General features: G+C 54.7%; 3 protein-coding genes across 9 annotated transcripts; 2 read left to right on the forward strand and 1 right to left on the reverse strand.

The window, feature by feature from the left end:
• Positions 1–3,261: 3,261 nt before the first annotated feature.
• Positions 3,262–15,242, reverse strand: TACC3 (transforming acidic coiled-coil containing protein 3). 3 transcript variants are annotated; one of them, XM_036921414.2, is made up of 16 exons: positions 14,963–15,242; positions 13,344–13,506; positions 13,046–13,188; positions 10,784–11,722; positions 10,094–10,169; positions 9,797–9,953; positions 8,202–8,254; positions 7,757–7,860; positions 7,189–7,273; positions 6,950–7,048; positions 6,257–6,333; positions 6,140–6,183; positions 5,473–5,633; positions 3,831–3,937; positions 3,612–3,732; positions 3,262–3,479 (listed from the first exon to the last, which is right to left on the reverse strand). In XM_036921414.2, the coding sequence occupies exons 2-16, from the start codon at positions 13,503–13,505 to the stop codon at positions 3,414–3,416; spliced, it is 2,394 nt and encodes a 797-aa protein (XP_036777309.2). In that variant the 5' UTR covers position 13,506; positions 14,963–15,242; the 3' UTR covers positions 3,262–3,413. The 3 variants fall into 3 exon arrangements, with proteins under 3 accessions (XP_036777309.2, XP_036777307.2, XP_036777308.2); XM_036921412.2 differs by having other exon boundaries at positions 13,320–13,506; XM_036921413.2 differs by lacking the exon at positions 14,963–15,242 and adding an exon at positions 14,177–14,229 and having other exon boundaries at positions 13,320–13,506.
• An 82-nt stretch (positions 15,243–15,324) lies between these two features.
• On the forward strand, positions 15,325–20,527 carry TMEM129 (transmembrane protein 129, E3 ubiquitin ligase). 4 transcript variants are annotated; one of them, XM_057502066.1, is made up of 5 exons: positions 15,665–15,766; positions 17,618–17,669; positions 17,872–18,346; positions 18,719–18,926; positions 19,030–20,527. In XM_057502066.1, exons 3-5 carry the CDS (start codon positions 17,886–17,888, stop codon positions 19,276–19,278), a joined length of 918 nt encoding a protein of 305 aa, XP_057358049.1. In that variant the 5' UTR covers positions 15,665–15,766; positions 17,618–17,669; positions 17,872–17,885; the 3' UTR covers positions 19,279–20,527. The 4 variants fall into 4 exon arrangements, with proteins under 4 accessions (XP_036777361.2, XP_036777362.2, XP_057358049.1 ...); XM_036921466.2 differs by lacking the exon at positions 17,618–17,669 and having other exon boundaries at positions 15,325–15,766; XM_036921467.2 differs by lacking the exon at positions 17,618–17,669 and having other exon boundaries at positions 15,325–15,766; positions 18,767–18,926.
• A 603-nt stretch (positions 20,528–21,130) lies between these two features.
• SLBP (stem-loop binding protein) lies at positions 21,131–37,725 on the forward strand. 2 transcript variants are annotated; one of them, XM_057502065.1, is made up of 7 exons: positions 21,131–21,660; positions 21,755–21,868; positions 23,974–24,078; positions 26,273–26,332; positions 26,605–26,892; positions 28,097–28,178; positions 36,862–37,725. In XM_057502065.1, exons 1-7 carry the CDS (start codon positions 21,290–21,292, stop codon positions 36,940–36,942), a joined length of 1,101 nt encoding a protein of 366 aa, XP_057358048.1. In that variant the 5' UTR covers positions 21,131–21,289; the 3' UTR covers positions 36,943–37,725. The 2 variants fall into 2 exon arrangements, with proteins under 2 accessions (XP_057358048.1, XP_036777367.2); XM_036921472.2 differs by lacking the exon at positions 36,862–37,725 and adding an exon at positions 31,158–32,071 and having other exon boundaries at positions 21,136–21,660.
• The last annotated feature ends 30,384 nt before the right edge of the window (positions 37,726–68,109 follow it).

Consider the following 68,109-nt stretch of genomic DNA (forward strand, 5'->3'; position numbering starts at 1 on the left):
TGTGGGAGGGCAGAGCCAGCGGGAGGTGGCCCTTCTGTGCCCCGGGGAGCGGGTCTGGGAGACCCAGGTGAGGGAGGCTGGATCGCTCCCCACGTGGTCTCTGCCCGCTGGAGGCTCAGGCTGGTCCCGCGGTGCTCGCTGCAGGCCATGCAGCCCACCGGCTCCCTCTCAACCACAGCAGCCCGCTGGGGAGTGTAGGGGTCCCTGCCCTGCGTGTCAGGAGAGCTGGGGCCAGGGGGGCCCAGAGGTCCTGGGGTCTGGGGTCTGGGGAGCAGAGGCTGATTCCCCACGCCAGGCGGACAGGCACACACTCCTGCTCATGGACACGCCACAGCGCAGCCCCCCACTTCTCCAGCCTCATCCAGCCTTAGCAGTGAGGCAACAAGCTAGTTGTCCCCCTGCACACTGTTTCCTGAGTGGCCTGGTGGCCTGCTGGGCCCTCCACTCTGAGACCCTGACAGAATACAGGAGACGTGAGCCCAGAGCACCCGGGGCAGACGAGGGGCAGGAAGGAGCTCAGAGCCTGGGTGCTCATGCCCAGGTTGCACGGGCATGTGGGCACAGCTGTCACCAGTGGGTCCTTCCCTGGGTGGGGTGGCCAACCCAAGGAGGACCCTCCGGGGCACCGTCTCCGCCACGCAGCAACCCTCCTTCCCTTGTACTCTGAGGGGCCGAAGGACTTCGGGCTTCTTGCCCAGGCTGGGGACAGCTGTGAGTAGAGGCTGTACCAGTCAGGGGTGGCAGTGGCCGAAGAGAGTGGGGGTGATCTGCACGTGGGCTAGTGGGGCTAGGCAGGTGGTGTGGGCAGCCCCGTGGGGTCAGTGAGGGCCGTGTGAGGAAAAACATACCTGTGGGGCCCCAGCCGAACCCTCTCAGAGGCGGGGGTTGGGGGTGGGGAGCACCTGGCCAGGTGGCCTGCAGGGGGTGCCATTGGGCCAGCCTGAGCTTCCAGCAGGAGCCTCCAGCGAATCCAGCCAGGCTGTGGACGGCCGCAACTGCAGGGACAGGTGGGCAGTGGGTAGCAAGCAGCCCAGCCTTGGGCTGCAGTGACGGAGGGCCACGCACTGGAGCCTTAAACAGACGCTTATTCCTCAGTCCTGGCGGCTGGGCATCTGAGTCCAGGCTGCATCCAGTGTGCTTCGGGGTGGGGGCCCACTTCCTGGCCTGCAGACGGCCACCTGATTACCATGTCCTCATGCAGCGGAGAGAGGACACTGACTCCACGGGACCCCCACCCCTGCCCTCACCTAAGCCTGGTCACCTGGTGCCCTCTGCCAGGGATGCGCACACTCAGTCCGTGACAGTGCGTTGCCCCTACAGGCTGGGGGGTCCAGGCCCAGGGCCGCACACCAGGGGGAGGGGCTGGTGACCCTCACTTCCTATGCCCTGGCAGGAGGGGCAGCCTTCTACCTGGGGACAGTCCCGTGGGTGCTCGGGCCACACGGCCTCCACGGCCACTGCTGCCACCTGGCTGGTATTTCCTCCCTCCTGCTCAGCAATGGGGACTCAGAGGTGGCCCCAGGTCTTTCCTCAAGTCCCCATCCTGACAGGATGCCCTGTGGCACTGATGGTATTGATGTGCAGAGACTATAGAGGTGCGGAAGTCCAGACCTGTGGCCGCATGCCTGGCTCTGGCCATGTTTACCCATGGAAGACAGTGCCAGGGCCCGCCTGGCCTCACAGCCTGAGGCCCTGGGCTCCAGGATAAACATGCATTCAACCGTACAAGGCCTCTTTGTCCTGGAGAGAGGCTCCCAGCCCAGGATGCTGCCCAGCGGCCTGTGTCCTCAGTGTGGCCAGCTGCCCTGCGTGGCCTCCTCTGGGTCACCTCCTGGCTTGGCTTCAGCAGCCCCAGCAGGGGACAGGGCCCTGGGCAGCTTTGGAGTTGGCTAGGCAGGCTGAGCTGGGCGAGGAGGAGGCCCTGCAGCCTCGGCAGGGCAGCTCCAACGTCACAAGGGAAAGGGGGAGCCCTGTGGCCACGTGGCTGCTGCTGACTCTGGGCAGAAGGGGGGCTGCCCACATGCTGCTCCCACACCCCGCCGCCAGCCCATGACCTCTGGTCCTCGTCTGTGCAGTGGGCCATGGTGGGGTCCTGAAGCCCCTCAGCTTCTAAGTCCTCCTGGGGGGTAGTGAGCCCCATTTTGGGCAGGGTGAGATGTGGGGTCTGTGTGTGTGAGGGAGTGGGTGGGAAGGGGGTCCCCGTGTAGGGGGAAAGGGGTCCTTGTGTGGGGAGGTGGGGAGAGGGTCCCTGCGCAAGGTAAAAAGGGTCCCCAGTGTGGGGGTGAGGGGTGGGATGGGAGTCCTGTGTGGGGAGGGGGAAGGGGAGAAGGGGTCCCTGGGCAGGGGGTTGGGATGGGGGGTCCCTGTGTAGGGAGGGTGTCCCTGTGCAGGGCGCAGGGGAGTGGGGTGGGGGCTCCTGTCCCTGAAGAGGGGTTTCCTCTGCAGGAGGGAAGGGAATCTTGTGCAGGGGCAGACAGTAGAGGTGCCAGAGCCAGGGGCAGGGCTGACTTAGGGTGGTGACAGGGAGGGGTACCAGCTCTGGTGTGAGCTGGAGACACATGTGCCGGGCAGGAGATATTCCTCCTGGGAAGGGTCCTGAGCTGTTCTGCGTAGGATTTGCAGTGTCTGGTGTGGCCAGGTGGCCCCATGTCCCTGGCCACACACCTCCTGGCAGCTGTATTGAGCATGGGACCTGGGGGTGGTGGTCCAAGGATGGGGAGGTGCTGGCACTGGAGCACAGGTGGGTGGTGGGGCACAGGGACAGAGGTGGGGATGTTCAGGGGTCAGGTGGCCCCAGCCTGGCCTTTTGACCCGTACCAGGCACTTTCCTCTGGATACCCTGTGAACCAATGTGCCCTCTGCCAGTGGGGCCCTGGGTACCCCTCTGGCCAGGGCCCCCAGTGCCTCCTGAGCCAGGACAGCACGCTGCTCACACCCCTGGGCCATGGCCCACGGCCAGCAGTGAACCTTGGTGACAGCAGGATGTGTCACTGCTGCGTGCCTCAGGCCAGTCCTGGAGCTGGCTGCTCAGGGGCAGGGGACCACACCCTCACGGGGGATGCTCGGAGGCCCACTGCCGGGCAGGCCGCGGCCTGGATGCATGTGTGGGGACCCCTGCTCCCGGCTGACGAGGAAGCACTCCTTTGCGGGTGGCTCTAGGCCTGGGCATGAGCAACTCATCTGTGGCTTCGTGCGTTTCCTTGGCTGTGACAGTGAGCTGCCAGGTGCCGCCGTGGCCAAGACCCTCACTTTGGTCAAGACCAGGACAGCCCAGAGTTTCAACTTGAGGGAAACTTTATTTAGTCTTGTTAAAGTAATCTAGTTTAAAAACAGGTTGAGGGTAACAGAAAAAAGAACATGGAACCTTCCACAGACAGGTGGGTGGACAGCAGCGCAGGCAGGCTGGGCCCGCGTCAGATCTTCTCCATCTTGGAAATGAGGTCGTCACAGATCCGTGTCAGTTCATCATTCTCTTTAGTCTGAAGGAGAAATATCAAGTCCCTGGGTTTTCTGCCACTCATGTGTGGCAGCAACAGGCCCGGCCTGGGCGCGGGGCTCCAGGGACCAGGAGGGCACCCCCACCACTGGCAGTGGGCCTGACCCCTGCCCACCTTCTGCTCCACAGCCGTCTCCAGTGAGTGGATGCGTGTCTGCTCCTTCCGCAGGCTTGCCTGGAAGGCCAGGGCCTCTGCCTGGGCCTTGCTCCGGACCTGGGCGATCTCCTCATTGGCCCTGGGGAGAAGGGTGGGGCTGAGCCCACCAGCGCAGCCCTAGGGGAGCCCCGCCCCGCTGCAGGCTTGTTGGGGGTGCCCTTCTCTGCCCCAACTCACAGCCTGAGTTTCTCCTCCGCGTGGGCCTTCAGTGCCTGGTACCTCTGGCCTTCCTTTTCAATCCTGACTATGTAGTCCTGGACACACTTCTTCAGCGATTCTTCGTTCTTTAAGGAACCAGCAGACATCAACTGCTAACACTGCTTTCTGCTCAAGACTAACCCAGCCTGGCTTTGGGGACCCCAGGGCAAGACGGGGACAGTCTGCCCATGGAGGCTCTCTGGGATTCTAACGGAACAGCAGCCCAGATGAGGAAGGCCACAAGGAAATAGCATTTCCTATTTTCCTTTTGAAAAAGGCACCCCTGGCCATCCTCCTCAGCTCGCCTGGCACACACAGCCTACTGTGCCTCTGCCCAGGCACTGCTGAGGTTAGCAGGCCCGGCATTGGGTTCCAGGAGCAGCCTGTAGCTGCCATGCCCCGGCAACAGCAGGAGCATTTGGACATACATAGCTGAGACCTTGCACCCCTGGGGCACCTCTGCACCCAGACACAACACACAAGTTCAGCCACATGCTATCTGCAGGGTGCCCTGAGCTCACACCCCAGTCACCATCTGCTTGTCATCCTGCCCTCCACCCCCGATGGGTCCTGAACTAGGGGTTCAACCACAGTGCCTGCTCCTTAGTCTCCTCCCCGGAGGGTTCTTGGCCACCTGAGGCACGAGGCCCAGGGGTTCTCAGGTCACCTGTGGGGCAGGCCCGCGTGTGGCCCTGGCCACCTTCCTCTCTGTTGAACCCTAGCGCTAGGGTGGCTTGAGCTCCGTTTCCCCGGCTCAGGAGTCCTGCCGCTCCTTGCTGGGCTCTGAGGCCTAGACTGCCATGACACTTTTGGGTATAGAAAGCAGTTATGTTTGGAAGATCATGTTAGAAGGAACTTCAGGCACAATCTCCTCTTCCACGGAGTGACCCTCAGACTTGCTTCTGCTGTGCAGCTGGGGGCAGCTGCTGACCACCCCGAGGCCCAGGCTGAGACCACACGGGTCCAGCTTGTCCTGACTCCAGGGCCAGGGTCTCCACCTCTCAGTGGCACCCTCTGGCACTTCTCCCTTGGCAGGAGGGCTGGGGTCCAGTCTGCCCACCCCTGGAGGCTTGGCTGAGCTGCCTGCAGCTCCACCGTGGCTGAGCCATGGCCTCTCAGTGACCGCCGTGCGTGACGGGCACTGCCCCACCATGTGTGCGGCCCCTTGCATCTCTGGGAGGTGACTGGCTCCTTCACCTATCTCCCCTTGCTGAGGTGCTGGCGTGATGCCAAGGGAGGAGGGGGCTGCAGCCAGGGTCAGCTGTGGGGCTGGGGAACCCCGCCCAAGCCTTGTGCCCTCAGTGCCCAGCCTTTGCCGGGCAGCCCTGCATGTGCTCTGAGTCCCAGGTGCCCCCCAACACAGGCCCCCCTTGGAAGGCAGCTGCTGCACCAAGGGCTGCTGAACACCTTGGCACACCCCTGGCCCTGCAGTCATGTTTGGATCCCTCCCCTGGCAGGCAGCACCTTGGCCTCCAGCAGGACTGGCCTTGCAGCCTTGGGTGCTGAGCTGTGCTGTCTCCACAAGGGATGGCAGTCCCCGACCTCGACAAGGTGAGGGCACGAGGAAGCCCGGCTCAGCCACTGCCCGCTGCCCACCGACCTGGACTGCCTGACCACCCACCGCACGGTAGCCTTCGATCGCCTCCTTCTGCTTCTCAAACCGCTTGAAAAGGTCAGAGAACGACTTCTCCATGGAACTCAGGTCTGTGGCCAGTTGGTCTTTTTCTTTCAGAACCTTCTGGATCTCAGCTTTGGAGAGCTCCTTCTGTTTCTGAGCCTCCTCTTGAGAAGACAAACACAGGCACTAAGAGTCAGAGCAGCAGCCAGATGCTGGTGCGCGGGAGGCCATGTGGCAGTGCCCCTCTCCACCCAGCTGTTCTGGAGCTTGAGGCCCAGAAGAAGGCTGTTTCCTCAATACCAGCTCCGGCCCGAACCTGAGGGCATGCAGGGAACCCAGGCCTTGACTGCAGAGGTCTGAGGAAGGGATGGTGCTGAGACCCACAGGCCTGTAACCACCCCGCAGGAACACCTGAGGAGACTCTGCAGTCAATCCCTGCTGTTGGGGGCCCCTGGGAACCGAGTCCCTGACCAGGCCCAGCCCCTGAACTGGACACACCCACCCAGGGCCCGGGACCCAGAAGATGCAGCTCAGACACACGGCCACCTGGCAGTGCGAGGACAGACCAGGTGCAGCACCCATGGAAGGGATTCCATCTGACCCCTGCTGTGACCTCAGATGCCAGCTCAGGATCAGGCCAGCTTTAAGACCATGAGCACCCAGAACTCACCCATCGCCTGGTACACGATCCCCTCAAACCCGTCCATGATCTTCCTGTGGGAAGGAGACCCGTCTGAGTGTGCGCGGTGGGCGGCCCCAAGGGAAAGCCATGCTGCGCGGGCCTTACCCCATCTCCAGGTTCTTGGCATGCAGGGCCTCACACTGGCTCTGCAGCAGCAGGTTCTCCTTCTGAACCGCCTCCACCTGCACGCACCACATGCCATGTTGGTCTGGGCAGCTTGCCAGCTGGTGTCCAGCAAGAGCACTGCTGCCCACCCCAGGCACTGTCAGGGCCCAGCAGGCTCTTCTGTGGCAGTTGTGTACAGGGGTCCCAAGGGCCCCCAGAGGCCTTGTTTGTGTGCAGGGGATCTGGGAGAGCAGCCTATTGAGAAGAGGGGCCCAGCAGCCAAGACCATGGCAGGACGCAGCTGTGGGCAGAAGTGGCCGGGGTACATTGGGTCACGTGTTGCAGGCCCCCTCAGCCCTCCTCAGGAGGGGCTTGGCTGGATTCCTCCCTGGGGGTTTCTGGGGCAGAGGGACTGGGGGCTGAAGGTGCAGCCTGCCGGCTGTCTAGGCCAGGGTGCATGGACATCAGATCAGACCCACCACACAGATGCGTTCTCTGTGAGGCGCTGGGCAGAAACACAGGACTTGGCTAACTGGGTGGCAGGGGCTGTTGGGGAACCAGGGAGCAGATGCCCGAGGTTCTATGCCGGTAGCAGCTGGGGGAAGGCCGGCACAGAGCTGCCACCCTCAGCTCTCAGTGAAGGGCAGCTGGGGTGGTGCACTGGGAAGCCACCCTCCCCTGCCTCATCCTCACTGCCGCATCCAGGTCCCTCTGGCTGTACTGCAGCACGTCCACGATGGGGCCCAGGGGTGGCTGCAGGGGCCCGAGAACACACAGAGGGGGGCACAGCACCTGTGTGGGTGACAGACCAGCTGGGCCACAACTCCTCTGGCACCCTCCCCACCCGTTGCCTGGCATCCTGAAGCCTCCAGATCTCAGGGATGTAAACCTGGGCCCTTCAAATGGCATGTGCAGACAGACACAGCACTTACAGGGACACCTGCAGCTCCGGGGGAGTCAAGTTCCACCAGCTTCACTTCAGGACCTTCCAAAGAAGGTGCGTCTGCCACCTGCATGCTGAGGCCACAAAACAGAACATAATGTGCCCATTTTTCTTCCAGAGCAGGGGTCAGCCCAAGTTTTTCCCAAAGGCTCAGAGAATAAACATTTTAGGATTTAAGGGCCACATAGCCCAACTGCCAACATATCCCTGTCCCTGACTTGAGAAAACACAACATTTGCCATTGTCCCTGATGGCAGCCACATAGATACAGAGCAGGATGGCCGTGGCCGTGCCAGGGAACCTCATGTGCACAGCCGGCCAGGGGGCACATCTGACCCACGCCCACAGGTCTCGCTTGTGGCCTGCGTCCTGTGCCCGGCTGCCTGTGCTGCCCACTGTCGCAAGGACGGCCACCATTCTGGCTCAGCTCTGCACTGACCGCTGCAGTTCCCCAGGGTCGGCCTGTCAGAGGGTGTCTAGCAGTCTCTGGTTGATGGCGCGCCTGGCCGTGGCCAGCCTCTGGCCCACCCCACGAGCCCAGCATAAGGGGGCTGTACCTGCTGCTCTTGGGGGCTGCAGCTGCCGGCCTCTGAGGGCTGTCCTTCAGGAGCGGGTCAAATTTGAGGTACAAGGACTGCTTCCGCAGGGCCGACTCCTTGAACTGAAGGGGATGGGAAGGTCAGCTTTGCCACTGCCCCTGATGGGCGATGGCCCCGAAGAGGCCCATGGGGGTCTTCTCACTGGACAAAGGTCCCAGCAGAGATCACAACACATCAGGGGACACCTCCCAGGGCGCGACTGCGCCTGGCCGCAGAACAGTGCCTCCAGCAGAGCACCCAGGATGGGACCTCCGCGGGACCACGGGGCACTGCTTAGACAGGTGGCGGTGGGCAGACATACGGGTAGAAGTGGCATGATTGTTGAGGGATGACCGTGGCATGGGACTATCTAGAAAAAGTCAATTTTTGAGACATATACTTCAGGGAAGGCTGTCTTACTTACTGAGGATGTCCCAAACTGCTCCAGGTAATCCACCTCGGCCCCCACGCCTAGAACTGAGAGGGAGCATGTCAGCACTGTGGTCACCCCCACCTGGGATGCACTCTGGCTTGGTGAGATAGACGGCTACTGTGCTGGGCACCCCAGAGCCTGACTATGCTGGGTGGACAGCAAGCTGCACCCCCTCCCCACCTGTCCTAGGCACCCCTTGCTTTAAAGTGGGGTCTTTGCCCCGGCACCAGCAGCCCTCGGGCTGGCTCACTCTGTGGGGCCGTCTGCCTGCAGTCTGAGCCGTCCGTCCCCTTCAGAGTGACAACCAAGTGTCCCCCACAGAGCCGAAGCGCCCAAATTGAGAACTGCTAAAGCTGCCCCAGAAAATTCTTCCTGAAAACATAACCTTTGCTTAAAAAAGCTAAGGGTGCCTCATGCCATTAGGCCAAAGACCTAACGTAAGAGCTAAAACTATGAAATTCTTGAGAAAACATAAGGGTTTCACAATATTGGACTTGACAGTGATGTCTTAGATTTGATGTGAAAAGCACATGACAAAAGAAAAAACGGACGAACTGGACGTCTGCAGACCATGCACCCGACGGAGGATTCTTCTCTGGGCCACACTAGAAACCCTCACAACTCAACCAGTGCGAGGGGCAAAGGTGAGAGTGGCCGTTTCCCCGTACACGAGGAGGTGCTTGGTGCGCTCGGCTGTCAGGTGGCAGCTTGGGCCCAGCAGGATGGCTGCACCTGAAGGTCAGAGAGCAGGGAGTGCTGGCGGGGGCTGCCATGCTGGGCCCTCCCACGTTGCTGCGGGGGAAGTAAAGGCGTGGGGCTGTGGAACAGTTAACAGGTGCCATGTGACTCCTCTCACAGGCACATGCATACCTGAGAGAAATGGGGACCACAGATCCACAGGAAAATGCACACACGACCACCCAGAGCAGCCTTGCTCCAACAGTGGAAAGGTGGAGGCCCGCCCAAAGGTCCACCTACTGATGGCTGACCCGAGCTGGCCCCGCCCACAGAGGGGAATAGTGGTTGGCCATAAAGAGGAACAGAGTCCTGCCACCCGCTGTAGCAGGGAGGAACCTCAGACACATTCTGCTCAGTGTAAAGGGGGACCAAACCCCAGAGGTCGTGTGGCTCCTGGGTCCCTGTGGGGTGGCAGGCCTACCATGGCAGAGCCCAGCCAGGGGATCTGGTCACCCTGCATGCCCCGTGCTCCCCACCCTGGCGGCTCAGCAGCCACGGCTGAGGCCCTACAGGTCGCCAGCTGCCCTTCAGAGCAGTCCCACCCTGAGCTGTCACTGACAGCAGCTCAGCTGAGCAACTGCCCCACCTCCAGTGGGGCAGGGACCCCACTGCTTCCTGTGCATCTGTGCACAGCCTCCTTCCGGTCTTTTGCCATTTTCCTGAGTCCATGATTTGCATTTCTAAAAGATCTTTATACTAAAGGTATTTCCTCAGTATACCCCTTTTGGGTAAACTACAAGTCTCTACATGGAGTGCTTAAAGTCAGGGGACAGTTAGGCCTGTGAGACAACCCCCCGCAAATGCCTCCAGGCACGGGGCAGACAAAGGGTGACCTGGGGGCGGCATACCCTCGGCCGGGTCTCGGAAGTGCTCCTCCTCTGGGTCCATGGTGGGCTCTGGCCCCCGCTGAGGAGCAGGGCATGCCGGAGTGGCAGGCAGGGCCGAGGGCTCGCTGCCTGGGCTGTTGGAGGGGGCCAGTGCACCCGAAGAATCCGTGGTCCCCTCCTGGAAGGACAGGTCGTCACCTGGGCAGCTCTGTTTGGGCATCTCATGCAGTCCCACCCCAACGGTGTGTCCCGCCCAGTCACCAGAGCCTCTGTTCTGACATATGCCCGTGGTGGTATGTGTGCAAAACCACTCCGTACCTCACCCGTCGCTTCTGTTGTCCCTGATGAGGTCGTCACCAGGGGCATGCTGTCCACTGAGGCTTCTGGCACCTGCCTGAGGAGATGGGGTCAGTAGGCCCCCCGCCCCCAGCACGGAGCCGCCACCCACCTTGTGAATGTCCCTGAGAAAGCCAGGATGGAGGCAACGCTGGGGCCCAGCAGAGCCAGCCCCCCAGCCCCACCACCCCACCCGCTGAGGACCACGAGCCTTGGAAGTTGGCAGGAAGTGCGAGGGGCTCAACTCAACACTAGGCAAAGGGGCTAGTCACCCTTCCTGCTGGCAAGCAGGCCAGCAGGCTCTGGGCACCCCATGTTCCCAGAGCGGGGAGTGCTAAGGGCACAACAGAGCTGGCTGCTGCACCACAGGCCTCAGGAGCTCCCCTCCGCTGGGCATCTTCCCAGGCCTCCCAGGCTTGTTACAGGTAAGACTCTTGAAGCCCGAGGACAGTGCCCTGGAGAGGGCGGGACGGGTGGGGCAAACTCCTTTCCTGCTGTTTTCCACCTGCTCTGCTGGCTGCCCATACCCTCTTCAGCCTCAGGACTGGGTGGCAATAGCCTGTGGTCTGTGCCACCGAGGCCCCTCCTCGGGCACATAAGGGGCTTCTCTGGCCCAGGCTCTCCGGCACACTCTACTAAGCAGATACCCCGACATTGCCACCCTGTACTCACTGGCTCAAAGGCAAGTCCTCTGCGGCCATGGGGCCAATGCTCAGCTGCTTGGCCACAGGCCTGGCTGACCTGCTCTTGGGCTGCTGCGAGGGCCAGGCCTCCCCACCACCTCTGGACAGGTCGAAGCTTGGGTCATCCAGCTTGTCCCAGTCCAGGATGTGAGATCCCCAGGGAGGCAGAATGGGACCCTTGCTTGCCTCTGTGAGGGCCTCTTTCTGCCCTGCTTCTGGCCCTCTCAAAGGGGCTTTGAGGCCAGGTCTCTTCCCCAGGGTCCCTGGTGGGGGTGACCTTTCGCTGGAGGCCTGGTCAGAGAAGTCAAATTCTAGCCTCGCAGGCCTGCCTGGCGAGGGGTCGGCCCTCCGGCCGCTGGCCCCTTCCGCCTGAGGACGTGGAGACATGGCCCCCTCGGCCTCCTGAGGGCTGGCTGGGGCAGTGTTCTCGGGGCCAGAAGCATCCTCAGGGCGGGCTGGGGCTTCGCCAGGCAGGCCTGCGAGGGGCCCTTCTCCGCGTGCTCCCTGAGGGTGAGCACCATGTGGCAAGGTGGGTGAGGAAGCAGAGATGCAGCCCCAGCCTCCTCCAGCGGCTCTGGGGGTGTCCTCTGGTCTATCCTGGGGCGCTGTTCCAGGAGGGTCTTCCAGGACGTCAGAGGCAGACGTGACACTCCACTCTGAGGAGGAGGAGTGAGCACCTTCCTCGGAGGATCGTCCAAGGCTCCCAGACATCTGTCCTGGGGATGCCGCTCGGTGTTGAGGACTTTCCAGCATCTGGGAAGAGCCGGAGGGACCCAGGCTAGTCAGGGGAGCTGAGGTGGGTCTGCTGGAACACCTATCTTCAGAGGCTGGTCTCAAGTGCCCTGGAGGTGGGTTGGCATCAGCCACTGCTGGTTTCTGTTGAATTCCATTGGTTGTTTTGGTGTCCACTTCCTTAGCAAACTGTTGGCTTTTTAGAAAAACAGTTAATGATAAGAAACCTACAGTTTTAATTACATTTTAGTCCACATGATATCATTAGCTAAACACAGGGAAAAACACTGTGGTGGCTCTTTTCTCAGGGTGACTACCCCAAGTGGGTCCCCAGAAGTCAAAGCCTGGTGGGCCACCTGGGCACAAAGACTTCTGGGGAGACAGAGCAAAAGCCTGACAAATGACCAAAGTTAGGGTTATCTGCCCTTTCCCTTGGGGACCACCCTACATGGTCAGGGCCCATCAGAGCACGAGGGTCAAGCCTTTCACTGGAGAGAGAAAGGCAAGGGTGAGAACACTGCCTTTAGACAGAGCAGGGCCCTCCCAGCCTCCTGCCCCCACTCAGCTGCCCTGGGGGTGGGAAGCTTCCTGGCCCTCAAAGTGTGTTGGACCCTGGCAGCCAGGAGACAGGGCTGAGTGAACAAGTTTCCCTTCCTCTTGCGGCTGTTAGGAAACAGTGAATGACTCACTCTACTCTTGTTGAGATGAATTTCAAAAAGTACAAAAGTGAAGCTGGAAAGTAGTAGCAAGGAAGCTGGGAGGAGGGGCAGATCCAGGTTCCAGGTGCTGCCCCCGGGGCATGGGGATGCAGACCCAAGGACGTTTTACTTAAGTGAAGGGCATTTTGGTGGTATTTTGCTTTTACATAGCTTCTCTGCTCATCTGATATCTGTTCAAAACAAAAGGCAAGTCTTATACAATTTAAATCAGTAAAAACCAGAACAAAAATGTAGTAATGAGGCCCTTTCCCACTCTGGATAGAGAGGGTCCCTGGGGACCCCAGATGGGTTAGTGCAGCCTAATCTAGGGAGAAGGATCCTCCTTGCCAGACCAAAGTGGGAAAAGGTCAAAGCCAAGTGTTTAAAAATCGAAACCCATAGCCTCTCCCATTCTGCCTAGATTATACAAGACAGTCTCTGTGCCTCTAAAAGTAAGATCTATCTGCAAATTTCCTCCACAGCTTGATGTTGACAATGCAAAGCTGACTTGCAAACAGAAGGGAGACCCCACTGGAATTAAAAAAAACAAAAACAAGACCAGAGAATCCTTCCTCAGAGATGTGGTCAGGATATTTCATGGAACTAGAGGAACAAAAACCAAGATCAATTTGTTGGCGAAGAAAAGGAGTATGAAACCTCAGCTTCCAAAGTGTCTGATGTGGAGCGCTGGCCCGTGCACTGCTCCAGCTGAGCAGAGACCAGGAGAAACCCAGCCGGATGCAGCAGACAATGAAACAGAACCATCCTCCACATCTCCACAGATGTCACAAACTGCAGTTTGCACACAGTACCCCACTTACTTCTCTTTCTGGGTCCAGATTTGATGGGAGTTTTCTAATCCAATGGTGTCATCCAGAGCAAAACAAAGCTCAAACTGGCTGCTCATGCTAGGACTTAAAATTCGGTGTGTCTGTGGGTCCCTCAGAGGTGTCTGAAAAGTTACCTGTTGGGGAGAGGGGAGCACCTATTCAATGATTCAGGTCTCAACTGCCATCCATGCTGGCAGGCTGTGCCCTGCTACCTCAGTAAGTCACCAGGCACGCAGACCCAGGGTGACCTGACAGACACATAGACCTTCCCCAGGCACAACACGCTTGCCTTCATTGCTTTGGCAGTGCTCTTGGGTGGCACATTTTCTTTCTGTGACAGACGAAGAACAGTAGATCTTCCGGTAAGTTCTGGTGGTAAAAACAGGAAGTCACAGTTTTCTGTACTTTTGTCACCAGTGACATTTTTGTCATTGAAGATCTGCAGACTCATTCTGGAAAGGCAAGCAGAAGGGAGACCCCCCTAGAATTAAAAAAAACAAAAACAAAACCACAGAGCATCCTTTCTCAGCGTGAGGACCGGGTTGTCCAGACACACAGACATGACAGGAGCCAGCGCTGCAGAACTGCAGGGTGTCCCCTTTGCACGCAGGGTCACCGCTCAGGCAGCCTGTCCTCTTCCAGGCTGTCCCCATCCTGCTTCGGGGGAGCACAACCTACCAGGTCTAAGAGCTAGAAGGGTCTTTGGCCCGAAGGGCAAAGAGGAAGAATAGGACCCTCAAAACAACTTGAATTTTGTGGGCAAAACTCCTTCAGGAGACAGGTGACAGCCAGTCTGTCGGAAGGCTGGAAGAGACAGCCCAGGTCTCCGCACAGGCCTCTGCTCAAGGCCCTAGAACTGGAGCAGGCTGCCCTTAGCAGAGAAAAGGAAAGCAGAATGGTGCCATGGCCTACTCTTACCCTCAGGGCTGGGAAATGGGGACCAGAGAAGGACATCAGGAGGGTGGAGGGACAGCCAGTGACATAACAACCCCTTGGGGAATGGAGATGCTTCTACACTGGGGCTTGGAATCTAGAAACACACCAGGGTGTCTCCAGTGAGGCCCAGAAGGTTCTAGAACAGCCCCACTCCTCTTTCCCAAGGTCTTCATGATGGTTACCAACCTGACATTCCCAATCTAGGAGTCACCTGCCCAAGGGGGTCCCCAGGTACTTGCTGGTGGTAGTGTTCCTAGGGGCTACAGTGTGAAGAAGAGCAAAGTGTGGGTGGCTGGGACAGAGGGAGCAAGGGCAGCCTGGAAAGTAAAGGAGCTCTTGGAAGGCATGGGGGCGGGACGCTGCTATGCAGGACAAGGAAGGGGCCAGGGAGAAGTAGGCAGATGGGAGGCCCCACAGCGGCGGCCTGCCAGCACTCAGCCCTGCTTGGCCAGCAGGCCCAAGCTGCGCGCACGAAGGAGAGGGAAACAGAAGGCAAGGGCGAGTCTTAGGTTCTACCTCAGCAAGTGGGTAAAACGGGGGGCTGGGTGGCTGCGGGACGCGTAAGGGGGGCCTAGAGGACCTATCTGGCAGTGCCTCAACGGGGGAGGCGCGAGAGCAGCCGGGGCTGGAAGGCTGGGAGGGGCTCCCGGCAGGTGCGGCCAGGGTCGGGGATGGCCCCCAGGTGGGGAGCAGAGGAAGCGGCACGAAGCTGCCTGGGGCGCAGGGGCGGCGCGGCGGGGCGGGGCGGGGCTAGAGGCGAGCGTTCCGAGCCAGGGTCACCGGCGGCGCTTCCAGCTGCATGGAGTCACAGAGGAGGCTCTGCCGCGAACCTCCGGTGCCAGAAGGCGGCACAGAGCCAGTCAGGGTGCAGCCGTCCAGGCATCCGTGTCCCGCCTGCGGCGGCCGGGGAGGTCCGAGGGATGAGGGACAGGCGGGATCGCAGCGCCGAGCCTGGGGTTCCCCGCCGCCTACCTGCAGGCCGCTGCAAGGAGCCAAAGGTGCGGAGGTGCCGAGGCTGGGAGTGAGCCCGCCCGCCGCCGATTCAAATACCGACGGTTGGAGCCGCGGCCAATCAGCGCGCGGCAGAGGGTGTGACGCACGGGACGCTAGTGGCCAATGGGAGGTCGTGCCTCTTGGCCACGTCCCCACGCGTCTGCTGTTCTGCTTCCGGGGCGATGGGCCCGCTAGGCGCGGGGGGAACTGGGAGTGCTGGGGAGCCGCGGCTCGCTGAACTGGCGGAGGGGAGGGGCTGCTTGTTGGCAGGTGGTGTTTACAGGGCTCGCGGTTGCCCTGTGATCTCCGGCTCTGCTGCGGACGCGACTGGGCCGCACGGGAAGACGCTTGGATCGCAGATTCCCCAGCTGTAAAATGGGACCAGGTGCAGTGCCGCCCCCAAGGCGGGTTGTGAGGAGGAGCCGAACTCTCGCGAGGATTGTTGTGGCCGCTCACTATCTCTGCTGGTGCGGGGCACAGGGACTGCAGCTCCCAGAACCCCCAGCGCCCACCGGACCTGGACGCCCGGGCCTGTTCTCCGCGCCGCGGCGGCGGACCTCGCCGGCGGCGGTTGCGCGATGGACAGCCCCGAGGTCACCTTTACGCTGGCTTACCTGGTGTTTGCTGTGTGCTTCGTGTTCACGCCCACCGAGTTCCACTCGGCCGGGCTCACGGTGCAGAACCTGCTGTCGGGCTGGCTGGGCAGCGAGGACGCCGCCTTCGTGCCCTACCACCTGCGCCGCACGGCCGCCACGCTGCTGTGCCACTCGCTGCTGCCGCTCGGTGAGCGGCCGGGTTCTCGCCCGGAGTCCTGGGACCCTCCCGGCCTTCTGCTCCCTGGGTGGGCGGAGGCGTCCTGGCGGGGTCGGGGGCTCGCGGCCGAGCTTCGGGACCCCAGAGGTGGCTGGGCCTCGGGTCCCCTCCCTCTGGGGAAGAGGCTGGGAGGGCCGATCAGCATTCCTGGAGAGAAACGACAGAACCGAGAGGCAAGGCTGCGGGCCGTACGACGTGTGCCCCTGGTCGGGGGAGAGGAGGTGCTGAATCGGGTCTCGCGTCCGCCGCCTGGCTGCTCCCAAAAGTGGGGAGGAGGTTGATGGCGTCAGGTCCCACGCAGATTGGAGAAACGCAGGCTCAGAACCCTGGAGGGACGCTTCGCCCAGCCGGGGCAGAGCGTGAACTCTCACGTGGGGGGTAGTGCCCACGAGAGGGGCATGAGTTAACTGATTGCAACAAAGGGCGCAGAGGGGTCTTCGGAAGGATGTGGCCTTGCCCCAGGCCTTGGAAGGTCGGTGTGGGAGAGACTAGCCGAGGTGAATGATACCGGTGGGGGTATCATAGGTGCAGGGGCCCGTGAAGGCTTGTGTGAGGCCAGGATGCTCAGATGTTGCCTGACACAGGTATTAGCTGGTCTCTGGGAGGCTGGTTTGTTAGCTGGTTGGATGGGAGATTGGCTGAAGAGTGGGGTACGAGGTGGGGGGATCTTTAGTGCACAGGGAACAAAAGCAGAGAGGGCAGGTGGCAGGTGTGCAGTTCTGTGGATACAGGGAGGGGCTTGCCGCTGCCAGCAGGGCGTCGCAGCCTGGGCTGGTGTGGAGGGGGCTGAGGGGGATGGGCTGGGGCCTAGGGCTGCCTGCTTCTTGGGAGAAGGCAAGCAGAGGGGAGTCCATGCCAGGATGGAGACGGGGCTGGTGTGGTGAGCTGGTGGCCTTGTTGCTTTGGCCAAGAGGTTGCTCTGCCTGGCACTGGGGTAGTCATGTAGCTCCCTCTGCCTGAGGACCCAGCACTTCTGTGGGGCCCCAGATGAGGAAAGTGCCGCGTAGAGCCTGGGCTCACATGAGGGTGTGTGTTGGGCTTCTGCCCAGGGAACTAAGGATCCCCACAGCTTTTGGGAGCTCCTCTAATTGTACCCGCCCAGCAGCCTGAGAGAGGCTGGGCCACCATCATCCCACCACAAGCAGGGAGACCAGAAATGAGGCAGCCAGTGACTCATCAAGGCCACATCCAGAGGGAGATGGAGTCTGGCCTAGTGGCCAGACACTGGGCATTTCCCTCCCCCCAACTTGGTTGGGAAAGCTTTGAAACCTTAGGAACATGTTATTTATTGTTATGTAACAAATTATCTCAAAGCACAGTGATTCGATCAACAGCAGCACATGTTTACTATTACTTTTGCAACTTCAGCTCTGCCTCATGGTCCCTCGCTAGTACATTCACTATGATGGGCAGAGTGGTCCCGTGTGGCCAGTAGGGGCCCTGGAGCAGCACCTGCAGTGGGGCTGGAGGGTTGTGGCTGCCTAAGTCAACACAGTTCTGACGGATTGACAAGTGTGCCAGAGGGGCACCAAGTGCCATGTGATTGTGACAGACATGTGGGTGATGGAGGAGCCAGTGACAATGCACTGTGCCCCTGTCATTCTTTATTATTTGGTACACAATATTGGAGTTCTGCGATGGGCCATGCTTTGGAGGCCAAGGAGCCAATATCTGGCCTGGGGAGGCCAGTGGGCAACTCTGCATTGGGTGACGTCAGATTCTTGTATTCATGTTTGCCTTTCCAGGTTTTTCTAGTTTTTTGGGTACTCTCATAGTATTTGTGTAAACTGATAGGGTAGATTAAAAACTTTTTCTCTTCAGTATTGTGTTGCTGCCATGGCCAAAAGTTGAGCTGGGCTGGCCACAGAGGCAGGTGAGGTGCACCTGCCCTGAGGTACTACAACCTTGGCGTGGGGGCTGACTAGGGCAGAAGGGGCCAGGCTCAGGGCTGGGGACAAGAGAAAGTGCCCCTCTCTGAGGCACAGGGGCAGCTCTGTGATCCTTGAAGGGCACTAATGGGGAGGACAGTGACCTGGCCTCTTGATCTCTGCTGAGGCTCACCCTATCCCTTGTAGGCTACTACGTGGGCATGTGCTTTGCAGCTTCTGAAAAGCGGCTCTACTCCCCCAGCCAGGCCCCAGATGCCTGGCAGTTCTTCCTTCTGCTGGCAGTGACCGTGCCCACAATTGCCTGCACCCTGATCTACTACTGGTCCTGGGACCGGTGGGCCCACCACCCTCTGGCCCGCACTCTGGCGCTCTATGCCCTCCCTCAGTCGGGCTGGCAAGCTGTTGCTGCTTCTGTCAACACTGAGTTCCGGCGGATTGACAAGTTTGCCACAGGGGCACCAGGTGCCCGTGTGATTGTGACAGACACTTGGGTGATGAAGGTGACCACATACCATGTGCACGTGGCCCAGCAGCAGGACGTGCATCTGACGGTGACAGAGTCGCAGCAGCACGAGCTCTCACCTGACTCACACCTGCCTGTGCAACTCCTCACCATCCGGGTAGCCAGTGCCAGCCCTACTGTGCAGGCCTTTAACATCCGGTAGGTGTGCCCAGGGAGGAGCTCGTCAGAGGGCACGTGCCCAGCCAGCACCCAGGTTCCAGTCCTGTGCCCCTTTGGCAGGTGGCGAAGGGCACATGCCAGCTGGTCTGCCTGGGCCACGCCTGGGGCCTGAACCTGCTGCGGGCCAGGGGATCTGTGTCTCAGATTTCATCCTGCCCTCCCCGAGTCCCATCGGGGTGGGTGGGTGTTGCTGAGCCTGTGGGCTCTGGCCTCAGGGCCATCTTTGCTAGCTGGTCTTGTCAGGCAGCTCGGCTGTGCCCAAGCCCACATTCTGTGTGGTTGTGGAGGCATGGCCACCCTCGGGGTACAGCCTGGGTATCCCCACTGGGAACAAGCAGCCTTGTCCTGCAGAAGGGTGTCACCTGGTGGCCCTGGTACAGCAGCCCCCGCCTCATGCAGGCTGAACTCCACGGAGTACGGCGAGCTGTGTGAGAAGCTCCGCGCACCTATCCGCAGTGCAGCCAGCGTGGTCATCCTCCAGAGCCTCGGCGACCTGTTTCTGGAGACGTTTGCTTCTTTGGTGGAGGCCAACCCGGCCTACTCGGTCCCCAGCAGCCAGGTGGGGGCTGGCAGCTTCCCACAACTGAGCCTCCATGGTGTCCAGGGTCGGGGAGGTGGGCGGCACAGCCGGCCTCCCTGTGACCCTCTGGGCCTGCCCACAGGAGCTGGAGGCGTGCATTGGCTGTATGCAGACACCTGCCAGTGTGAAGCTGGTGAAGACCTGCCAGGAGGCGGCCGAGGGCGAGTGCCAGCAGTGTTACTGCCGCCCCATGTGGTGTCTCACCTGCATGGGCAAGTGGTTTGCCAGCCGCCAGGACCCACAGCGCCCCGACACCTGGCTGGCCAGCCGCGTGCCCTGCCCCACCTGTCGCGCACTCTTTTGCATCCTGGATGTGTGCGTTGTGCGCTGAGGGCTAGCCCTGCTGGGCAGGGTGAGGGAGCGGCCCTGAGTCCCCACCAGCCCTGCCAAGGACCCCACAGCCACTAGGGGAGCAGTCTGCCTCCAGGCTCTGGGTGGGGCTGTCAGCCAGGCCTCTTCACCAGCTTGATGAGACTTCAGAGGGGGAGGACCTTTGTTTAGAAAGGAATCTCTGCCGAAGTTCCTGCGGAAAGGGTCTTCAGCACCTCTGTTGTGTCTGCGCCCCATTCATCCCCTTAGGGGCATGTGCTGGACGTGGAGAACACATTGGTCCCATCTCCAGAGCATCCCAGGGGCTCCTGAGCTGTTCTGGAAGACTTCGGTCTGCCCCAGATGGTCCTATTCTGGGCTATTTGCCTTAATTTTATGGAGCACACCTGTCCCTTAGTTACACCCAGACACAGGTTCATCTAAAAGTGGCTGTGGACTGTCTGCCCCCATCCTTAAGATACTGCCCCTCCACCCCCCAGCTGCTCTGAGACTCCAGGGCTGCCAGTCCAGGGTGCTCCTGGGTGGGGTGGTCTCTGCCTTCTACCTCCCTACCTGGGGAGACCCTGGGCTTCCCATCAGGCAGGGTGAGAGGCTGGCTGCTCCCAGCGTCTGTTCCTTCAGTTCTGTGCTTGGGGCCACCCACTCCCCTGGAGGGGCACCCATGTTCCTTTTGCTGCCTAAGTCCAAGAAGGGGCAAGCCTCAGACTCTCGGGGTGTATGTGACGGGGATTGAGCTGAAGACACAGTGACATCCTACCTACAGACAAGCCTATCAGTGCAGCACACAGCTGACTACAGTCCCATAAGGGAGCCTGTCCCGGGGTCAAGGTGGTGATGGATGTCTTCCCAGTGCCTGGTGCACAGGTAGGAGGGGAGTGTCAGGGCCCAGAGACCAGTTGTGACGTGGCTGCTGGAGGAGGGTTGTCTCTCGGAGCCCTTGAACCCGTGGCCCTGTGCCCCCTAAGCCTGGCCATTTTAAGCAGGGTGACAGATCCAGTCAGCCCAACTCTCCCAAGGCCACACCAAATCCCAGGGATTTGTGATTAGAAGAGATCTGGCTTTGAGGGCCCTTGGGGGCACTCAGAGATAGATAAAGGCCATTAGAGGGGTACCAGAAGCCACACCTGGAGTTTAGTGTACTGCCAAGGGAGGGCCAGTTGGGTTAATTTTACAAATAACCCAGTTTTACTAAAAAAGTTTTGTAAAAATCTATTGTAGCTGAGTGACACATTAAAACGTTAGTTTGGTTACATACTTTTAATAAAATGGGATGTTTTTTTTTTTTCCTGGTGCTCAGACTTCAGTTAACAGTCGGGGAGAAGCCTTTCTAGAGGTGGCAGTGTTGTGCCCACTCTGTTTTTGTTCAGAACGGGAAGGGAGACGCGCTGCGGGAGCCTTTCCCCGATGCCTGCTGCAGGACTGCGGTCCCGGGCGTGTGGGCGGGACTCGCGGGAGGCGGCGCCGAGCACGGGCCGCTGGGGGCACCCGGCACCGCCCCTCCGGGTCCGGCCAGCTTGAGCGCCCGCCTGGCGCGCGTCCGAATCTCCCGCTGACTCCCTGTCGTCCCCGAGGCGCGGCCAATCATCGTCCAAGAGGCCTCGGCGGCCCGGCCGCCCCGATACCGGCGGTGAGGAGCCCTTCCCTCGGGCCCCTCATCAGTAAAGCCGAGGCGGTGTCGTGGCTGACACGGCCTCGCTCGTCCCCCAACCAGTGCTCCCGGGCGGCCTGCCTAGGGCCTCGCGAACCCTCCCGACGCCCTGCTGACGGTCTCGTCCCGCCCCGAGCCAATGGCCTGCCGACGGTCTGTCGTCCACCCCCACGTCGGCCTGCCGATGGTCTCGCCCATCCTTCCCACCCACCTTCACCTCCCTGCAGGCCTGAAGACGGCATGCCGTCCTGCCGATGGTCTCATCTATCCCCCCCCGACGCCGTCCCGCCGATGGTCTCGCTCACGCCGGCCCCCGACGCCGGCCTGCTGATGGTCTGTCGTCCACCCCCACGTCGGCCTGCCGATGGTCTCGCCCATCCTTCCCACCTACGTTCACCGCCCTGCAGACGGTCGTGCCGTCCTGCCGATGGTCTCATCTGTCCCCCTCACGCCGTCCCTCCGATGGTCTCGCCCACCCCTCCCCCCGGCCCGCGACGCCGGCATGCTGATGGTCTGCGTTCCTCCCCCACGTCGGCCTGCCGATGGTCTCGCCCTCTCCCCCCGTCGTTGGTCTCTTCCGGCGCGGCGCTGGAGCGCGGGGCGGGCGGGGCCGGGGGCGGTTGAGCGCGCGGTCTGTACGGGGAGGACGCCGTCGGCCCGAGGACCCGCCGCGCTCGCCATGGCCAGCCGGCCGCGAAGCCCCGCGGGTCGTGGGAGCCGCGACGCCGACGCCAGGTGAGGCCGTTCGCGCGCGCGGGGGGGGGAGGGCGGGGTCTGGGCAGCGGGGGTCTCGCGGCCGGGCCCGCCCTGACAGGCCCTCTCTTCGCAGCTCGCCGCCCGCGCGCTGGAGCCTCGGCCGGAAGCGGAGAGCCGACGGGAGGCGCCGCCAGCCCGAGGATGCCGAGGGCCCAGCCGAGCGGGCGGGCGACCGCAGGCCCGACAGGTGGGCCGCGGGGCCGCCCCGGGACGTGGTTAGGGCGCCCGAGCCGACTGCCCCTCATCGGTCCGGGGTCCTGTTGTGTTCCGGGGGTGGCGGCCGGGCTCCCCGAGCTGTGTGGGTGGTTCCAGCACAGCCGGTCAGGCAGCCCCGGAGAGGATCGGTTCGGAGTGAGGGGCCGACCGCGCGGCAGGAGGTGCCCGCCAGGTGCGAGCCGAGCTCTGAGCGCCAGACGGGCCTCCCCCGAGCCGTGTACGCGGCCTTCCTTCTGCCAGGCTGTCCGGCCCGAGGCCGCGCGCCGCTCGGGTCGGGATGAGGCGGGGGCGGTGGAGGGGCCGTTCGGGCGGGCTTCCAAGGCCTGACCCCTGGTACCTGCTGGCAGGGCGGGGGTGCAGCGGAGTCGGACGCGTGGCGGCTTGTGACGGCGTTTGCTTGGCCGGGGAGGGCGGGCGTGGAGCAGCAGACCCGGCATGGGGGGCAGTTGGGGGTTGGGCTTGGAAGCTGCTTTGCTGAGCAGATGCCCGAAGGCCATGGCATCCGGGAGCCTGGGTGAGGCTGCCCATCCTGGGGACTTGCAGATTTGGGGTACGAGGGGGAGAGGTAGGATGGAGAGAGTGGGAGAGGCCCCACAGAGAAGGCAGGCGTGTGTTGTCGCTGAGCTGAGCTGACGGGAGCGTTAAACCCTTACAGCCCCTTGAAAGCCCTTTGTGGCCTAGCACCCTAGCTCACCAGCCGGCTGTGTACACCGTTCCTGCTCTAGCAGGGCAGGAGCCCTCCTTTCCTGGCCCTGGGCACCTGCCCTTGCTTTGTGCACAGTCCCGTGTGGTGACGAGGAGATGCATCCGGCCATTGAGGGCGGCTCGGCATCAAAAGGCCTCGTTTTCCGTTTGGGCATTTGCCCAGTATTCTTGTCCTGGGATAGGGTGAGCTGGTGAATGGGATCTGCGTGATTCAGGGAACGAGTTTCAGTTCCACAAGGGGATTCTCCCTCATCCTACCAGAATATGTTTGGTAGGGCAAGGTCGTTCCTGAGCACTTTTTAAAGTTAGGAGTTGATCATGGCCCAGGAGACTCAGACCTGAACCTCTCTGTAAACTAGTGAGGGTGGTGTTGCCCAACTTTGGACAAGCCTCCATTTGCTCCTTTGACACAGGTTTTGAGTCAGCTCAACTTTTGGTCATCAATTTAAGACCCTGCCAACCATTTTTAGACTCTGGAAATGAACTCTTAGAAATACAGTTTTAGTTCCTCTGGGTGAAGTAAGTAGAAGGGAAGAAATTGTAATTATATAAAGGAATTATCCACTTTATATAATTTTTCAGTTGCATTTTCAAAGTTTGCCAAAATGTTTCAGTTTCATTTTCAAAGTTTGCCATTGGTTTGCAGCTATGACATGTAAGGTTGCTTGTTGCTGCAGTTGAAGTTAGTGTAGTTTTGATAGAACAATGCTGGCCAATGGAGGAATAATAAAAATGTAAGTTTATATCTAATCTGTGAAAAACAGACACACCAGCAATTCTAACTGCCAGAATTCTTGGCCTGAAGCCTTAGGTTTTCAAACTGCCCGATCTTGACTAAAAACTTCCTCAAGCTCTAGATATTACTGAGCCACTAGATCAAATCTAACCCAGCTCTAGGGCTGCCTTTTCCAGTAGACTAATCCTAATGCAGCAAGGACCCCAGTTTTAGTTATGATATAATACATTCTTCTGAATCCTTAATTATGTGCATCTAAAAGTAAGTGGTCACTATTTACTAGGTACTTTTATGTTAATCTTTAAAATCCTGAAAAGAACAACTCCTCATTTTGCAAATAAAAGAACACGTCGTATCAGATGCCCTTCAGGTGTTGAGGCCCTGCTGACTTTGTCTCCCCCTCCTCGTGGGCTGTGGATTTAGCCAACATAGGCTCATGCTGGGTGCACAGTTTAGCAGATGGAGCCCGGAGCAGCTTTTAGCCGTTGTACAGACATTGTGAGTTGGTAGGTCAGAGAGCAGAGGTCATGCAGAGCCCATTCCTTCCGCACTCTCCAGGCCAGCCCTGGACGTTTCCGGAGGTGTGGTCTGCAGGCATTGTAGTAGTCCCAATGTGTCTTTGTGCTTCACTGCAGCTTCACCACTCCTGAAGGCCCCCAGCCCCATCCTAGATGTTCAGACTGGGCAAGTGCGGTTGAAGAAGACGAAATGAGGACCAGAGTTAACAAAGAAATTGCAAGGTATTCAATGTCATCGGTGGTGTTGTAATGACATGTTACATATGTGTGTAACTTACATGTGTAATTACACGTGGATGTAATGTAGGTGTATGGTCTAAACCATGTAGCTTTACATGTGTATTAAATTGGAAGCATGTCTTAGAGTGGAGGGTCTTCAAAGTCTGGTCACTGTACTGGCAACTTGGCCCAGCCGTGTCTTCAGAAACCCTCCAGGTAAGTCTGCTCACTGGCGTTTGAGGACCATTGCCTTAGTGGCTGTCCTTCTGAGATGGCAGCAGGTAGGAGGTGGCACTGCTGGCCTGCAGGGGACTTCCATGATGTGCCCTGACCTACCACCTGTGCGCTACCACACCAGTGAATCATGGAGGTGCCCCTTGCAGATGTGGAGCGCGCTTTTGACTGACAGCTGGCTCATGTAATGCTCAGAAAGGACAGAACACAGGGAGGGGCCCCTAATATAGGGTCTGTGAGCTCCTTGCATTTGTACCCAAGTCCTTGCAAATCCAAGCCATTTCCTCGCAATGATGCATCCTTACCACTTCCCTTGATTATCCTCTCACTAATATTTTTGGGCCTTTCTCCCCTTTGATAGAGTCATCCAGCCCAGCTGAATGAACTTTGAGTTAAAACATGGCTCGTAATTGGCCGAGCATGTTGGTTTAGGATTCTGATGAGAAAAACGTGCCTTCAGTGTTGGCAGGGAAGAAGGGCAGCCTCCTGTTCCACCTCTGCAGTGCTTCGTGGCACTCCTGTCTGCTGCCTCTGGAAAGGCACAGGCCACGTGCAGGTCGGCTGACTGTGCAAGGGGCCCTGCGTTTCTTCTGGGTGTCAGTGTGCATGCGTGTGGTTCGAAAAAGTGCATGGGAGTCCACAGACATGGACTCCACAGTGTTTTGAGTGAGTTGTTTTATTTGTATTTGTATGGATTTTGATTTTCCCAACTGTTGAGTTAGGGTGTTTGACTTGGTCTCTGCAGTTTCTGTGTTTTGTTCACAAGACTTTAACAACTCTTGTGAAATACCCGTGTGTCCTGGCCCCGCTCTTTCCTTTGCCAGGGACTGTCTGCAGTACTGAGGTCATGCAGGGAGACCCCTGACTGTCAGTGGAGTCTTCTGTTCCTCAGTTGTCTTCTCAGGTCTGTCTCTGAAAAATTGTCCTACTTTGCAGATCAGACCTGCTCTGTTTGAGGCCTTCTGTTAACACCCTTTCTGATGGAAAGCCACTGCTTTCAGTAAAAAGTTGACCTGCTTATGATAGCAGTCTGTGTTACTCCCCACCAGGAAGGGTCCCTGTGCCTTGTGGGGGATTACACGCACCGCATACCAGCTGTCTTGAGAATTTGAAGATGGGTGTTGGCCATACCTGAGCTTGGTTGTTTTCAACTGGGGCCCAGAAAGAATGAACCCCTACAGATAGGCGTGAGGGCCCAGCTTCTCTATTCTCACGGGGTGACACACAGCACCCTTCTAGGCTCACGGGATAAACTAGTCATTGCCTTCTGGTGTCCAGACTGCGCTGGGAAGCCTCAGCAAACTTCAGGTGGGGTGGGAGTTAAGTTTTGGAAGGAGATACAGTGTTCGTGCCATGGTGTAGATGCTCGCGTGGACCTGCAGCTGGATGCCCATGGTCTGGGGGCCACGGTGCACCCTGCTCCTTAGGTGACCTGCTTGCAGAGATGCTCGCACAGCTGCTGTGACAGAAAGCAGATGCCTCCCGAAACCAGGAACAGGGTGGCATGGTGGTGGTCCCTCTCTCTGGTCAAGGGAAGGCAAGCAGAGCCTAGCAGGCACACATCCCCTTGGTAGGAAATTGTGTATTATAAAACTTTTATTTCAACTTGTGTTTGTTTTTTCAAAAGGCCGTAGGGCTTTGGGGATGCAGGTTTCTGTGCTGTTTGGATTTCACTTACCTGAAGCTGTTGGGTGTTTCTTTTGGCCTAGAGAAGTGGGGCCTGAGGGCATTGGGGCGTTGCCAGGTGCCTTCTAGCCCTTCATGTGACCTTGGCAAGTAACCATGATCTTCCTACTAGAGAAGGCAGTTGAGGGAGGTTGAAAATAAAGCAAACACTGCTGTTGTTTGGACCCATTCTTGCCGCTCAGGCAGAAGTCCTTGTTCCTGGCAGCTCTTTTAGCTCAAAGTATCATGTAAGTTAATTTCTATACCTTTTAAAAAGCAACATTTATTTTGCCCCCAGATATAAAAGGAAACTCCTCATAAATGACTTTGGAAGAGAGAGAAAAGCGTCATCTGGAAGGTAAGTGCTGTGTGACTGTTTCCCAGTTCCATAGACCTGAAACCCGCCCCTGAAGAGTTGATGTGAGGCACGATTGTCTTGGCAGCACTTGCTGGCCATCAGCTCCTCCTGATGTGAAGTGCTGTCTCGTGCACTAAACTCCCATGTGTATGAGACTCTGCACTGCTGTGGGGTCACTGTCGTTTGGAATCCAGGGGGCAAATGCGCCATTATTTGTTGCATCGTGGTCTTAACTGTGAGGCGAGTCGTGTCATGGATTCCATCTTTCTCAGTTCTGACTCGAGGGAGTCTGCGTCTGCCGTGCCGGCCGACCTGGAGACTGATGAGAGCGTCCTGATGAGACGGCAGAAGCAGATCAACTATGGGAAGAACACCATTGCCTATGACCGCTACACCAGGGAGGTCCCGAGACATCTTCGACAACCTGGCGTTCATCCCAAGACACCCAACAAATTCAAGAAGTATAGTCGGCGGTCGTGGGACCAGCAGATCAAGCTCTGGAAGGTGGCTCTGCATTTCTGGGATCCTCCAGCTGAAGAAGGATGTGACTTGCAAGAAATGTATGTCTTTGTTGCATCTTTGTCCTCTGTCTCTGCGGTCCATGCAGTAATTGAAACAGTTCCCTCGCTTGAGTGGCAGGTTATTAGATGGGCCAGCAGTGCCAGCAGTGGTATTAGTCCCCTGGAAGGTCCAAGGGGGCAGAGCAGCCAGTTGTCATAGCTTCGTGTATGTTCTCTGTGCACGAGTGTGTAAAGCTGGGTGGGTGGGCTCAGGGATGCTGGAGGGAGGGACATACTTCCTGGATTGAATTTACTTTTTGTAGCTGGAGAAAACAGCTTAGTAAATCTAGAAATACATGGGTTTTGTTTGTTTTTTAGATAGATTCTAACAAGTGTTTGAGTACGTTATATTGGACTATGAATGTATCTCAAGGGCTTGTATCTTTTCCCTGTTTTTAAACTTGTGCCTCATTGGAACTGTCTCGGCTGAAGTTCTGCCCCATGGTTGGGATGCTGACTGAGCAGGGAAGCAGAGAGGAGTCCCTCTGTGCTGTCTTCTCAGCTCCCCTCTTGACCTGAGCCTCTTGCTCCCTCAGAAACACATTTATTCACTCAACAAATATTTGGGTTTCTACTTTGCGCTGGGGACATTGACTAGAAGCTGTCATTTTTTTTTTTGAACATCAAAACAAACCCCTTTATTTTATGGGGGAAGGGTTTGCAGATAGATCCAAACTAAGTGTTTGGAAAAAACTCAGCAAATGGCCTTTTATGACCACCTTCACTCTTTTAGAAGCTGTCATTTTGAAATGGTTTTTAACGTGGCCTTAAGAATTGGGCTCCACAGATGCCATAGCACCACTGTGGCACTCGTGTCCTGTTCTCTCTCCAAGTAGATTGGAGAAGTGGGTGTATGTAGTACGGGTCTGTCGCAGTGTTCATCCCCCAGTTGGGCCTCTGCTTACAGGTGTGCCTGTGGGTGCACAGGACTAGCTCCACCATGGTGGGGAACAGGCAGATGGTGGTGCATTGGCCAGGTGGGTGTCCAGCACACAGTAGCTGCCGCCCACTCTCCTCTGCAAGTGACTAGGTTAAGCCCGGCACATGGGGGTCACCAAAAGCTGCTGGGCTCTGTGGAGCAGAGGAGGTGCTCGGTGTCCCCAGGTGGAGGGGCAGTGTGGCCACGGGACGTGAAAGCTGTTCTGCCTCACGAGGGCCCTGGCTTGGTGAGGCAGTGACTGACTCTCATTTGGTGTCACTTCAGCCATCCTGTGGACCTCGGGGAAATGGAGACAGAATCCGCAGAGAGCAGCTCCGAGTCCCAGACGAGCTTACAGGACAACTCCGTGAGTACCTGTCCTTGGCTCTGTCTCCTGGCTTGGGCATTTCAGGTTAATGTGCCGGCATGTGCTGCTTAGTACACGCAACGTTAAGCTGAAGTTTGATTCTGGTGCTTATGAAAAAGGGGCTCCTTACCCCTTTCTCTGACATCGTCAAACTAAGATTGGATGGGGTCCTAGGTAATGACCTTAATTTGGACTTTGGCTGATTCGACTAGTCAGTTCTGCCATTTTCATTTAAAAGTAAAAGGATTTTCCTCTCTGGTTTCAATGTCTACATGTGTGTCATCACTGTTGTTAGTTTTAGGCTGTAAAGTTTGTGCTCATGAATTGTTAGACATGAACCAACTACTGAATAAAGGAAAAATGTTACTAAATAAAGGAATGCTTTGGGCCTAGGGGGTTTTCTCTACATTTACCAATTGTAAAAAATTACATGTTTTCAAGGAAAAAACTTCATAAGATTAGAATCAGTGCCTCATCTAACACTAGTTACTGGCTGGGTGTGCGTTTTAGACTTTTTGCATGGGTACAAGCAAATCCACATCAACATTTATAATAAAGGAGACCCTTGATGTTGGTGTGTGGAGGCAGCCAGTGTATCAGGTGAGAGAATAGGCTAAATGCCAGAAAACAGGTATTGTTGTGAAACACTCAGGCCTTACATAAGGTCAGGCCAGAGGCACAGAAAGTAAAGGGGTGGGCTTGTGTTTTCCTGCCTCTCTTCCTTGTGTGTCACCCCTGGTAAGATGGTTGTGTGTCCCTCAGTCTTGCCATGTGCACATCACGCCTTCTGTCACTGTGTGACGTGTCCAACAGTAGCAGGATGGCATTATGGCTACGTCCTGAGGAATACAGCTGTTGGAGGTCGTTCTGAAGACTAGTGATAGGGAAGTTGTGGAGATTAGTGAAAACGGTATTGAACAATATGATGATCCAAGTTTTATGGATCTTTACACATAGGTAGGACTAAAAAGAAACCCATAGAGAGCTCAGCAGGGGCCTGCCTTCCTTTGGACTAAGCTCAAGAAACAGATTCTGAGCATGCCACTGACCTCAGAAGCTGAAGGTCCACAGGCCTGAGTGGCCAGGGGCAGCAAGCCAGACTGAAGTCAGAGGCAGGCGGGTGTCTAAGGAAAGGGGCCCAGAGACGTGGGTATGCAGAAGTGAGGAGGGCAGGTTGGGCAAGAATAGACGCTGACTTGATAATGCGAACACCCAGGTAATGGTCTACCTGCCTGTGTGCTCCTCAGCCGCTCTGGCTTCAGGGTGACTTCAGGGACTGTCACCACTAAACGCTAGACACAACCATGGTGTAGCTACTGTGCTCAAAGAGCAAGACATTGGTGAAATGCTGCCTAGTAAACAGTGTGTATCCAGTGTGTATCCCAGTTGTCCTGATAATGTCCCTTTCAAGGACGCTCTTTCTTTTTTGATCTGGTGTCTTGCCAATGGATTTCAGCCCTGGGCAAGTTCACTATGGATTCATTGTGACCGCAGAAATGACAGTAGAACGTTCTTGGGGTGAAAGAGTTGTACTCAAATTTATTTCCGTGGTGGCAGGTCAGTCTATGCAATCCCATCCACTCAGAGCAAGTCTGCGTGTAGCAAGCTGGTCTCTGGTCTTTGCCTCTGGGCCTCTTTGCCCACACAGCCGTCCTCTGGGCCTCTGTCCTCGGTGCTGCCACCACTCCAGCCTCTGCTCTGCTCTCCTGCAGCCGAGCAGCCATGCCACCGTGTCGCCCAGAACACTGGGTGGACCTCTTTATATAGAGTCAATAGCAATGTATTACCCACGTGTGTAGTGAGCTAGTCATCCAGGGCCAGGTGAGAATCCTGGCCACAGGAACTTTAATTTTATCCACATCTGGAATTTAGCAAAGGATTACAAGTTTAAGTTGCCATGTCTCTTGAATTTTCTTTAACTTTTACATTTTCTTTTAACTCCCTGACTTTCCTCTCATGATACTGATTGTTTTTGAGGAGTCCAAAGCGGTATGCCGCTCAGCTGGGAGGTGTTATTTGCTAAGGGCTTGGGTTCAGGGCGAACACTTGGGGCCGGAGTGTGACAGTTTGTTTCGTTATTGGTGATGTTTTTATAAGGTGGTTCAGATTTCTGCATTGTAAAAAAGGGACTGTTTTTTTAACATTGACTTAAAACTTTGGTTTTAGTTGGTATAAACATTGGGCTTCAACTGCTTTAAATTCTCTAAATTGTAAGCTCTAACAGTTGAATATGTAGCCTTCCAAGAGACTTTTTTAATGAAAAGAGCAAAACCTCTCCATCAGAGCAGTCCACAAGCATTTGAACCTGTCACCTGTCTCGAGGGCCCCTGCTCAGCCGGCTGCCCTTTTACAAATTCACGCTAACACTGGGGTGCGTGCAGTGTGTTAAGCTGTGTGTGTACCCAGCGCCTTATTCAGTGGTGCATGCACCCTGGCAGCAGCCCTCCTGAGTGTCAGCAGGCACACAGCCTTGACGGGTGTTCCCACAGGATGCCTGGAAGTTGCGGGTTATAGGAAGTGGCTCATGTTCTGGGGTGAGATGGGCTCCGGAAGGTGCTGTCTTCTGCGGCAGCCCAGAGTGGAGGCGGACCCTCCTTGGCAGGTGAGGGGTGCTCAGCAGTGTGACACGACACTGCCTCCCAGGTCACAGCGGTGATGCAGCACAGCATGGAGCTGAGTGCCTGTGGCTCAGGCCTGAAAGAGTCAGTGGCTTCTGGCTGGGGTGGGGGATGGGTGTTGCTGGATAGGAATTTGACGCATCCAGCTAACAAAGGTTGCTATTTTCTGTGGATTTTAATTAGCTTATCATTTTGAATTCTCTCCCGGGAGCGTCCAGCACTCATAGGCCATGGCTGGCCTTAGTCCTGTGGCCCTGTGGGCCTGGGAAGAGGCTTTCCCTTCCTGGGTAGGGGTCAGCAGCCACTGGCTCTGCGTCCCATGCCTGAGGAACCAGCCATCACCCGTTATTCTGTTTTCTAGGATGTGTACTCTGGTACACCCACCAAAGTTAGACACGTGGACTGCCAAGTGGAGGATGAGTTTGACCTGGAAGCCTGTTTAACTGAGCCTTTGAAAGACTTCTCGGCCATGAGCTAACTGGTGCCCCCCGGAGGCCCCTGGGAGTGAGGTTGGGGGCCAGCCACGCATGCCTCGCGCATCTATAACTGGATGGTGTGTTAATAGTTTATTATCTCATGGTGAATTGTTATTCTTGCCTTATTTGCTTAAGAAACCTTGATTTTATGAATAGTGTATTCTGCATGTTTTGCTAAATCCAAGGGAAATTGAACTCGAAGCAGCTTTGCAGCAAACTCAGTCTCTCACTCCCTGCCCCTGTCCAGGCTGCCCTGACAGGGACACTTCAGTGGTTTCCCCACAGCACTTCAGACCTGAAGTTGCCACTTGTCAGGTGGCTGGTTGGGTATAACCTACACTCATGGGGACAGTCTAGCACTGGCTTTCTTTACTGGTACCTAAGGAGTCTTGGAACCGTGGACCAAGTCTTTATGGAAACTAAATTTCTGGCCTTTTGTCAATATGTCAGGATTTTTTTTTTTCTCATACGGAACACTCAAGAGTCAAAGATAGTGAATTGAGCTAAGCTAACAGATTTTATGTAAGTTATACAGTCTTAATTTGGTACTTGTAAATAGCGCCAGGTAGGCCTTCTACCTGTAATACTCCAAGAGTTTCGGCAGCAGCAGGATTTAGAAAGAACCTTTTTTACAATCAGTTAATTTACCATGTGAAATTGCTGTAAATGATAATGTGTACAGATTTTCTGTTCAAATATTCATTTATAAGCCTCTTGTTAAGACTTGTGTTTCTATTGTTTTTGTATGGAATGACGTTGCAAAAATAAAAGAACTTCCTTTAACTGATTTATTACACTGCCAGCTGGTAACTGCCAAAGTGATTGTGTTCATCCTTCCCACATGGCACTGGGGAGGATGGCACACAGTGGCAAAGAAGCGTGGCCCAGGTTTGCTAAACCCCAGCCAGTGAGGTGGACATTTGATGGGTCTGGAACTGTGATGTGGGATGCGGTCGGGCTAGAGCGCGCCAGATCTTGAGTCAGCGAGGGCCTGGGCGCACCAGGATTGCTGTCCTGACCCCGTGTTTCCGGTTGGAGGAAGTGTGCTTAGGATGCCAAGGACCTAGGTCTGATGCTCTTGCAGTGTCTTCTGAGGCAGGCCTGGCTGTGTATTGACCCTGGCAGCTCCACCTGCAGAGTGGGCGCCTCCATAGGCACGGCTGCCTGCCCCGAGGACACAGCCTTACAGTGAGGCTGTACTTGCATCTGGCAAGGGGTGGGCTTTGGCAACTTTGTTCAAGGTGTTTCAGGAGGGCAAAGGCCCCTCCTTGTTTACTTAGCCCGTTTGTGGAGCCCACACAGCTGGGCAGTGCTGGGGAGACACTGGGACATGCAGGAGTTGGTACACTTGCTCTGATACAGGCAGTGCCAGGGAGAGGGTAAGGAGTAGAGAAGGGTAGGGTGTGGGCAGTGACTGGGTGCTTAGGAGATGCCTAATAAGGGCGTTTGAGCAGAGAGATGCTGTTAAAAAGGCCCGAGGTGGGAGTGCGGTGTACAGGCTGGCAACATATCCTCAGGTGTGGGGGACCAGTGGAGCAGTGGGCAGGAGCTGAAGGGCCTTGGGGAGCCTGTGAAAGCTGGTGAAATAGGGGATGCACCTCGTGTCTTTGGGAGGCTGCCAGTGAGGGTCGGGAAGGGGTGGGCCTGCTGGGACCTGGAGCAATGTGACAGAGAGCTCAGCAGCTCGTTGCCTGCAGTGTGGCAGTGGGTGACAGGATCATGGCTGATGTACTGAAGATTCCTTGGCCTCCTGCTGCTTAAGCTAAAGGAAGGAGAGGGGCCTTCAAGGTGGCTAACCCTGAGATGGCTTCTGAGCAGGTCAGATCCAGAGGACAGCCAGGAGGACACTATGCTGAAGCGGGGGCTGCAGCTGCAGAGTGCTAAGACTGGAAGGCTGGGAACCTCCCCCCAAACTTCAGGGCTTCCCAGGAGTTGTGAGCTTAACCCTCAGCAGGACCAAGATGGGGCTGGTTTTGTGACCTGTGCATTTGGCTTTTGTCTAATACACCTCAGTAGGAGTCACAGGCAACCCAAAGGCTTTTCAAAGAATTACATTGGCAAAAACACTGCCAGTTTGGATGGGAAGGGACTGGCGGTATGGAATGAAAAGAGGCTTGTTGGACCCTCCAGGTTCCACTGGCAGGAAGCAGGCTGAGAAAACCACACAACTGCAAACACAGGCTGCCCTTCATGGAGAAGTGGAGCCAGGAGTCCAGACACAGAGCCAACAAGCATGGAGAATCCCTAATGGGCAGGCCTGAGCCCTAATCAAGGAGATACATGGCCAGTGGCTCTGTCCCCGCCCATCTCGACCAGGAGGGCCTAAGGCCGTGACCCTATGTCTGGCCCAGCACACACTGGGGTGTGGTGGGGGCAGGAGACTTGAGCTCTCTCTATTCAGAAGTCTCAGGCTGAGGGGAACTCCATACCAGAAGGTGGGCTCAGCGGTGAGGTCCCAGACCCTGGCTTTACCTGCCTGAGCTGGGCAGCCAGGGAGCCCTTGGGAGCATGAGTCTAACGCAGTGTCTGGGAGAGTCATTCTGGCCACTGGCTTTTACTTCACATTTAAATTATTGGAATGCGTTTATGCACCAAGGAAATTAATCTTCAGATTTTTAGTTCTTGCCTGTTCATGCTGTTAACATAATCTAGTGTTTTTGTATGAGTGTTGAGAGTAGCCAATAGGCTGGGATTGAGTTGTTTATTCTGGGCTCATCTACATTGAACCAAGAAATGTCAAATTAAATTAAGTTTGTCTGGTGTGATAAATTCCTCACAATTCCAGGCCGATTGCTATCTTGTTCCCACTGGCGATTTGTTCTCCTATCTTGCCATGTATGGACATGGTCAGCTTATCAGGGCTGCCCTCCCACGCCCCCAGATTGCTTTTTTCATGCACTGTGAAGCCCTCCTTGTTTCTGGCTGGTCCATCAGGATCCCGTCCCTTTGTTGGGAAGCTGGCAAGCGAGCCTCAGGTGAGTCAGCAGCCTCTGCCTGAACCAAAGGGCCGCACTGTTGGCTTCCTGGACCTGTGGGTGGTCTCCTTATTAATGGAGGGGTTACAGGTCCCCCCTCAACTGCCCCCCCCCCGCCGTGTAGGCAAATTGAAAGGTCTGCTAGGTAGAGTCATGTTATGGTCACAGCCAACTGAAATACGATGCAAATTAACCAGCTTAACTGTCTTTTGAACCTGGCTTGGCTCTGTGTGTGGGGGGTGGGGGTGGGGGGTGTATGCCTTTTTGACCAAGTCTGTGTATTAATCTTATGTTTAAGAATCTTGAGGGTTTTGTTGTTGTTGTTGTGGTTGCTGTTGTTCTGTTTGACTGGACCTAAGCTACTTCGTGAGACTCACACCTCAGAGGGACATATGAAGATTCCAGAAAAATACCCCCTCAGTTAGGGGTGTGGGGCACTGTAGTCCTGCAGACATTATCTTGGGGGCATTTTCATGCATGAAAACTTCCCTCAAGTCCCAAAGGTTTGAAACCACATATTGAAAGAGCATACCACATTTCTGAATATACTGACCTAGAATGTCCAACACCAAGACATATTCTAGGAAAATTACTGAACTTCAAAGAAAAAGAAATAAACTCATTATTTTATAAGGGAGAGCATGTTAGATGGTCAGCCTCCTGGGCAGCAGCACTTTGTGCCAGGAGACGATGGGATAATACGTGTAAGATGTTCAGGAAAGCGTGCACCAGCTGCATCCAGGTTTTACACCCAAAAAATTCACCTTCCAGTATAGGGGCAGTAGAAACACTGCTGTCCACATGGGGGAACTCAAGAGTTCTGGAACCCGGTGAGCCCTTCTGCACACGTGGGCCATGGAGCTCAGATGGGGAGGTGGAGCGTGTGGTCACCATGCTGGGTGGGTAACTATTTAAAAGGGCAGGCAGATGGGCAAATTTAGACACACATGCTTCATTTGTAGTAATCATGTTGGTGTTATATGGCCACTCTGGTACCGTGGGAAACCCAGTGAGTAACTATGGGTGCTTCCAATCCTCACGTCTCCCTATCCTCCCCTGCAGTGGAAAGAAAATACATTTCCTAAGTAGAGAAGAGCTTCCGGAACAGCGCTTTGGTCTCAGATTGGCATGGTATCAGGAAGTGCTGTCTCCAGGCCAACAGCCAAACTGGGTCGGCCCAGATGCCTCCAGCAGGGGAAAGGTTAAACCCTCGGGGCACCAGCAGACCACAGAACCCTACTCTGCCACAGGTAGGGACCAGCTCCCCAAGCATGCAGGCAGGCCCTGAGGAGACTCCAGAGACTGCACTGGGCAAACAGCCAGTGTGGACGTGTGTGCTGCCTGACCCCCTTCACATAGTGTCGCTGAAAAGGCAAGATGACAGTCATGTGCTGGCTCAAGGTTGCCAGGGATGCTGCATCTGTATATACATTGTGTGTCGCTGTGTCTGTGTATCTAAGGGGCTTACCTACACCTAGTCCCTGTCTAGTCCATATCTAATCTAGTCTGTGTCATCTTCATGTCCCCTCTAGCTCTGCAGGAAAGGTCTAGGTACACTGACCACCCCAGTCCCATACCGTCCATGGTCTTGAAACACCATTTCAAGGACCTTGTGGAGAAATGGCTGATTGTGGATGTGGGGCAGGGAATGTTCATGATGGGCCTGGTGGGGGCATCATGCCAGGTGGTCCCAGTCTTGAAGTTCAGCAGGGTTGTGTCCAAAGAACTCAGCAGTGACCTGAAGAGACCGTGTACTGGCTAAAACCAGGACAAGTTAACACAGAGACAAGAAACACAACAGATTAAAACCCATTGAAATGCTTAAATTTTTGAGTTCCTGATGTTTTGGGAAAGGGATCTCCACTTTTGGAGAATCACGGGAGGGCCATAGTTGGGGGGGTCACCACCCTTTCTCTCCCTCCTGCTCCCACGCCTTTGCCCTGCTGATCTCACTGAGCTGGCACAGCAGTGAGATGAGCAGAGGGGGTGGGGTGGCCAGGGAGCTTTAGAATCCTGGCCCCCAGGTGAAAATCGGGGTTTTGCTGAGGCAGAACTTCGCTGAAGCTATGCTGAATCTAAAAAGCCTGGTCTTTCTTCCTAAGAACTATGATGTCTGCCATATGAAGGCTAACACCCCATACCTGTTAGCAGGGAGGGCGTTCTGTATTTTCCTCAGTTCTTGTCCCCGCCACAAGAAAGAATTGAAGAGCAGAAACACAGTAATGAAGCAGAGTAAAAGTTTTATTTAAAATTACTTAAAAGAGAGAAAAAGTGCGGACCACCTCAGGGAAGAGAGGCGCCCTGAAAGGTTTCAGTTCTATTTAAGAAAGCAAGTGCACACTTGGAGAAAGGGGCATGTGAGCTACCTCACAGAAGCGGCGTGCTGAAAGGGCGAGATAAATTTTTAAGGCTACGCTCTTGGAAAGTGCAGGCGACCTTGGAGAAGCGCACTGAAGGGTTTAGGGTCTGGGGTTTTACAGGCAGTTGAGGGTTTTCAGGAATGCGACATGGGGCCCAGAATGTTCATCTTTGATAAGATGTTAAGTTTCTTTCTTCTTTTTTTTTTTTTTTTTTAACTCAACACAAGAAATATACTGCTTTGATTGCTTTCCAGGATATCAGCTTCTGTCTGGAAGTATATCAATCAAGACTGTCTGCCTCACCTCCAATGTGGGCTGAGCCACTGCCTGTTTGATTAAAATGCAAACTTAGCTTTAAGATAGGATTCTTCCTGAATAAGCTGGGCCTTTTAGCAGGTGCTAAAGTAAATCTTAAAATGGTATGTTCTAATTGACCCCTATGAAGACATAGGCTGTGCTGAAATACTTTTCCTTATCTGGGGAGTATTCAAACCTCTAGGCCAAGTTGCTCTTGGCTTTCTTTGAGCTTTAACTCATTAACAACGCTGGGTCTTTTTTAGTGGGCTTTCCTGGCTGCCTTCTCTTTCCACCCTGCTCATATCTATTTTCCTGCCTAACATACCTCCTGAATGTAATTCAGTAATCATAAGCAGGAGAAATAGAAGCCTCCCCAGAAGTCACATAATTTCTTACTACATAAATATTAAAAATAATGTCCAACCATATGACTGTCTGGAAAAGGCAGGACTGTGGAGACTGGAAGGATCAGGCTGCTAAGGGTCAGGGGGAGGGAGGGAGAATAGGCGGAGCCCAGAGGCTCTCCAGGCAGAGAAGCTTCTCCATGTGATGCTGTAATGGTGGATACATGTCACTGTGCATCTGTCCAGATGGTGGACTGTGCCCCACAGGGCGGTCCTGATGGAGACCGTGGGCTCCAGTGGGGATGACGAGTCAGTGGATGTCCATCAGCGGTGACAGTGACCCCTCAGGGGTCTTGGTGGGGGAGGCCGTGCGTGGGAGGAGGGGCATGTGGGAAATCTCTGTGCCTTCCTCCCAATTTCGCTGTGAACTTAAAACTGCTCTAAATAAAGTAAAAAAAAATCAAGTGAAAAATTGAACATGGAGAGACGCCATTGGAAACCCAGACGATGGCCTAGAGAACACTGCAGACATGCCCAGAGCCCGCTGTGTCCTCCAAGCCCTGTGCTGGCTGCTCATGAACAAGTCGTGGGAGGAACCCAGGCCGCCGGCCACTGGGGCCCCAGGGGTGGAGCGGTCACCCTGCCCGCGGCCGCGGCCTCGGTCTCATGGCACCACTTGCCCTCAGGTTGGCAAACATCGGGAGGCGGCAGAGCTGGGCCCCTTGCGCGGTGGTGGGGTCTGGAGGGCCACGTGTCAGCAGGGCGGCCCCCGATCCCCTGCGGGTCCGCAGTGGGACGGGGAGGAATGGCCGCAAACTACTGTAGCAGGCAGTGCCCGCCCGCCTGGGCCTGAGCGCTTCAGCGAGCGTGTCCTAGGAGCCACCTAACGCCCGGTCCGTCACCACAGCCAGGAAACGCGACCTTCGTGCCTTAAAAAAATGTCCCCGTGATGTCACCGCCTTGGGTGGCCACAGCTGAGTGGGTGTCCTGCCCCGGGCCAACACGGGCCCTGGCTCCCTAGAGCCGCCGCCCGGTCCTGCCAGGGCCCAGCCCCGCTGCCGGCCCTCCTATCGCCCGGCCCGGGGCGCCGCTGCTCTGGGAGGAAGGGCCTGTGCCCTGGGTACTACCCCTCAGTCTCGGTCTTGAGTGCCTGTGTCCATTCCCTACCAAGCACAGGACACATAAAACTAAGGTCACACAAAAGGCTTGGAGCCCAAAGTGCCGAGGGGCGCAGGCTGGGCAGGGCTGCCACGGACCCACGCTGGCCTCGCCCGAGCCCTCCCTGCGTCCCAAGGACCGCGCGCTTCCCAGCCCCCATGGTGCCTTCCAGGCTGGGCCCGGGCCCAGGCCTGCGCTGAGGGTCGGTTTTCTGGGCTCGCCTCTGGCACAAGAGTTGCCGCCCTGCTGGCCGCTTTCTCAGCCGTCAAGTGGGAGCCCGGCGTGGCCAGGACACCGAACCCCGGCGCTACGGCGAGCGGCCCGGTGTCGGCCCCCACCCTCCCGTCAGAAAGGCTGGAGGGGGGCGGCCTCAGCGCAGGCCAGTCTTCCCCTGCCCCTGGCGGGCGCGGTTGCGCGCAATTGCGCGCAGTCTCCAGGCCGCCTCACGTAGGTAGCAGGTGCCGCCCGGGCTTCGGGACCGGTGGGGCGGGGTGCCCCGAAGGCCGCTGTGGGTGGCCAGTTTCGCAGCCCGCGCAGACTCGCACCCTGCAGGCGCCAAAAGCGGGGCGAGGGCGCTGACCCTTGCTTCCTGGAGGCACAGCCTCTGCGGTGGTGGCTCTCGGCAGGCAAGAGTCCCTGCAGCCCTAACGCGGCCTCAGGGGGCCTGCTCGTCTCCGTGTCCCTGGAGACAGCCGGTCTGGGGCGCCGGTGTGAGGGGCTCTCTGGGTGGCCCTGAGCACCTTCTCAGGAGTGGGCAGCTGAGTGCCAGGAGGGCTGGGTTCAGGTAGTGAGGGGTGGGAGGCACCTGGGATTGCAGGAGGGAGTGGCTGGGCCTGAGTTGACTCGGCCGGCTCACCGTCGTGACCCCAGACTGCAGTCCCCTAGTGTGGATAAAATTGTAACATTTCCAGAATATCTCGCCTGGCTTTTAGTACACCTGCATATCAATAGGCGTTCAGAGGTGGAAAGAAGTATGGCTTTAGTGCATTTGCATCATTCCTCAGGGGTGGAGAGAAGGTCATCTCCATATCAATGGGTAATGACCTGGGCAAGGAGGGCTTATCTGTACCTGAGAGGGGAGGAGGAGGGCTGGTTTTGCTGCTGCTGGAGCCGGAGAGAGAGAAGGGCCCGGACTGCAGTTTGTGAGCAATAAACAGATTTAAACTCTCTCTTTGACTGATTTCGGTTTTTAGAGGTATTTTGCCCCGTGATTTCCTCTCCCCGGACTTAACACCTAGTAAAGGTGAAGCCTGCTGAGATGATGTCCTTGAAGCACTGGGATAGTGAGGAGCAGAAGGGCAGGTAGCCACAGACTGGAGGGTGCCCAGTGGGTGGGTGGGAGCCAGGATCTGGGCCGGAGCTGCCCTGGGTGAAGGAACCCAGTGGCTGGGGAGCCCCCAGCCATGCTTCCACTCATTCATTTGCTCCATGTTGTATGCCTACTGCAGGCCAGCTTCTGCCACTTTTATGTGGGTCCTCTTCTGGCTGGCTACAGGTACCAGGCCCCAGAGGATGGCACAGAGTGGACATCCCCACTCCACTCTGTCCCAGTGTCCCTGCCCCCTTAGGGCCAATGGACAGCTCCAGTCCCTCCTCCTGGAAGGCTCCCCAGCCCCAGCAAATAGGTCACCTCTAGTGCCTGCGCGAGCGACCTCTGCTGGCCACTCTTTTTGGGGTTATGGGGGTGCTTGTGTCCTCCCTAACAAGTCTAGGGGCAGGGAGCATATCCCCATAGGGCCTTGAGAAGTCCCGACCCACGGAGGGCAGCACCTAGAGCTGTGCCACTGGCAATTCGCTGTCCCCTGGGTGGGACATGCCTGGCTCTGAGCCTCAGCTTCATCTGTAAGGCGGTAACTAACGCCATCCCAGGGGGCTAATGCACAGCAGGAGACTGATAACCGGCTTGTGATGACAGCACCCAGCCCATGTGGGCTGAGCCCCTCACATGCCCACCGGGCTGGAACACGTGTGTGTCCCAGCACATTCTACGTGAAACGGCCCTGATCCCACCGTCCCACACGTGAGCGCTGGGACCCAGTGAAGGGCTCTGGTCCGCACCTCCATTCCACAACCTGGTCCTTGGCTGCAGGAAGGCTTCCAGCTGCCTGTGGGTTTTATGAGACCATCAAACGCAGAGACATTAACTCAGCAGGCCAGCTCTTGACTCCCTGGAAGCTCCAATAACTATCCAGACAAAGCTGAGACGTGCAGACGAGTGTGCCTTAATCAGTGACCAGGCTTTCGAAAACACAAAGGGAAACTTGGTGGCCTGAGGTGGCTGTCACGCCGCGGTGGAGAACCCAGCTCCCCTCCCTGGTGTCTTGAGTCCTCCTGGGGCCTGGGAACAGCCACTCGCCCTGGGGAGTCGGCCAGGACCTGCCGCTCCTGGAGCGCATCGACGGAGGCGAAGCAGACTGCTGTGGACACGGCAGGCTCCCTGCGCCAGCCACGCGGGGCTCCTGCCCGCACAGCTCCAAGGCTGTCACAGAGTCCGCCGCGCCAGGCCCAGAACCTGCGCGGAGACTCCGGGGGCATCTGGGGCCGCACCCGCCCAGGGACTGCGGGTCTCCTCCAGAGCGCCACTCCCCCTTCTACCCGGACAGCCCCGGGACGAGGAGCGGTACTCGGGGGACTGAGACCTCTCTCCCGCCCGACGCGAAGCGCAGGCCCGACGCCTCAAAAGGGCCCTCCGGCCACAGGGCCCGAAGGCCGCGCCCACCCCGTGCATTCTCTCCGGGTGAGCAGCCAGCTCCCGCCCACCGCCTCTGCGCGAACCGCGTGATCCCTGCCGCCTACACCCCTCCGCGGCCCGGGCGACGTCACGTCGTACGTGGGGGGCGGGGCCAACGTGGCGCACGCGCGCTCCGGGCGGGGCGGGCGGTGGCGGGAGGGGCCGTGAGCGTGGTGCCCCGTACCCGACGGAACAGGCTCGGCTCCCGCCGCGCGTACTGCCCCTTGACCCACCGAGGCTCCGGAGCTCCTGCGCCTAGTTACCCCACGCACAGAGACCCCTGCGCCCTGAAGCATCCGCGCACCGCGAGACCCCTGCGCCCCGGGGTTACCCAGTACCCCAGGACGTCCGTGCACCCCGGGGCCCACGCACCCGGCCCAGCCGGACAGCGTCTCCCAGACCTGCGGAGGCTGGGGATCCAGGAGCAGAAGGGCTGAGGGTTTCCTGATGGTTTTGACCAAATGAAGCTTGTTTGTTGAGATTTGTGAGTCTTTGGGGGAGTTTGGGGGCAGAAACTGGGTATGAGAAAATGGCTGGACTAGTATCTTGAGGAACAGACTATTTCTAGGGACATAATGCCAGTGGTGACAATGTGGTTCGCGTGGCTGTTTGGGAGGTGGGGCTTTGGTGTAGGGATGTGTTGACAAAATTCCCTGATGGTCTCCAAAAGTCAGTAGAGAAGGTGTCAGGTAGAATTAAGGAAGACTGTAAATGCGTTGTTGACGGAACTAAATACTCACCGCAGAGCTGAGCAGTGGGCATGCCCATGGCGGGCGGCGGTGTAGGCCCTCGGCCTGTCCTAGGGCCTGGTATTGGGTTTTGAAGAGCACATACATGCTGCTGTGATAGGACGCACGTGGCTGCTTATGGGCTGAACTGTGCCCCCTGGAGATTCCTGTGTTGAATCCCTGACCCCAGCGCCACGGCCCCTGTCCTTACTTGGAAACAGGACTGCTGCACATGTAATAAGTGAGGATGGACTGGTGCTGGAGCAGGGTAGGCCCTAGTCCAAGGTGACTGGGGTCCTTATGAAAAAGGGTCTGGACGCAGGCGTGAGTGTGCTTTTGGCGAAGGTGGGAGAGCGTCCGCCGGAAGCAGAAGCTGACGGAAGCCGGGTGAGGCGCCGGCCTCAGGAGCCACGACGCAGCAATCTGCTGCCGCCTGCGGGGCTAGGTTCCAAAGGCCCGGGACACTCACACGTCGCTTTACAAATGCTGCATCAGACTGTCAATAAACTGAAAAAAAAACAAACCAAAAACTCACTTTGGTGCCTTTTTGGAGGTAGATTCCCAAAGAATGAGAGTGGCTGGAGCGCCAGCAGGTAGGGTCCTGTGGCCGTTGAGTCCAGGGCCTCTGAACCCCCGTGTTGCCGGTGCTGCAAGGGGCTTCTCCCTTGGAGGGCCGACCGGTGGGCGCAGGGAAGGCAGGCAGAAGGCCAGTCCCGGGCCTGTGGGCCATGCAGGGAGTTCCCAGTGTAGGAACCCTGCTGTCCTTTCTGCCTAGGCCGGGTTGGCTGAGAAGGGATGGCTCAGGCCACTCAGCTGCCCTGGCTCTCATCGATGGTGCTGAGCCGGGCTGAGCCTGGTGCGGCGCGGTGGGTGGGCCAAGCGGCATGAAGGACCAGCGCCTCTGGGGCGAAGACGGTGAGCTTGAACTTCTGATTGTAGGAAGAAGAGGTGAGTCGTTAGTGCTTCCTCTGGAGTGTGTGCACTGGACACGGGCAGAGGGCATCCCGGGACTCGGTGCACTGTGGTTTCATGCATGGGTTACGGGACAACTTCCTGGGCAGGGCCTGGGGTGTCGGAGGTGGCCTTTCTTCCTAAGGTGCCGAGAGGCCCAGCCACCTGCACCATGCCATCCTTGCTGTGCTTGTGGGGTGGAGCCCCGTCCGCACTTCTCAGCTCCCGGCTGGCGCACTGCCCTGGGCACTAGCGTCAGCCCAAGCCCTTCGTGCTGACCATCTGGGGGGACCTGCTCTGCACTGTGCTTTGTGACCATGACGTCCTGTCCAGATGGTCCAATTGTCCTTGCGGGGCGCTGGCTTGGTGTTGCCAGGTCAGCTGTGCCTCCCAGACAGATAGGTTTGGGTCCTACCCCCAGGACTTGTGAATGGGACCTTATTTGCAAACAGGTTTTTGCAGATGTAGTTAGGATCTAAATTAAGATGAGGTCATCTGGATTATGGTGACCCCAATCCAGTCATCAGTGTCCTTATAGAAAGAGATGCAGAGATATAGGACATCAAGGGGAAAGACATGGGATGGAGGCAGAGAACGCAGCGATGCGCCTGCCAGCCCAGGGGCAAGGATGGTGGGGAGCCACCTTCGCTGGGCAGAGCACGGACGGTCCCCCTCAAGAGTCCTGGAAGTAACCTGCCCTCACCTTGGCTCAGCCTCTGGCCTCCAGATCTGAGAGGAAATAAATCTGTTGCTTGGAGACCCCCATTTGGTGGCATGTAGCGATGGCAGCCAATGTGCTTGGACTCGAATGAGGAGTGGGTGGTGCTGGGTGACATGCATTCCTCCTCCCTGAGAAAGTTGGGGTGTCGTACTCAAGGGTCTGCTCTCTTCTGCCCAGCATGCAACCCCATCTGCTCGTCTTCCCGAAGGAGGCTGCTGGAGGCTGACTAGGGTCCCTTCCGGGGGGCCCTGCCTCTGCAGGTGTGTGCCATGCGCTGGGTGTGGGACCCTCCACTTGCCCAGTTCAAGTGTCAAGCTCCTGGTGAGCCCCTGTGGACAGAGTATGCTCTCTTTATTTTGTTTTCCTAAATTGCTATGTGTTGTGACAGGGTACACATCTGACATGAGCACAGTGCCAGGATATGCCCCGGACAGTGTGGGTGGCCATGCTGGTGCCCGGTGCCTGCTTTCTCAGAGTCCAGGAAGCGCCCCCCCAAGTCCAGTGTCGGGTCCTGCCCCCTGCTGCACCGAGCCATGGTGTCACCTTCGTGTCCTTGTCTGGACCGTGACCCTTTCCAAGAGCTGATGGGTGTTCCGCACAGTCCCCCTCATGCGGGTTTGTCTTGTCTCCTACTAAGTCCAGGGTCTGCGGTTCTGGCGGGGTCCTGGGTGCAGGGGTGGTGGTGTCCTGATCACTGTGTGGGTGTCGGGGATGGGCGGGTGGGCGTGCGCCAGGCCTCCTCCTGCCCAGTGATGATTTCCCCTTTGCAATTAGTTTCTTGCAGGGTGAGGCTGCATGCCTGTGCTGCTTCCAGCAGACTCCCACCCACCGATTTTCGCATTTGTCAGTCATTCTTGCTTGAAACATTATGGGATGTTTGTCAAGTGGTGACTTAAAAATCAATTCCACCCTTGTGTATACATTTCTTGATTGGCATTCCACCGAAAGGAAGAGCATTCGGCCCATTCACATACGTTTTCCATTACTCACATTGGTGAGGTCATGGCTTCTTCTGTAACCAGGGTGTGTGGCCTGCGCCCCTCAAGGTGCCCTGAAGCCTGTCACCACGCTCTGTGCACATCCAGACTTTCTGGCACCCCAGCCCCACTGTGTCCCTGCCCCAGACCTGGAAATCAGCGTCCTCTCCCAGGACTGGGTGGCCTGTCTTTAAAGTAAAATACTAGTATTGTGCTATTTTTCAGGTTTTGCTGTGGCTGCTGGACCCTTCTAGGGTTGTGGGTGTCAGCAGGAGGATATGAGGCTTCCAAGGGGTGGGTGCAAGGGCAGAGGAGGGAGCGTGGATCCCTTGTGGGCTGGCGGCTGACCTCTGCACATTAGTTGGAGGGCCCTCATCCAGGCAGGGCCTGGGTGGACTTCCAGGCATAGGCAGCAGGGCATACAAATTGCAGGCACTGTTCTGCGGCTCAGTGGGTCCTGCCCAGGTGGCTGTGGGCCAGTAGAGCACCTGTTCTGAAACATGTTTGGGGAGAGCTACTCCCAGGTCAGAGGCGCTCCCCTGGGGAACCAGCTGACCCTGGCTCTGGCAGAACGCACCCCCATCTCTGCCTTGGGTCTCCCACTGTGCTGGAGAAGGTGGCCATTTCCACCTGGATGGCGGGAACCCAGGGAGCTGTCAGCGCTGGGCATTCCTGCTGGTGGCCTGGAGGGTAGGATGTCAGCCTGGGGTGCCTGACCATGAGCAGGGCTGACAAGGAGCACCTCTCTGGCCTGGGACAAGCTTCCCGGGGTGGGCAGGCTTTTGTTAGGACATGCTCCCAAACTCAAGATTCCCTGGGCCTGGAGAGCCCTGTCCACAGACCTCTGCTGTGTGTGGGGTCCTGGAGGCCTGGGCAGACTCCTGTGTCCAGCCCCACCTTGCAAGGAGGCTGGGTGATGCCTGGAGGGCGCACACACGCATGCAGAGGGGGCCTTGCGGGCATGGATTGGGCATCACGGGAGCGTCCACATGGCTTCCTTGGACCGCCCTTGTGCCCTGCCTGCATATCACGAGGCTGAGTGCTCCCTATGTCAGTGTGGCCACCAGTGTGGCCCCAGTTGCCCATTGGGTGTGCTCACCCACTGAGGTCTGGGGCAGACACTGATGCTGCCTGGAGTGACCTGCTCGGCTTGTGGTGGGGCCCCTGCCAGCGGTTGGCCTGCAGGGCACCGGGTGGCTCTGGGGTTGGGGAGCGTGAGGGGGTGGTTAGTGTGGGTAAAATGGAACATTTCCGGAGTATCTGGGGGCGGGCGGCTTTGGTACATTTACATATCCTCAGGGGAGGAGAGAAGTTCATCTCCATGTCAATGGGTAATTACCTGGGCAACCGAGGGCGTGTCTGAACCTGAGAGGTTAAGGGGAGGGGCTGCCTTGCTGGCTTCTTCAGAAGCAAAGGAGAGAGACAGCGCTGGACTGCAGTTTGTAAGCAATAAACGGGTTTTAAACTTTATTTCTCCCTTTGACTGATTTTGGTTTTTAGAGGTATTTTGCCCTGGGATTTCCTCTCCCCGGACTTATATATTGCGTAGTCAGCAGGATGCCTCTGAACCCGAAATCTGTCATAATGGGTGTGACCTTTGGGAGGGCTGCTCCTGTGGATGGTGGGGAGGCCCCAGAGGCTGCAGCAGCAGAGGGTGCCGCTTCACCTGTTATTATCCCCCCAGCTGTGGGGCTTCCAAATTGGAAACCCCTAGTGGGGAATTGATCTTGGGTAAAGTACCTCCTAGAGGGGTGGGGCCTTCCCCAGAACTGGGGAAGGGTGGAAACACCGGAAGCTGCAGAATTAGTCCTCTATGAGTTAGAAGACTGATTGGAGACCTTAGGGGGTCGTGTAGCGGCTGGCACTGTAGGGTCTCTTTTCATCCAGATAGTGGGAAATGTTACACAGGAGAAAGGATTATTGAGCCGGTTAGTGAGGAGAGAGAGGGACTTCTTCAGCATCACTTCAAGGCGCTGGGCGATAAACCTATGGGATGCTGTTAAAGAAGAGAGACAGTTACTGGAAAGACAGGTCACCCTCCTAGAAGATTCCTTAGCAGCAGCGAGGGGGGAGGCAGCAGGAAAAGCGTGTTGCAGGAGGCCGTGTGGGAGGGGGAGGAAGGAGTGGTGCCTTCAGCCCTGAAAATGGTGGAGGAGGAGCCGCTGGTGGAGGGAGAAGCCTGAGGGAGGAGGGGGCGGGGCCATTGGGCAGATCTGCTACCCAGGCCACCACCGGAGGTGCCATCTTCTGTTTCAAAGGAGAAGAATTAAGAAAATAGAAACGAAAGAACCGCGGGCTCCTCATGGGGAGGAGCAGCCCCCTCCCCAGGCTGTGGAGCACTCCATGCTCCGCCCCTACACCCAGGATGAGCTGGTGGACATGAGCATCTGGTATAGGCAGAGGCCATCGGAATCTCTGCCTACGTGGCTTTTACGTCTCTGGGATATGGGGGTGGAAATTACTGTTGTGTCGGGTACTGAGATGAGTAGAGCGGCTTCCCTGATGACTCACCCTTCCCTCCGGCAGCAGTTGCAAAATGCCCATCACACCTCAGGGAATCAGACACTCCTGGAATGGCTGACAGCTGCCATCAGGATAGTTTGGCCTAATCAGGGTGATTTACCATATTTTCCCAGTAGTTGGAAAACGTATGCAGAGCTCCAACAGGTACTGTGGGAATTGGGTATGAAAAATATCATCTATAATATGGACCCCCAGGGCCCTGATGAGGAGGTGTTCTCTATAGGAATGAGAAACCTGGTGCTGCATACAGCTCCCCCACCTCTCTTTGGGTCCCTAGTGAATACTCTTGCCCCCCACCTGGGGCAACCCATAAGTGAGGGTACTCATACTTTAGCAGATCTGGGGGGGGTTGAAACAATAAGGGCACTGAAAGGAGAAGTGCAGAGGGCCCCATGAAGGTCTCCAGGACACAGATGTGGGTTGATTTGATAAAGGTCTGGGTAGTGAAAGAAAAACTCGATGGGCAGCCCAATAGAATATTGTCAGAACTGTGGCACCAATTAAAGCCAGAGCAGCAGTTCCAGCTGCTGAGGTCCAGGACACGGAAACCAGAGCCAAGGCCTCATGCCAGCCTGTGTCCCTGCAGAACTTCCTGGGAGACAGTACTCAGGATTCGCCAGGGCCCTCACCCCCACAGGACGATGACTGGGCATCACAGTTTGACTGGGGGGGGTCAAAGTCCCCACCTTGGGTAACATGGTGGGGACCGGAGGCCACAGGTAGAATTAGCAATTCAGTGGTCCCCTCTGAATATACAACATGTCCTGAGGCTGGTGAACACAGGAGCTGAATATTCTCTGATTCATGCCAACCCTGAGCGGTTTCCCAGGACCCCTCTGTGATTGATGGCTATGGGGGTAAGGCAGTTAGAGTGAAGAAAGCCCAGATCCCATTGGGGATGGGGCGTTTACCCCCAGAGGAGTATACTGTGTACATTTCTCCCATCCCTGAATATATTTTGGGGGTAGACATCCTGCAGGGCCTGTGGTTACAGACCCCTGCAGGTGAGTTCAGACTGAGGGTACGTGTGGTAAAGGCAGTTCTGAGGGGACATGCTAGGCACCCACCTGTAGCTCTGCCTGTACCTCGGCGGGTGACAAATACTAAGCAGTATAAATTGCCTGGGGGTCACAAGGAAAGTGGAGAAACTCTCCAGGAGTTGGAGAGGGAGGACATCATAAAGCCCACTCATAGTCTTTTTGATTCCCCAGTGTGGCCAGTGAGAAAGCCAGACGGCTCCTGGCATATGACTGTAGAGTACAGGGAGTTGAATAAAGTCCCACCCCCTTTGCATGCTGCTGTCCCCTCTATAGCAGACATTCTGGACACCCTCAGCCGTGAGCTGGGAATGTATCATTATGCAGTAGGCCTTGCTAATGCTTCCTTCTCCATTGACATAGCACAGGAAAGCCAGGAACAGTGCCTTCACGTGGGAAGGCCGGCAGTGGACGTTCACTGTCCTTCCACAGGGATATCTCCACGGTCCCACCATCTGTCATGGACTTGCAGCCCAGGACTTGGCCACGAGGAAGAAACCACAAACAGTGTGGTCGTATCACTACATTGATGATATTATGCTCACATCTGATTCTCTTTCAGATTTAGAAGGGGCAGTTCCTAGACTGCTGCAACATCTACAGGAAAAAGGATGGGCTGTGAACAGCCCCAAGGTTCAGGGACCTTGTTTGTCTGTGAAATTCTTGGGGATTGTCTGGTCAGGTAAAACTAAAGTTGTTCCTGAAACAGTCATAGACAAGGTCCAGGCTTTCCCCACCCCTACCACTGTGGCAGTATTACAAGAGTTTTGGGTCTTTTGGGCTACTGGAGAGTGTTTATCCTGCACTTGGCTCAAATTCTGAAGCCCTTATACTGGTTGGTACGAAAGGGCATCAGGTGGGACTGGGATGAGACATGTGCAACTGCTTTTACTGCTGCCAAGTGGCAGTCAGGGGCATACAGGCCTTGAATGTGATGGACTCATCAAGGCCCTGTGAACTAGATGTTCATGTAACCGAAGATGGTTATGGATGGGGTCTTTGGCAGTGGCTTGAGTGGACATGCCAACCTATTGGATTCTGGTCACAACTATGGAAAGGAGCAGAGATCTGGTACACCTTGACAGAGAAGCAACTGGCTGCTGTGTACCAGGCCTTGCTGGCTATGGAGCCCATCACTGGAACAGCTCCGGCCAAGGTAATAACCACCTATCCCATCATGGGGTGGGTGTGCGACTGGACCCAAAGGCCACAGAGTGCCGTGGCACAGACACCTACACTGGCCAAATGGGGCGTGTATTTACAGCAGCGCAGCACCCTCTCTACTAGCCCCTTAAGTGGAGGACTCCAAGGCTTATTGGGGCCAGTGACCTTCACCAGTGGAAAGCAGGAAGAACTTGCTTTTCAGCCCTTGGTAGCTGAGACTCCTTTTCAGGAGGGAAAAGCCCCTATACCTGAAGATGCTTGGTACACTGACGGCTCCAGTCATGGGCAGCCCCCGAAGTGGAGGGCTGTGGCTTTGCATCCTAAGACTGAGACAGTATGGAAGGAGGATGGAGAGGGGAAGAGCAGTCAGTGGGCTGAGTTGCGGGCAGTATGGCTCATGATCACACAGGAGCCTTCCCGCATAACTGCACTAACAGCTGGGCATTCTACTGGGGCTTGACCCTGTGGCTACCGACATGATATCATGCCAACTGATGGTTGGTCACTGGACCCTTTGGGGGCAAGAGTTGTGGCAAGACCTGTGGGCCTCTGGTCAGACTAAGACTGTTATGTATATCATGTGACTGGCCATTTGCCTTTGGCGTCCCCAGGGAGTGAAGAGGCAGACACATTGGCCCAGGTGCGCTGGGTAGAAGGAAGGCCTGCCTCTGAAGTGGCCCAGGGGCTGCACCAGTTGTCGGCTCCCCCTGCCTCTGACCCGCAGATTTGGAGGGAACGCGACGGAACGCTGGAGATCTGAGAGGCCAGCCAGGGGACTCAAGGCGTCACAGTGCGAGAGTAATGCCGAAAAGGCACTCCTCATTTATTGAGCAAATGAACTTAAACATCAAAAGAATTCTGAGTAAGGGGTTTCAACACATGATCAACACACGATCACTATCTGACCTTGAGTCCAGCCCAAGGGCGTGACTCCTCAAGGACACCGACACCACGTGAGGGTGGTCACGAGCTGTTCTGGCTCTCATCCTGTTTTTGATCATGCATCAGGAGTTGTAGGAAAAACAACCAAGTGATATATATTTGTACATTTGATTTCTATATTGCTTGATTTATGTATTAATCCCACATTTCCCCCTTTTAAGAAGTAGATAGAGATAATAATATAGCAAGTAGACAGTTTCTAACAGAAGGCTTTAACACAGTTTACTTCTCCATATTCTACAGTATGAAATAAAAGTCTATTTCTTGAATTTACATGATGTAAAATAAAGATAGAAAGTAGACTTAGTGCAATTAGAAGGTAATTGCAGGTGATGAGGTCTATGCCTATAGACTGGGTTTTGATCTGAGCTGGGCAGGAGCAACAAAACAGCCCTGGGTGCAGAAGTGTTCTCTCAAAACTGGGGGTATGAGGTTCTAAGCCTCACCTCTGTTGACCCCCAATTTCTCAGCTGATGGCCCCTCTGCCACTGTGCCTGTCTTAGGTTGTTCCTCCCTTGAGGAATCTTACCCGTCTCTGGCTAACCAGTCATCTTCCAGGGCCATACAGGGGAATGTAAAGTTGGTAAGTGAGAGAAAGGTGGTATTCCTTGAAAAGGTTAGCTTTCTGCTTTTTTGAAGATTTATGCTTCAAGGCTACCATGCCCAGCACTTGTCTTGAGGTATCTTCATTAGCTGGAAAGGCTTTGATGCACTACAATTCCATGTATGAGACACAAAATCTAGAAAAAGGGTTGTATTCAGGAAGGGAGAAGAAAAGATATAGAAGTAGCAAACGGAAGAAAAATGAGAAGATTGATTATTGCTATGACATAACTTGTAGAGTAGTATAAGCCTGTATAGGTTTTAACACGATTAAATTATGTACACACATTAACAGAACAGGAATACAGATACATAACGAAAGCAGACTTAACAATTAAGGGCCATATCCAACGAAACCAGTTAAGTAACCTAGGCATTCGTGAAAACTTAATATTATGAATACTGTCTAGTTGATTTTGAATGGTTTGAGAGAAGTCAGACAAATTAAAACAACACATTCCTGGAAATTGTTCACGTCCCATAGTTCTTTTAACAGCAGATAGTCAATAGTAGCACGATTTTGAAGCACTGCAATTCATACTTCTCCTAGCTCTTGATTCTCCTGATTGAGTTCAGATAATACAGGAGCTGTCAAATTCGTTGTCTTGCTGTCTGCACAGGCCAGCTTAGGTATTTCCTTTTGCATTCCACCAAGTCCAGGAACCGGCAGGATGAATGCAGCTGCAACTGCAACAGAGGTGGGATCTAAAAGCTTCAAGTTGTCATCACAGTCAGACGACAGAGCTCGGAGAAATCTTTCATGACTACTTCTGGGATAATCTATTAGAACAGGAAGGATGTGTCCCACACCACATATACCCTGATGATGTGAAGGGAGGGCTTAGGGTGTGGACTTGTACCACCTCCCTGCCCCTAAGGTGGGCTGGGTGGTTGTCCATTTGCCAGGGCTGTTTGCAGTGAAGTCACAGGTTATGCTGAGATAGCCTTTATTTGCAGCACACTCAAACATTCCAGGCCAAGTTGCTCCCTGCCTTTTGAGCTTTAACTGATCTCACTGAAGATGTCTATATTCCTAGTCTGGTATTTTACCCTAGAGAATTAGTGTGACCTTGACTTTGTATAATGTTGAACACAGTTTCGATAGGGATTTTACATTGTTACATTGCTTTGACTGTAAATATCCTGCCTTGCTTTTTCCGGAGGCCCTCACTCTACTCTGACTACACCCACGGTCCCTGTCTCACATCCCCCTCTACAGATGGAGACTGTAGCTGCTGCTAGGGAAAGGGGGTGACGACCACTCTGACTGCTTCATGCTGAGATGGGGCGCAGTGAGGGGTGTAGCTTGGTCTCCATCACTGGTGGGTCAAGAGGCCGCGGGAAATGGGTGCTTCCATCTTGGGTTCCATTTTTATTACTATTTGCAGTTTTATGGCTTCTAGGCAAGATAGAACAAGTCGTGTTATTAGGTTAAGTAGCAACATCTGGAGTTGGATTTTCCATTTTGGATCAACTTGAGATTAAGAATGCATGGCTGAATATGAGGACTAGAAATAGTAAAACTTTAATTGAAGTGATAAGAAAACAAACATCTGGAGAATTCATAACCAGATATTTTGGGGAAACTAGAATTCTGGATTTAATCTATGTCCCATCGACTAGTATTAGGATTCAGTATAGACAAGGCTGTGTTATTGAAATACTTTTCTTTAAAAATCACCTTCATTTTTATTAGAAGTAACCAGATTAAGGAAATAATTAACACTTGGCTTGATTATTTGCATAAGTGCAGCAAGAAGAGCAATTGATTACATAGGCTCTTTTAAATGTAATTTGCTGGAACTTTTTATAAGGAATTTCAGATTGGACTTTTAAAGGCCTCTCAAGAAGCCAAGCCAGACATCAGGTTTTGCCTGCAGTACCTGTAGATTTGGGTGAATTCCTCTCTTCTCGAGGTCCCCAAGACATTCCCCTGCAGGAAGTGACCTTCCTTAGTTTACTTAATCCTATGTAACCAATACCTGTTCTGCTGAAATCTAGTTCTTTACTAGTTTAGGAGTAATAAAACAGAGACTATAAATGACAAATGACAATACCTAAAGATCTGATGAGAGTTTACTATAAGACAGTTGACATAAGGAAATTTGGATATTTCTGTAACACAGAACATTTAGTAACAAAGTTTGGCATCATTCCGTTTGACAGTGCTTTCCAGGTAATTAAGCAGGTAATTATATATTAGATAAATAAGCCAAATTAGCCAAATACTTTCCCCAATGAGAAAAAATTCCTCTGACATGTTCCAGGGGCCGTCTGAAAATATCAGAATTAACTAGCGGTAAAAGCACATTTTTAAATTTGATTTTGGGAAGTTGTCAGAAGAAAGTTTCTTTGGCACTTGCCTAAATAAGATTATAGGTTGCCATGAAGCAATACTTATCCATTTAACCAGAATGACAACAAAATACCTCAAAGGCAAGTACAGAAGGTTACACAGTTGTTAGCAAAGTTTAGCTTTTAGTCCTATTTTAATACTAAGATCTCATTTTCTTAAATACTCAGACAAGTCACTGAGACTTTAACCATGAGAAACTTTTGATAAAACAATTGGAAAACCTTTTGCAATTTTTCAACATTAAGAGCAGACTAACAGCTCAGGAGCAGGGCTCTGGGAGCTCTGAGGCCGGGACAGATCAAAGACCACACATTGCCTCAGCACATCTAGAAAACCTGGTTTCCAATGTACAGTGAGTGGAGGAGGCAGTGTTCAAGCCAGCGAGATGGCTGAGTGGTGAGGCCTGGCAGCTCTCCGCTGTTCTGGGTAGGACCTGCAGCCAGCTTCTCTGGAGCGCAGCGTGCCATGGCCTCAGCAAGCAGGCAGAGCAGGCGCCTGTGTGTGGTCAGTGTGCAGACACAAGGGAGGGATAGTCTAAAGACGTGGGGGCTCCGGGAACCCCAGGTGCCAAGCCGCGGGGGTGGGGGGCCAGGCGCACGTCTGCAGAGCAGCTCCTGGTGCCCGTGGGAGCCGCCACTGGCCCCTGTGCGGATCCTGGACAGGTGCGGAAGCATCAGGGTTGAGTCGACGTGAGTGACGGAGCCCCTGGTCCTCCCTCAGCTGGCTGGGGCTGGCCACTGGGCTCTGTGGGTGGCCAGGCCAGAGGACCCAGCCATCGCCAGCTGTGTGTGCCGGATGCCCCTACCCACCCTGGGGGCCCAGGGGAGGTGCTGTCCGGGAGGCGTCCCCTCTGGGGGTGTGTGGCTTGCATGGGTTGCCGGTGAGTTCGCAGGTCAAACTGGAGACCCCGCATGTTTTCTCGACAACCTCGGGGCGGGCACCTGCAGGACGTGACGGGCGATGCTCAGAGAGAGCAGGCTGTGGCGGGTCACGGCGGCTGCGCGGGCCTGGCTCCATCTGTCCAGGGTGCGAGGGATGGCAGGGTTTCAACATGCTGTCGCTTTACAAGCAAGAAACGGGGTGACAGCCTGTCTTCCATGTCAGTGTTTGCTGCCTGGGTGGGGTCTTGGTGGCCCCAGCCCTGTGCTCCCTGATATCAGGGCACCCATTTTGTGCCTTGACTTGAGACAGGGGAGGGCAGAGGTCTTGGCTGAAGGCCTGGACATGGTGAGCTGGGCAGCAGTGTGAGCCCAGGCAGAGAGTGGCTGTGTCCATGTGGCCCGCACTGTCATGTGTCACTGTGTCCGTGCTCTGCAGTGGCTCTGAACTTCCAAGTGACGTGTGTCTGGGTGTGTGGGTGTGGCCCTGGAGAGGAGCCTGATCTGACCCCCGCACCAGAGGTCACGCCTGGACACGTGGGGCCAGGTGGGAGACTGTTGCAGCAGAGGTGTGTGCACAGGGCGGATGAAGATGCAGGACCAGGAGTTCAGGGCCAAGAGGGGCCTGCCACTGGGGAAAGGGGCCCTTGTTGTGCCAAGGGGGCTGTGGCCATATGTAGCCTGGGTGTGGACTGTGGCCAAGGGGCTGGAGGTGAGGGGGCCAGCGTGCACCCCTGCTGCACGGCCTGGGTTAGGACCCCTAGGGTGGGTTGGGGTGGCCTGCTGGGTCTCAGAGGTCAGCCAAGGAGAGGTGCTGCCCCACTTGAGGGGAATGCTGTGGCCTGGGGGTGCCATCACCCAGGCTGAGCCTGGGGCCTGGCCATGGGGGGTGGAGGGAGCCCCCCAGAGAGCCAGGTCTCTGTGGAACAGTATCCTGAGACAGTCCCTGAGGCCCAGAGCAGTGGAGATGCCTGCTTGGTGGAGGGAGGTGGCACTTGGTGGGGGCCCTGCAGTGTCACAGAAGGGGCCTTGGCATGTGTGTCTTAGGTATTTTAAGGTGGGAAAGATTTAAGCATGTTTATATTTGAAGAAAAAGAACCACTGGAGGAGGAGGGCTAAGAGAGAGAAGCTAGGAAGCGGGGCTAGGTGGCCCCCTGGACACAGGAGGAGGGGCCGGGGGCTTCCACCGGAGGGCCTTGAGGTGGCAGTGGGTGGGAGCTGTTGTTGGGAGTGGACCCAGGACCTCCCAGCCTGTTGCTTCCCAGCTCCACATGTGGGTGTCAGGTGACCATGATCCAGCTTGTTGGGTCTGGGTGGGTCCAGGGCATGGGTGTCCCTGGGCACTGGCCACAGCTATAGGCCTTCATGGCCACCTGGAAAAGCCAGGGACGTGGGCATGCAGGGCTTGAGAAGGCAGCCCTGAGGGATGGCACGTGGCTGACCCCAGGTCCCAGGATGCTTTACCCACCTGCTTTCGGGTTGGCAGGACTCTGGGAAATACTCTAAGCCTTTGCTCTCTCGATTATGAAGATGAGGGTGAGGATGACACCTGGGTGAAGACAGCTGTGTCCACCCCCCGCCGTGACCCACGTGGCCTCACTGGCATTGGCCCAGCCCACCGAGCCTGCACCCCAGACCATGGGTCACTCAGCGACTGGGACAGCCTGGGGAGGAGCGTGCTTTCTGTCCGACGGGCAGCTGGACCAGGAGCAGATGGAGAACAGCTACGTCCAACTGCGGGCACGGTGTGGGTGGCCTAGTGTTTTCCTGGGCAGAGGGAGCCAGTCAATCTTCCCTAAAGAAGAATTTTGCATTTTTATGGCTTTTACAGTTCTGGAGAAAGCTGCTCTATTTTTAAGTGAATTTTCAGAAGGGCATTTGATTAAACCAGTGTCTGTGTGCAGGTCCCAGTGTGTGTTTCTTTTCCTTTGAAAACGCCTGCTGTGAAGGGCATTGTGCTTGGGCAGGGGGTTTGGGGCCTGTGGTTCTGTCCCCAGCGGCCTTGGTCATCTGAGTGTGTTGAACCGTCAGCCTGCCATGAAGGCAGCAGCCCTGGCACTGCCTGGTATGTGACTTGTGTGTGGTGACCCTCATTTCCAGTTTGAGTCCTCCAGGACAGACCATGGGATTCCTACTGCCATTCTTGATTTAATAAACCACAGGATATCTGCCTAAGATGTTATTGACCCAAGGTTTTGGGTGAGAGGAACACTTTGTGAAAATGAAGGGAAATAATAATCTTTGGAGAAATTTGATATTCTCCCCCCAGGGAAAGGAAGCAGCCTTTTTATCTGGTTTGCCTAAAGATCAAACTGGACAGAGGTGGGAAGCGGTTTCTTTCTGGGTTGGACTTCTTGAGTCTGAGACCCATGGCAGGCTCTCTGGCATCCGCCCTCCCCTGCCCTAGTCCTGCAAGGTGGCGGGCTCAGTGTTGCGAACACTACCTCCCACCCCAGGGTCAGGCGGTCCCCTCCCGAGCCAGGCCTACCCTGCACAGTGCTGACCTGTTGCACGTAGCTAAGATTCAATAGCACCTGGTCTGACATACTTATTTGCAGAACTCTGAAATGGCCACATGGTCTCTCTTCTGATTAATGTCCAAGAACATTTTCCTCCTAAAATTGAGGCTGTAGTCTGTTGTTTCCAGAGGTGCACAGCTCGGATTTCTGTGGAGGCAGGCACTCATCCGTGCAGGGGGCAGAGCAGACACGACATGCCCTGGGCCTTGGAGCCGATGCAGGGGGCCTCCTGTGCTTTGTTCTCCAACAATCTACCTGCCCAGTCAGTGGCTTTCAGCCAATAGGGAGTTCAAACAAACACTGGTACCCTGGCCCATCCAGGGTGTCACCTGGACAGTGGGGTTTTGGAAACTGCCCGGGTTTAGTTTAAAGAGGAAAGATGAAAACTAAGTTGCTGAGAGCACCCCAGAGAGCAGAGCCATGTGCTCTGGGTCAGGGACCTGTCACTTGTCCTCAGCAGGCCCTGAGTGGTGATGTTCTGAGTGGGAGGAGCCAGTGCTGCCCAACACCCAGGTCTTGGCACCTTTGGCCAAGTGCAGGTCTTGAGTGGGACAGGTCTGCAGTTGCCTGAAATGCAGAGAGGCCTCTAGGGTGCTGCTAGCACCACCCCAGAGCCTCCACCTGGCCTTAAGTAAGCTTTAGGGGCTCGAAAGAGCGTTGGGAACCTTCCAGCAGGCCCTTGGTGAGGGGCTGGGTGATCCTGGGACCTCCCCGTGTTGGACTTCCAGCATAACTGCCAGGTTCTGTACTGGGTTAAAATTCTGGAGATAGGGATTAAAGATGGAAGTGAGACAGAAACATCCTCCCAAAACCACATTTAATATGAAAACAGCAAATACAACTAATCCTGAAAGAGCAACAGGAAAGAAGGCTGTGGCAGAGAAGATCTCACAGAAAGGGGTAAAGCAGCAAAGCCATGATTTGGTGGGACCCAAGCCCTTCCCCGACCCCAGCTCACCGGCGGGAGGAAGAGAAACAGAATGGGGAAGGGGTGGAGGTCAAGTTGAACACCCAGCCCTGGAGATCTGCTCTGGGAGCACAAACTTATGTTACATGATGCTCTGGAGATATAGAGGAGTTGGAAAGCTAAGACAGGCAGAATACTAGGAAAGACTGAGATTCCAGGCACTTGTGGAAACAGGTACCCACAACTGGCTGCTCTGGGACAAAAGAAAGGTGGGCAGTCTGAGAGACTTCCTAACAGCAGGAGGGCTGCTAAAGGGGCAAGGATTGCACAGAGCTTGCTGCTCAGGAGAAAGGACAAGTGGACAAAATTGTCCAGGCGCACTCTGCCCAGCAGGTTGGGAACTTTCAGGAGCTTCAGGTGCTCCATCCTCTTGGCTGTCAATGCAGCCCTGAGGCACCCCCCTGCAATATGCAGCCTGCCATTCCTTCCTCCTGTTGGCACTGGCTCGCAGACCTGCTGCTCCTGCCATTGCATCAGGCCAGCCAGAGAGCAGCCCCACCTAGGCAGCTACAGGGGCATAGCATACAGGCTCCTCCCTGAGCACTCAGCCCACTGGCCATGGCAGTGGAAGCAGGCACAGCAGGGAAGCAGGAAAGAGCTCTTTCCTCCTGACAGGCACCAGCACTGCTCACCTGTGACCCCACCATCTCTCCAGGGGCTGGGCAGCTCCAGAGAGTAGAGCTTCTGGGCACTAGAGGGAGTCACCTACACAAAGTTATTATTCCATATTATTCACTACAAATATGAAATGTCCAAGGAACCTGGTACGAACCAAAATGCCACAAACACCAGAAAGAGGGCCAAGTGAAACTGAGGTCACTAATCTTCCTGAGAAAGATTTCAAAATAAAAATCATAAACATGCTCATGGACCTACAGAAAAATATTCAAGACCTCAAGGAGGAATTCAAGACTGAGATACAAACTTTGAAAAATACAGTATACAAAATGAAACATACATTGGAGGGATTTAAAAGCAGATTAGATGAGGTACAGGAGATGGTAAATGGAATAGAAATTAGAGAACAGGAATACAAAGAAGCTGAGGCAGAGAGAAAAAAGGATCTCTAGGAGTGAAAGAATATTGAGAGAACCGTGTGACCAATCCAAATGGAACAATAGTATCATTACAGGGGTACCAGAAGAAGAAGAAGAGAGAAAAAGGAATAGAAAGTGTCTTTGAGGAGGTAATTGCTGAAAACTTCCCCAATCTGGGGAAGGAGATAGTCCCTCAGGCCATGGAGGGGCACAGATCTCCCAACACAAGGGACCCAAGGAGGACAACACCAAGACATATAATAATTAAAATGGTAGAGATCAAGGATAAGGACAGAGTATTAAAAGCAGCCAGAGAGAGAAAAAAAGATCACATACAAAGGAAAACCCATCAGGCTATCATCAGATTTCTCAACAGAAACCTTACAGGCCAGAAGGGAGTGGCATGATGTATGTAATGCAATGAAGAAGAAGGGCCTCCCACCAAGAATGCTCTACCTGGCAAGATTATCATTTAAATTTGAAGGAGGGATTAAACAATTTCCAGATAAGCAAGAGTTGAGAGACTTTACCTCCCACAGACCGTCTCTACAGTGTATTTTCAAGGGACTGCTATAGATGGAAGGGCTCCTAGGGCTAAATAGCTGTCACCAGAGAAAATGAAACCACAGTAAAGGAAATAGACCAATTAATTACTAAGAAAATGTAAAATTAAATCAACTACCCCCAAAATCAGTCAAGGGATAGACAAAGAGTACCAAATATGATACCTAATACATAGAGAATGGAGGAGGAAGAAAAAGGAGGAAAAAAAAGAGAACCTTTAGATTGTGTTTATAATAGCATACTAAGTGAATTAAGTTGGACTGTTAGATAGTAAGGAAGTTACCCTTGAACCTTTGGTAACCACAAGCCTAAAGCCTGCAATGGCAATAAATACATATCTATTGATAATCACCCTAAATGTAAATGGTCTGAATGCACCAATCAAAAGACATAGAGTGGATAAAAAAACAAGACCCGTCTATATGCTGCCTACAAGAGACTCACTTCAAACCCAAAGACATACACAAACTAAAAGTGAAGGGATGGAAAAATATGTTTCATGCAACTAATAGAAAAAAGCAGCAGTTACAGTACTTATATCAGACAAAATAGACTTCAAAACAAAGAAAGTAACAAGAGACAAAGAAGGACATTATACAATGATAAAGGGATCAGCCCAACAAGAGAATATAACCATTAGAAATATCTATGCACCCAACACATGAGCACTGACATATATGAAACAAATACAGAATTAAAGGGGGAAATAGAATGTAATGCATTCATTTTAGGAGACTTCAACACACCACTCACTCCAAAGGACAGATCAACCAGACAGAAAATAAGTAAGGACACAGAGGCACTGAACAAGGTATTAGAACAGATGGACCTAAGAGACATTTACAGAACTCTACACCCAAAAGCAGCAGGATACACATTCCTCTCAAGTGCACATGGAACATTTTCCAGAATTGACCACATACTAGGCCACAAAAAGAGCCTTAGTAAATTCAGAAGGATTGAAATTGTACCAACAAGCTTCTCAGACCACAAAGGTATAAAACTAGAAATAAATTATGCAAAGAAAACAAAAAGGCTCACAAACACATGGAGGCTTAACAACATGCTCCTAAATAATGGATCAATGACCAGATAAAAACAGATATCAAGTAATACATGGAGACAAATGAAAATAATAACACTGCAAAATCTGTGGGATGTAGCGAAGGCAGTTCTAAGAGGAAAGTATATTGCAATACAGGCTTACCTCAGGAAAGAAGAACAATCCCAAATGAACAGTCTAAACTCACAATTAATGAAACTAGAAAAAGAACAAATGAGGCCCAATGTGAGTAGAAGGAGGAACATAATAAAGATCAGAGCAGAAATAAATAAAATGGAGATTAAAACAACAGAAAGAATCAATGAAAACAGGAGCTGGTTCTTTGAGAAAATAAACAAAATAGACAAACCCCTAGCCAGACTTAATCAAGAAAAAAAGAGAGTCTACACACATAAACAGAATCAGAAATGAGAAAGGGAAAATCACTATGGATACCACAGAAATGCAAAGAATTATTAGAGAATACTATGAAAAATTCTATGCTAACAAATTGGATAACCTAGAACAAATGGACAACTTTCTAGAAGAAATCAACCTTCCAAGACTGACCAGGAAGAAACAGAAAATCTGAGCAGACCAATTACCAGCAAGGAAAATGAATTGCTAATAAAAAAACTACCCAAGAACAAAACCCCTGGACCAGATGGCTTCACTGCTAAATTTTATCAAACATTTAGTGAAGACCTAATACCCATCCTCAAAATTTTCCAAAAAGTAGAAGAGAAGGGGATACTTCCAAACTCATTCTACAAGGCCAGCATCACTCTAATACCAAAACCAGGCAAAGACACCACAAAAAAAGAAAATTGCAGACCAATATCCTTGACAAACATAGATACAAAAATACTCAACAAAATATTAGGAAATCGAATACAAAAACACATCAGAAAAGTCATCCATCATGATCAAGTAGGATTTATTCCATGGATGCAAGGATGGTACAATATTAGAAAATCCATCAACATCATACACCACATGAACAAAAAGGACAAAAATCACATGATCATCTCCATAGATGCTGAAAAAGCATTTGACAAAGTTCAACATCCATTCATGATAAAAACTCTCAACAAAATGGGTATAGAGGGCAAGTACCTCAACATAATAAAGGCCATATATGACTATGACAAACAAACAGACAACCTCATGCTTAACAGCAAGAAGCTGAAAGCTTTTCCTCTAAGATCAGGAACAAGACAAGGATGCCCACTCTCTCCACTTTTATTCAACATAGTACCGGAGGTCCTTGCCATAGCAATCAGACAACACAAAGAAATAAAAGGCATCCAGATGGGTAAGGAAAAGTTAAACTGTCACTGTTTGCAGATGACATGATATTGTACATAAAAAAACCTAAAGAATCCACCCCAAAACTATTAGAATGAAAAACTGGATTCAGCCAAGTTGCAGGATACAAAATTAATATACATAAATATGTTGCATTCCTATATACTAATGAGGAGCTAGCAGAAAGAGAAAGCAGGAAAACAATTCCATTCACAATTGCATCAAAAAGAATAAAATACCTTGGAATAGACCTAACCAAGGAGGTGAAAGACCTATACCCTGAAAACTACAAGACACTCATGAGAGAAATTGAAGAAGACACCAATAAATGGAAATACATCCCATGCTCATGGATAAGAAGAATTAATATTGTCAAAATGGCCATCCTGCCTTAAAGCAATCTATAGATTCAATACAATCCCTATCAAAATACCAACAGCATCCTTCAATGAACTAGAAAAAATAGTTCTGAAATTCATATGGAACATAAAAAACCCCAAATAGCCAAAGCAATCCTGCAAAGGAAGAATAAAGCGGTGTGGGGGAGATGATGCTCCCCGACTTCAAGCTCTACTACAAAGCCACAATAATCAAGACAATTTAGTACTGGCACAAGAACAGACCCATAAATCAATGGAACAGAATAGAAAGCCCAGATATAAACCCAAGCAGATATGGTCAATTAATATATGGTAAAGGAGCCATGGATATATAATGGGTAAATGACAGCCTCTTCAACAGCTGGTGTAGGCAAAACTGGACAGCTACATGTAAGAGAATGAAACTGAATTATTATCTAACTCCATACACATAAGTAAACTTGAAATGGATCAAAGACCTGAATGTAAGTCATGAAACCATAAAACTCTTAGAAGAAAACCTAGGCAAAAATCTCTTGAATATATACATGAGCAACTTTTTCCTGAACTTATCTCTTTAGGCAAGGGAAACAAAAGCAAAAATGAACAAATGGGACTACATCAAACTAAAAAGCTTCTGTACAGCAAAGGACATCATCAGTAGAACAAAAAGGCATCCTACGGTATGAGAGAATATATTTGTAAATGACATATCCGACAAGGGGTTAACATCCAAAATATATAAAGAACTCACATGCCTCAACACCCAAAAAGGAAATAACCCTATTAAAAAATGGGCAGAGGAGCTGAACAGACAGTTCTCCAAAGAAGAAATTCAGATGGCCAACAGGCACATGAAAAGACACTCCACATCGCTAATTATCAGGGAAATGCAAATTAAAACCACAATGAGATATCACCTCACACCAGTTAGGATGGCCAACATCCAAAAGACAAACAACAACAAATGGTGGTGAGGATGTGGAGAAAGGGGAACCCTCCTACACTGCTGGTGGGAATGTAAACTAGTTCAGTGTGGAAACCAGTATGGAGGTTTCTCAAAAAACTAAAAATAGAAATACCATTTGACCCAGGAATTCTACTCCAAGGAGTTTACCCTAAGAAAACAGGATCACAGTTTTAAAAAGATATAGGCACCCCTATGTTTATCACAGCACTATTTACAATAGCCAAGAAATGGAAGCAACCTAAGTGTCCATCGGTAGATGAATGGATAAAGAAGATGTGGTACATATACACAATGGAATATTATTCAGCCATAAGAAGAAAACAGATCCTACCATTTGCAACAACATGGATGGAGCTAGAGGGTATTATGCTCAGTGAAATAAGCCAGGTGGAGAAAGACAAGTACCAAATGATTTCCCTCATTTGTGGAGTATAACAACAAAGCAAAAATGAAAGAACAAAACAGCAGCAGACTCACAGAACCCAAGAATGGACTAGCAGTTACCAAAGGGGAGGGGTGGGGGACAGTGGGTAGGGAGGGAGGGAGAAGGAGATTGATAATGTAGGAGGGTCACGGGGAAAACAGTGTAGCACAGAGAAGACAAGTAGTGACTCTGTGACTCTATATCATCTTATGCTGATGGACAGTGACTGTAATGGGGTGTGGGGGGGACTTGATAATACAGGTAAATGTTGAAACCACAATGTTGGTCATGTGAAACTTTCATAAGAGTATACCTTAATAAAAAAAACCCAAAAAACTGGAGATAGGCTTTATGTAGTCACCTGCATAAAGTCAATGGTCACCACTGGGCAGTTTTCTCTGTGGTTGACCTGTGAGTCTGCTGCTCCAGGCTTGGGGCCAGAGCTGTGGGGTTGCTGGGCACTGGCCACCTGGGGCCACTGGGGACAATGCAGGGCCGCTGAAGAGCCTTCCTGGGGCGGCTCCTTGGCAGCAACTGTAGGGGGCCCCCTCCCGGCTGGGTCTGCTGCAGGCCCCAGGCAGGAAGGGCTAGGAGAGGGTCAGAGAAGGAAGGGGCACGCACTGTGGGCAGTAGCCAGCCCCGGGGCCCCCAGGCCTGGGGGCTCCGGATAGGCAGCAGGAGGTCCTCCAGTCCAAGCATGTCTGAGTCACCGTGGAACTGCTTGGGGTCAGTTGTGCAGGACCCCCCAGCCTTGCCCTGGGATGGACAGTCTAGGAAAGGGCCTTTGGGGAGCCCAGGTGAGAACTGCTGGGCTGTCTCCTCACTCACCAAGGTGGGTGCCTCAGAGCCCCAGGCTGGGCACCCCAACGTGGGCCCAACTGCTTTCCTTTTCCCTAGACCTGGACCCCCCAGATCCTGGCCTGGGACCCTCTGCACACTCCCCTTACTGCCAGGCAAGCCTCTGCTGGGTGGGCAGGGGACGCTGAGGGAGGGGCCTGGGCCAGGGCAGGTCCTGTGTCAGGCCAGGCTGCGTAGTGACAGCAGTGTGGACACTGCAGGGGAGTTGGTGGCCAAGAACACAGAGGACACCCGAGTCCCCCCCAAGGAGGCCGCCTGCTGTCCCTGGTGGTGACCCTCCAGGGACACAACTCTGTCCGGTGTCCCCTCCTGCCGCATAGTGGGCTGCAGGAGATCCTCTCGCCACAGAGGCCCCCGGTGCCAGCTCAGTCCCCTAGAAGCAGCCCCTCACCTGGGGACCAGAGGAAGGTAGTGGTGGCCCTGTTCTGTGTCCCTGCCCTAGGGCAGGCCTGCTGTCCCCACGGGCCCAGCCCTGAGTCGGGCCGGGGAAGGTGCGGGTGGGGGGGGCCCTGGGCGTGGCAGGATCTCTGCCTGCGGAATGGAAGCTGCCTCCCTCCCTTCCACCGTTAGACAGCTTAGGTGCTCCGGGTGGACGAGGTCCAGCCCACAGTGGCTGCGGTCCCCACGGCTTCCCCGCCCACCCTCAGGCCCTTCCACCTGGGAAGGCCCAGCGCCCACCCCCGGGCCCTGCCCCCTTTCCCACTCCCCGCCGCGGTGCTCAGGGTGGCGAAGTGGGTCTGCAGCGCCACCTGGTGTTCTTGTGTCCCCTGCTGTCCCCCGTCTCTCTGGGGCAGCCCCCGCGCCCGGCCTCCAAGGGAGGGGCTCCCCTGGCTCCGGAGAGGGAGGGGCTGAGGCGGGGACAGAGGCGGCTCTCACCCCAGCTCCCCGGACCCGTTTTTCAGGCCTGCACCCATCACCCCGACCCTAAATACCAGGCCTTGGGCAGGCGGCCCCGGCACCTCTCTCTGCCGCCGCCGTGAGTGCCAGGTCACCGTGGCTGCTGCCTTGGCCAGTCACGCGCCTGCTGCTCCCTCCCTCCCCAGGCAGCCTGGGCGTCTCCGGGGGACCGCCGTGGGGAGGCCGGGGCGGCAGGGACAGCCTCCCCCTGCCCAGGACCCCCTGTCCCCTTTCCCTTCTCCTCGGGGTTTCCACGGCTTCGCAGTCCTGCGTCCTGGGTGAGGTGGGGAGCATGCAGTCAGAAAGGCAGGGTGGGACCTTCCTGCCTGGCCCTTGCAACCCCAGGCGGGAGCTGCCCTCAAGCGCCCGGGCGCTTGAGGGCAGCAGGGAGGGGGCCTTGGCATGGAGCGGGGAGCAGGGCGCGCCCAAGTAAGCCGCGCAGGGGTCCAGGGCGCAGGCGAGTGAATACGGACTCAAGTGGCCCACGAGTGAAGGGGACACCTACGGATTTAACCATTTCCAGAAATTCCGTGCTACAGCAAAAACTGACAAAATTATAAGCAGAAATTCACAGATCCACTATCTTAGTCGGACATTTTTTGGTAACTCTCTCTTAATAGTTAATTGGTCAATAGACCCCAGAGGAAGCAATATGGCTGTAGGGGATCAGACGGTTGGCTGGTGGACGTCTGTGAAACGCAGCTCCTAAAAATTAGGGAATTCATTCATTTCAGGCATGCATGGAAGGGGTCAGAACCAACCACTCACAGGCCAGAAGGAGAATGTAGGTGTTTGTCTGAGGAGTCAGCGTGTCCAGATCGCATTCTCTCGCCGCTCAATTAGCAAAACCTCACACACTTAGCAAATAAAAAGTGCAAGAAGAATTCATAATACGAGTTAGAAAGTACTTAGAACTGAATAGTAATGAAAATGGTACATATTAAAACTTGCCAAGTATTTCTCAAGTTCTAAATAGAAGGGAATTTATAACCCCAAATAATTACTAGAAAAACAATGAAAGTGAAAATTGACAAGCTGAGCATCTACTTTAGGAAACCAGGCGGAAGTCTGCGGACTGTGCTGAAAGGGCCAGACAGCAAACACCCGGACTCCGAGGTGCCCGCGGCCCCTGCCAGACACTCTCCTTCCACCCTGTCCCCTCCCCTCAACCCCTTGGAAGGGAGGAGCCGCTGGAGCCCCCGCAGACAGGCTGGGCATGGTTCAGGGCACAGCTGCGGCTCGCTGCCCCTGAATCTGGGGAATGAAGCCGCGGGAAGTAGGAGCAGGTGCAGGCGTGAGCGGGGGACAGACACAGTGCCCCCAGGCCTGCCTTTGTCCCCAAGGCCTCTGTGACCGGGTGGGGGCCGCGGGGAGAGGAGGGCGGACCTGACAGGCGGCAGAGACGAAGGGACAGCAGACGCCATCCTGGAAGAGTGTGGCTGCAAGCTGGCAGAGGAAGACCGGTGACAGGGAGCCCAGGCTAGTCCTATAACTGTTAAATGAAGTGCAACAGTGGTTTACACCTTTCCGCAAAGCACCAGCCCCCGATGACTTTTTAGGCAAGTTCTACAAAATGTACAAGTGTAACTTTGACATGAGATCCAGACATAGACAGGTGCCGGAGATGGCTGCTGGCTGGCCGCGGACTGCTATGCATGCAGAGGTTCAGAGCCCCCAGGTCGGCCTCTGTGAGCCTTCCCTCCTGCACCCCATCTATCTGGGCAGTGTGGAGGGGGCTGGGGGGCAGGGATAGAGCCCAGAGGGTAACCAGGAGTCCCTGCTCGGCTCAGCTGGGCAGTGGGCCCCATGGCCACTGCCCCCCACCTCTCCATCTGACCACCACACGAGAGGGTCCCGTTTGCATGAAGAAGCTCAGGGCACTCCCACTGTACCTCAAGGTCAGAGGTCAGAGGCATGTCCAGCAGGGTCTGGATCCTCCAGTGTCCAGCCCTCCAGACAGTGGGGGAGAAGGCCTGGGTCTTCTCATGGGTCACCAGCATAGGCACAAAGCCCCTCACTCCCTCTTTGGGGCCCCAACCTAGCCCTGTCCCATGCTGAGCTGGGCCAGCTGTCGCGCTGGTCCCTGAAGCCTCTGGGCCCCCTGCAGCCGCTGCCAGTCACTCCTGACCATGGGCTTCAGCCAGCGTGCAGAATGGGGAGCCAGTCTCTGTAGCCTGACCCCCGACCACACACCTTTCCCTGTTTCTCTGCAGCTCTGGGCATAGCTTCTTCAGACCTCGTTGAGTTAATTTTGTTAACTTATAGGGCCTTACAAAATTGTGGATTTCATTGGCACCATCAAATGTCCCACATTTAATCCTGCCAGACCCCTCCTCGCCCCGGGTCCGTGGTCTCTGGCTCTCTGGGTGATGAGACTGCCCAGGGGTTGGTTGATTTATTTATTTATTTTGAGGAACCAGCCTTTGGATTTACTGATGAGTTCTCCCATTTTTCTTGTTTCCAATTCATTAATTTGCCTTTATCTCTACCCCCTCCTGCCTCCCGCAGGTTTACTTTATTGTTCTATTTTCCCTCCTTGTGTCGAATGTTTAGTTCATTTATTTTCAGTCTCTCTTGCTCAGTAATAAAAGCATTTAAGGTTGTGAATTCTCCGCCAACTCCTCCTGAAGCTGGCTCCACAGACATGCACTTTCTCTTTCCGTAAAGTCATAAAATTGTCTGTCACAGCAACTTTTATTGACTCTCTGACCTGGGAGTTGTTTAAGAGGGCATCTGACTTTCCAAGTTGTCCAGCTTCTTTAGATCCTTTCATTAATTTCTAGGTTCATTGCATTGGTTTAAATAATGAGGCCTGTAAATGTTTTGCCGTTTGGAATGTACTGATATATGTGGCATATGCATGTGCGTGTGCCTACGTGCATGCAAACACATGAGTGCACACTGTGTGCCCACATGTGCACCTACATGTGCACCCATGTGCCCGCCTGTGTGTGTCTAAGCACACTTATATAATATGTATGCACACACACATGTGCACACACTGTGCAGGTATGTGTGTGCAGCTGTGCCTGTGTGCATGCACCATGTGCATGTACGTGTGTGTGATATGTTCTGTGGTTTCTGACTAGGGCGAGTGCTGCCCAGTTCGTGAAAGGGCTCATTCAAGTTTTGCCCCCTGGTTCTGGT

The sequence above is a fragment of the Manis pentadactyla genome, chromosome 5 (genome assembly GCF_030020395.1).
Source record: "Manis pentadactyla isolate mManPen7 chromosome 5, mManPen7.hap1, whole genome shotgun sequence".
In the NCBI taxonomy this organism is placed as follows: Eukaryota; Metazoa; Chordata; class Mammalia; order Pholidota; family Manidae; genus Manis; species Manis pentadactyla.

What these genes read in the sequence shown, in the direction of transcription:
- TACC3 (XM_036921412.2), bottom strand. Translation starts at nt 13,505, where the DNA reads ATGAGTCTGCAGATCTTCAATGACAAAAATGTCACTGGTGACAAAAGT. An exon ending in CGATCGAAGGCTACCGTGCG is followed by an intron (nt 3,938 to 5,472) that starts GTGGGTGGTCAG and finishes GGTTCCTTAAAG; the next exon opens with AACGAAGAATCGCTGAAGAA. An exon ending in GCGGAGGAGAAACTCAGGCT is followed by an intron (nt 3,733 to 3,830) that starts GTGAGTTGGGGC and finishes CCTTCTCCCCAG; the next exon opens with GGCCAATGAGGAGATCGCCC.
- SLBP (XM_036921472.2), top strand. Translation starts at nt 21,290, where the DNA reads ATGGTCTCGCCCATCCTTCCCACCTACGTTCACCGCCCTGCAGACGGT. An exon ending in GGCGACCGCAGGCCCGACAG is followed by an intron (nt 21,869 to 23,973) that starts GTGGGCCGCGGG and finishes GCTTCACTGCAG; the next exon opens with CTTCACCACTCCTGAAGGCC. An exon ending in GGATGTGACTTGCAAGAAAT is followed by an intron (nt 26,893 to 28,096) that starts GTATGTCTTTGT and finishes GTGTCACTTCAG; the next exon opens with CCATCCTGTGGACCTCGGGG.
- TMEM129 (XM_036921466.2), top strand. Translation starts at nt 15,562, where the DNA reads ATGGACAGCCCCGAGGTCACCTTTACGCTGGCTTACCTGGTGTTTGCT. An exon ending in GTGCAGGCCTTTAACATCCG is followed by an intron (nt 18,347 to 18,718) that starts GTAGGTGTGCCC and finishes CTTGTCCTGCAG; the next exon opens with AAGGGTGTCACCTGGTGGCC. An exon ending in ACTCGGTCCCCAGCAGCCAG is followed by an intron (nt 18,927 to 19,029) that starts GTGGGGGCTGGC and finishes GCCTGCCCACAG; the next exon opens with GAGCTGGAGGCGTGCATTGG.